Source organism: Papaver somniferum, chromosome 7 (genome assembly GCF_003573695.1).
Source record: "Papaver somniferum cultivar HN1 chromosome 7, ASM357369v1, whole genome shotgun sequence".
In the NCBI taxonomy this organism is placed as follows: Eukaryota; Viridiplantae; Streptophyta; class Magnoliopsida; order Ranunculales; family Papaveraceae; genus Papaver; species Papaver somniferum.
The window spans coordinates 266,775,249-266,847,337 of NC_039364.1; the positions used below are offsets into that span (position 1 = coordinate 266,775,249).

A 72,089-nucleotide genomic window follows, 5' to 3' on the forward strand; every position below is an offset into this window, starting at 1 on the left:
TTATTTCGGAAAAATATTAGCTAAACCTAACAGGATAGGCAACATGTGTTACACCTATTTTCTATTATATGAAAAGAAAACAAACATGAACTCATTGATGCATGTAACTTGAGGCTAAAACATCAAGCAACACACAAAATATCCTCATGAATATTGTGTTATCCACAAAGTGAAAGGTACCAGTTAAACGGTCTTATATAACTTTTTGTTAAAAAAGCCAAGAGTACTAAAGCACCACATAATGATTTTCCATTTTTATCTTGAAGATGATAGTCAAATTGGCCAACCAGCAACATGGTACAATTAAAAGTGGCAACTTAAATGCAGACGTTATAGGCTCGCCAAGTAACAGAGACTCAAATGATTAAATCTTGATAAGCCTTATATATATATAATTGACACAACATCGTCGATCAAAGTAGAGTTATATCTAAATCCAACCCAAACAAAAACAAAAACCCGAGAAAACAATTAGCATCGTTAAGTTTTGTAAAACCTAACTAACTAGTAAAGCCTAACTAAGTAACATGAAAGAAAGATCCTTACCTAAATCCTATAATAGTTCATGCATGTAACTTAAGCCTAAAACAATATTGTTGTAACAAAATAAAATCACATCTCATCGTACAACCCATGATTGTCATTAACTTTTTCTTTGAAACAGCCGAATAAAAATCCTAATCATGCTTTAGCTAGTAAACCTATAAGATTTAACATCTGATTCCATGATATCGAATAAAAAATCTAACATCAATTTAATATTCATTCATAATGGGTTGTAGAAATAATACCAACAACAAAGATCGAGTCTGAAGAGGTAGGTTCCATTTAAAGATTAGAGATAGTAAAAATAGAATAAAAACCCTAATCATGCTTTAACTAGTTAACCTATAAGAAGTGATAGAACAAAAATCCTAATCATGCTTTAACTAGTAAACCTATAAGATCTAACATCTGATTCCATGAGATCGAATAAAAAATCTAACATCAATTTAATATTCATTCGATAATGTGTTGTAGAAATAATACCAACAACAAAGATCGAGTCTGAAGAGGTATGTTCCTTGTAAAGATTAGATACAGTAGCAGAATTATGATTTCATAGAGAGAATGAATCGAGTAATAAAAACTGAAAAAGTAGATCGAACTCATCTTTCTTTTTCTTTTTGGAATTTAACCAAACCATCAGGCGAGAATTGATTTTCCTTTTGAAATCATCCCGCCGAGTAAAATTCATTTTCATCACCCGCCAAACAAAAGATTTTTGGTTTTTTTCTTTTTTATTTCCAAATTTTTGATGTGTAACCAATATGGTTAGTTTCCTTATTTTATAAGAGAATATATCGTAGACAGTTATGATAAAATTGTTTCCCAAAATTTTTGAAATTTAGTTTCCTATCTCTAACCAACTCGAGAAGAGGCCATAGAAAAAAATTACTTTATTTCGAATAATATTTTCCTTAATAATTTTAAGTTGGGTTGTCTCGTTTATTATTCTTGGTTTAGGGAGGAAACGTATGAATTATTAGTGGCACCTATGTAGGAAACGTATTATTCTAAACTCATCCATTTTCATGTTCCTTACATATGACATTCAACCTGATTGCATAACTCTACTAAGATGGCCATCATACTTGTTGCAATGTTTCGCAACATTTTTGTCGCAACATTCACATACAAAAACCACATGGATAGATAAGATAATGGGAAATAGAATAGTGAAGTGTGCAAATGTTGACTAAGGTGAACGATGTTACCCACAATACTTGTATGAATGTCGTCAAAAGATTTATATATATATATATATAGCAATAGTTGAGATAAGCACTCATTTAACTCGACAACATGATTAGATACTTTAAGCACATGTTTCTTTTCAGCAAATATGTGATAATTCCCATGGATCCTGTGTTCCATGCTTATTTATGTGACGGAGACAGGGAAAATGCACGCATACTGCTCTCCAAGTCTCGAGAACCTCATAGATTCCTTTTGACTTGCTATATAATTATAGGTTTCACTCATTTCATCAACCACATGATTAATTTCCATGTATCCGGTAGTTCTAAGACTCTCGGTTAATCGTCTTGAAACATCCTTGAAATACGATGATGGTAATCTTACACATACCACTCGTTCCAAGTAATTCTCAAATGATTATTAATCAATACGAAACATCCAAAGTAAACATCAAATGACTGTCCCACACAAATTATGTTAGACGTACGAGGTTATTTTCACATGACTAATGTCGGTATATAAAGAGGAACCTTATATATTTTTGATTTTTTATTTTTGGCTCACTCTTTATGAGTATAAGACAATTGTCTATGGGGATTTTATATAAACTCAACCAATGATTACATTGCTAAAACATCCATGACAGTACTAGGATCCCACCAAATCACTTAGAGAAATACTGTCGAAATAAAAAGAAAGTGATTCAGTAATGATAAATTGCGAGAATTAATTTTCCAACAACTACCATGACATTTATATCATCTGAGTTTCACATTCAATTATGAACATATATAATTAAGGATTGTAGAACGATATATAGGGAATCAAGCTATACCTGTAAGAATTATTTCAACCTAAAAAGGTTCAGAGTTTTATCCTAAATAGCTCATAATTAACTCCAAAATTTGAAGTCTCATAGCAACTTTAGTGTTGTTGCTATAAGCCATATATGGCAACAAAAGCAGGCGTACTCTTGGCTGCTATAAGTCCCGTATTTCTATATTCTCAAACGGAGTGTCTATATATTAGAAATTTTCGTGGAAATTCTCATATATAGTTTCACGCAGTTATAAAGCGCATGCGACTACATACGAAATCTTAAATAGAGTGGACCAATAAACGTTGTTTTAGATTACCTTTCGATTAACATAACGTCTGTTAAAGCACTGCTCGGTCGAACTCGCAACCGTTGGTATCTCAAGCTTGTTAGTCAAGTTTAGTTGTCAAAACAATAATTCTTGATTTCTAGTCAACTTATAGGTATGTCTCAGATTAGGATAGAATGTGTAGTTGAGCTTTAGACTTCACGGCGTTCATTGATTGAATACGAAGAACTACTAAGGGGAGCTTGTGTAACTTCATCAACAAAAGGTATGTGGAGACCTGAACTCATCTATCACTCAGAAGTATATTTCTGCTCAATCTCCAATTGAGACAAACGTCGTATAGCTATATATACTTTACTATATACACATTTAATATTTCGAGATGAGTTTAACTCGCTTACATATTTCTCGAAATATGTGTTTATAAGCTTTCGCTTTAACCAAGTTCATCTTTATTCTGAAAGTCAAAAGATGATCATGTGAAAATCATCTTGTAACATCTTACATGATCTGTGTGAGACAGTCATTTGATGTAGACTAGGAATGTTTCGTATTGATCATTCGATTACTTGAAAATTGATTTGAAGCTAATAGTTTGTGTGAGACTGCTATTCCTGTCTTCTAAGAATGTTTCAATGACTGAAATAGAAGTATAGAACAATTAACCGTTATTGGATATAGCACAGTATGTGTACTTGTATGCTAACTGTTTCAAGTTATTCCAAGTCCGGGAACCATAGTATGCATACCCGTGTGCGCACTGGTTTGATAGTTGAAGTCCGGGAATTTAGTATGCATACCCGTATGCGTACCGGCATAACAATTCAAGTTCGGTAATTCAACTGAGTCTGGTGGTGTACGACAGTATGCGTACCCATTCGCATACTGGATAACCCATACCAAGTCCGGCTACTTAGGTATGCGCACCCGTTTGCATACTTGAGTGTGTTAAGTTCTAAAATCGGTCTATTCACGAACAAATACATTTAGAAATTAAGGAATGCAATCTTTTGCAAACTGTGGCTATAATGTTCATGGATTCATGCGAGTGAATCAAAATCGATTTTGCTTCAACTGTGTCTTGTATACTGCTATGAGAATATAAACAATTGAACAACTCTAGAACTAGTTTCATTTGAGTCATTTGAACTAGTTATGATTAAGATGAACAAGGTTGATATGAAAGTGTTCATATGGCTAACTTCAATTAACTATTGTTGATCCAACAAGGTGTACATGTTTAGGTACGGTTATCCATATCTAAATGAATTCACTTTTCATTTGTGTGTAACAAGCTAAGTTCGATCTAACAATTAAAAGATATTAGCCTGAATCTAATCAATTTTTCGTCTAACGGTGAATACTGAATGCTTTGTTACCAAGGTAACATTGATTGCAAACCCTGATTTGAAGACTATATAAGAGAGAACTCTAACAACTGGGAAACATAATCCCCACACCTCATGTGTGATATTAGTTACGACTAGAGTCGATTCTCCTTTAACCTATTTTTTTCCAAAACCATTATATGTTAACGACTTAAAGACTTCAGTGGGATTCTGAAGCCAGCCCCAACTATTTTCTATGTAGTTGCATGTTCTGATCTTACTTTGTTCTATCGTATTGAGTACTATGTTCTTTATGATTTTCTCGAGATTCAATCTCCGATAGGTAAGATAAAAAGTAGTCAAAAACATCTTCGTCTCATCGTTTGTGATTCCACAATATCTTGTTCCATTTCCATACAGTTAAGATCATTGTGAGGTGATTGATATTACTAGGCTGTTCTTCGGGAATATAAGTCCGATGTATCAGTTGTTTCTTATTCACCTTGATTTATCAAAAGATGAAACAAAAACTCGTAGGTATTTCTATGGGAGACGAATCTATCCATTCGATAGACTTTTCTGTGTGAGACATATTTGTTTATCAAGTCTTTGACTTTGGGTCGTAGTAACTCTTAGTTGTGGGTGATATCATCTAAGGCTCTCACTCACTTCTTCTCTTTTTCTTCATTCTAAAAGAGATATCACCGCCTTCCTCCTCTAATCTGCCTCTCAAATCCCAATGGATTGGATTCGTATTGTTATCAACTACTAGCCATAATACTAGTATTTATCATGAGGGGGTAGTCTATTGATTATGGTTCCATGATTCCATCAACAATCTCACCATTGATCCTTTCTTTCCAAGCCTTTTTCTTAATCATCGATGTTCTTCATTCTATACACAAGCAACAACCACTCATAGGTACAATTTCACATTTATGATTAATTATTGACTTCTTTGTTCTTGTTTGATCTGGATTTGTTATCTTCTTTTTTTTTTTTTTGCAGTATTAAACAGGAAGAGAAACATATTCATTATTGAATTTCAAATAAACCCTTGGAGTCAGTAATGATACTTTTAAATGTTCTCCTTTTGGACCTTGTCTCCCTTGATAATTCCTTTGGAATAAAAATTACTTCTTTTCAATTTTAATCTGATTATATTTTAATTCATCACCTCTTGAATTGCTTCAAAAAACATAGATTTGTAATTTCACATTTTAAGTACCCATGATTCAACTACATTACAGGGAATGTATATATGGATGGTTTGTATCGGGTAAGAACCTGGTACCGGTATTATACCGGACCGGTCTTACAAGTACATGTACAGTTACGGTCCTCAAAATGAGGTACCGGTCAACTCTAGGTACAGGTACCGGGTTCATATGAAACCCGGATCGTACCGGCCTATATGCAACCTTAACTTTTACACATAAACATCTTTTTCCAAATGACCCTCCTTCTTCTTTAAGGTCATTTCAACAAAATGGGTTTAAACCTTTTGTTGGCGTACAAGATATTGGCATACACACCCCTCTCTCCTCCTTCTCTCATTACTCTCAAACTTATAGTTTAGGTGTGTATAGAGAAGATCTGGGAAAACCCAAACTCCGGCTGAAAACCTTCCTGCCCAGATCGGTTCCTATAGAGCATATCTGGGCAGACCAACAACTTCCCGATTTCCTCTTTCACTTCTCTTTCCCCAAAATACCTGTTAGATGACAGATCTTGCTTCTTTGAAGGGTTTTCTTCCCTGTTTTTTAGATTTTCGATCTTGTTTATTGGGTTTCCAATCTCGTTTACAGATTGGATACTGTTCTTGGTTTTCTTCAAGTTTTCAGGATAATTTAGAGATGGTGATTAACAAATGGGAGTTGAGTTTCTCTAGAAGTACCTTATTTCAACTTCATAGACATCATCGGCAGCAATAACTCCAGCAACTTCTATTACTCACTACACGAAATCAGGGGTTTTGTAACGTCCGGTTTTGTAACGGATATTTATTAAGTAAGGTCGTATCGACATTGGTAACTTTGTAACGTTTCATAATCGTTGCAATAATTGGTATCTGTTACAGAGTTTCGGGAGAGTTGTGAGTAATTATGTTCTTATCCTCAACTTAAATTGCCAAGTTACATTGTTACCCTCCATTACTATTATTAGCGCCTCTAATACTACTATCAGCTCCCAATTTCATTTCACACTCAACGACTACCCCGCATCCCAACGATTCTCGTTTTTTCTCCAACATTTTTCCCGTTATAACTCTTCACTTTAATTACCAAAAATCAAAAAACAAAACTAAAATCAATGAAATTAGTTTTTCATTTTTTTTAATTTGTGCGAAAATTAAAAGAGAATAAATATATCGAGAACAACTGAGATCCTGAGACATTTCTCTACCCATTTACCTTTTCCTCCCCGTCCATTTTACTCCATCAATTTGAGCTCTGAAAACATCGAGATGCAGCTGCAAAGAACTTCACTAACAACACGAATCAGTCAATTTTTCTGTGAATCATCGATGTAATCCTAGATTTTAGTTGAATCAATCTCTCATAGAAGTTTTGACACTGATTCACAATCTTGCAAATGCAAATCTGGGTTATCATCATCTAAGGTATTTCATTTATTCGTTTTTCTTTGAATCGTAGTTTTTTCAACATTTGGGGGTTTAATAATTTTACAAATTGGAGGTTAGAAACTATTGATTTTGAGTTTGAATGATGCAATTTCTGATGGTGTTAATCAAAATATATATCTTTTAGATTTATGGTTTTTGTGTTTGTTGAGTGTGATTAAGAATATTTGTAGGTGCAATTGTGGATGTTGCAGTACATTATATTGTGTTTTAAGAATATCTCAGTGTACTTTGTAGGTTTAGTTGATAATTAGACTGAGTCACACACAGTATTTTACTTGTTTGTAGGATGTCACAATTTGTTTATAGGATATCTCCATTTGTTTGTAAATGGGTGAATCAATCAATTGTGTGTTGAAGCAGTAGCTCTAATGAGAACCCCAACCAGTTTAGATGAAAACCAAGGAAAATTTATTGTTCATAATTTGTTCCCTTTGCCTAGTCAGATTCTAGTTCTTTATGATTTGAATTTATTGCCAAAGTAGTTTTTTGGGTCAGTGGTCAGAATACATTGCAGATAAGAATTAGGTGTGTATATGTTTTGAGAAGCATTTTAGTAAACATTGCATATGTTCCAAAATAAATTAAGACAGTTTAATAAGCAGTTTAGAAGCAGTTAATACTGCAAAATCATTTTCCAAATAAATTTTCGAACTAAATAAATAAATCTAAAAACATTGCAAGATGAAAATCGTTGGCAATAGCTATGTGTAATCACAATAATTTATCTTCCAAATCCTAGTTATCCTTCTTCGAACACAAAAATAAATTCTCATAAAAAGTTTCCTAGACAAAATAAAACAACTTTAAAGACAAAAACCGATCACAAGCTAAATCAAAGTTCACGTTCGTAAGCTTCACGGGTTTCAACACCTTTGAGATTGTGATTGATAGCATCAACCGCTTTTTCGGAGACGGTATTCTCATTAAGACATCCGAATATCACAGGATAAGTACTATAAAACCAATTGGTTTAGACATCTGAATGTCAGTTAAAACTTTTAGTATTAAATCTAAGGTGTGTTGAAGACGACAAAAAAAAAAGAGTCATTATTCCTCAGATTGCACCTTCTTTGAACGTGTCCTTTTGAGTTACAAAAGAAACATCTCTGATCACGAGAGTGATTAGAGTGAGTATGATTAACAGGATTGTTAGGAGACTCCTTCCTTCTGAGAGACGTGATGAATTCTTGATGAGTGGAAGTCACGGGCACATATTTAGAAATCAGAAGAGAGGGTATTTCAACTTCTGGAACTGTTTTTGTCATAGGGTCATGATTACTCTTGGTCACGGTTTCAAACTTCACAATTGGTTTAGAAGTGAATGGTATATATTTCTTTAGTGAACATCATTTACCCTGAATAGAGAGTTTATTCAAAAAAAATGTTCAATTTCCAAAGCATCCTCCTTGAGTTTGGCCTCGAGTAAGATTCGAGATGAACATACATCGGCGTTTTCCTCACGAAGAGCTTTTATTTGTAACTCACGATCATTTGCTATACCAATGATCTTATTGACTTTGTGTTTCAACCCGATGATTTCAGAAGCCTGGAATCTAATGCGATTCAGAATCATTGCACTTCCTTTGGCTGTTTCCCTCTCAACTTCAGAGTCAGACTCGTTAGTGAGACAATCAGGGTAATACTTGTATGTTTCATGCGAACATGAGGTTCATCTATTTGAAAGTCTTAGAGCATAGCTCGGTTGAACCCACCAAGTGTTAGTATGTCAAGTTTAGTTTTCATATTTTAGTGAATCAAAACTCATCTAAGAGTCGCTTGATTATGTACTAGAGACAACTTCGTATAGATTAGACTAGAAAGTCTAGGAATAGCAGACATACAAGTATTACTCGAAGAACTGAAGAACATGAAGGAGTAACAAGCTAAAACGACAACATCATCCTTCCTCTTGAAGTTAGAAATATTGACGTGAACCGTTTCATTCCTAACGTATCTTTCAAGTCGTGCTATATTGAAAACATAACTGCGGATCTTTGAATGATTATTATACTATAGTAGTGAGACATGATTATATGATCATAGTATTAAGGAATTAGAATACGAAGTATAACGTTTATCTTTTGAACTTCGTAGATATGACATCGACATAATCGTACGAATGCTATTGTAGTTATGTGTATGGGCAAAGGTGAATATTTTATCCTATGAAACAATGTTTATATTTTTTTTAAAGAAGTACATCCATGAACTTGTTGTATGAATCGAAAGGGAAATCACTATGCTTATTGGTATTGTTATTCATTATATATCTTTGGATTACCAATATTTGTGAGTTAGTAGAACCGATCATAACTTGTTATGTATCCTGGTATATGATGAGTGCCTAATATTGTATATATTTATCCCTTTTTGTTGGCATTTAACACATCTTTTGTGCAGTGATTCTACATTTTATCCCATATTCTGTATTTTCATTGTTTTCAAGAATAAATATTTTTCTTACTTAATTTTGCATTTTTAGGTAATAAATAAAGTCTGGATGACTTGCGGAGCAGAAAAGAGCTGAAGAGTAGTGAAAAGCCGGAAGAAATTACGCAAGGAAGCCGCAAAGAATGGTGCGCACAAGACCAAAAAGCTAGGAATGGGCTCAAGAAGGAAGAATTGTTCTTGAAGAAGATATGGGCTTGGCATACCTAAGGCCCAAAACCCTTACCCAAACCCATTTTCTATATCCATACCCGCCTCCATTCTCAGCCGTTAGATTGGATCCATCTCATCATCCAATGGTCGCTTCTTCATCGTTCATCAAAATATGAAGTCCCTGCAAAACACCATAGTGCCTAAATTCCAAGCCTTCAGATTAGATCACATTTAGATCCTACGGTCGCTTCTTTGCCTGCGCATCAAATCTCGATACTTCCGCTTAACACTTCAACACCTAACCCCATCTAGAGCGGTTAACTTCGTTGTATCAAGACATCCGACGGTCACTACCATCCTCTTCAGGCAGAGCCGTCCGATTCACCTACCAGCTTCTATTCCAGTGGCTCAGCTTCGCCAACATCTAACTTTGATGCGCCCGCTCAACACCCTAAAAACGGATACCCTATACCCTAAACTTTCGACCCATTCTTCTCCTCTTTCTTTCTTCTTCTCCTCCACCCGACAGTTGCAGAGCCACCACCACCTTCTCCACCTGCTCTGACTCCATCACCACCTCTACCTGTCTCACACCATCCCTAAACTACCAACCCATCATCACCCCCTAACTATCTAGCCCCCTATTCCCTCAATCTCTCACGTTTCTTCCCTGAAACCCTAAGCGTGAGAGGTTGATGAAGTAGGTGACCTAGAGATGAAATTGAAGCATGGGAATTACGCAAGGGAAGCAGAGAAGACATGGGTCGATGCTAATTGAAGAGAAATCGCATCAAAGAAGGTAAAATCTGAAACCCTAATTTCTCTGCCAACTTAGGTATTTGGGAAATTGTCCCCAATTTTCAATTGAAAATTAAAACATGGAGAAGAACAGAGATGATATGGGTATGGTTGAATTAGGTGAATTAGGTAAAACCAAACCCTAATTGTACTGTTTTCAATTTGGGGATTTTTTGGGTAGAAACCCTAATTGTATAATTTAGGGATTTGGGTATAAATAGCCTTGTGTGTATGTTGTAAAACTTATGCTGGAATAACCAGTGTCATTTGGTCTGATTTTGGGAGAGCTGGATTAGCCAGTCTCTCCAATTTTTTTGTGCTGTTCCATTTATGTTCACTGTGATGTTTTATGTTTAATACTATGTGATGTTAATGTTTAATTCCTCAATTGTTCTAAGTTTATCCACTGTTATGTGCTTCCCATGTTATGTTATTGTGTTTAAATTCATGTTTTGTTCACTGTTAGTGGTAGAAGTTTAGCTTTGAGGCATTGTATTGATTGAGCAGTGGGGAGAAACTAGTGCTCACTAGTGACTGTGAGCAAACTGGTTCTCTTCCCACTCTAGTTGTATGCCTAGGCTCTCTTGTTTTGTCAACTGTTAGCTTCTCAAATGTTAGGTTCAATTCACTGTCAAGAAGTGATGGAATGTTAGGCTAGAAGCCTTAGAGCATTGTGTTGATTGAGCAGTGGGGAGAAACTAGTGCTCACTAGTGACTGTGAGCAAACTAGTTCTCTTCCCACTCTAGTAGTATGCCTAGGCTCACCTTCACCATCTCACCTTCACCATCTCCCCTGCCTTTGGCTTAGGCCTTGGTTTACTTCCATTGTTCTTGTTTAGTTTCATTGCACTGTCACTTTTCCTCATTCCTTCACTGCCACTGTTTTACTTTCACTTGTCCTTCATTTTGTTTGCTATTTTCTCCTGCTGCATTCACTGCCTTGTTCTGCTGCTGCTACTACTTGCTGTTGTTGTGCTGCTGCTGTGCACTGCTTTTGCTGCTGCTGTGCACTGCTTCTGCTGCTGCTGAAGCCACCACTGCTGCTGCTGCTTCTTCTCCAGCCCAGCCTTGTCCGCTGCTGCTCCAAAGCTCACTTCAACACTGAGCCCAAGTTCAGTTCATTGAATTCCAAAGGCTAAAAGCCCAGGTTCATAGCTAAAAAGCCTAGCTCCAGCTAAGGCCCAAATCATACTAAAAGCCCAGCCACAGTTCAGGTTAAGGTCTAAGGCCCAATTCACTGTTAGCCCAAAGCCCAGTGCAACTCAAAAGACCAAAATCCCATAAGTTCACAGTCAATCCAAAAGCCCACTGAGCCTAAAACCATTTCATTGTTACAAAAACCCATTAAGCCCAATTTACTCAAAGGGTATTCAAAGCCCAACAGTTCCAAAGGGTATTCATAACCCATTGGTACCACAACCCTTTGATACCTAAAGCCCAATAGCAATTTAGAGCCCAAATAGCTAAACACTACAAAACACACCCAGTCTCTGTGGATCGACCCGTACTTGCACGAGCTACATCTGACGACCGTGCACTTGAGGTATTAATGTAGGCCCGCGCTTTTATTACGCTTAATTTTCATGCTTTCCCGGGTCCACCAAGTTTTTGGCGCCGCTGCCGGGGACACCAAGTTTTTGGCGCCGCTGCCGGGGACACCAAGTTTTTGGCGCCGCTGCCTGGGACACCAAGTTTTTGGCGCCGCTGCCGGGGACACCAGTATAACTAATCACAATGCCTGACTTATGATTTGGTATGACTAGTTTTTATTAATTAGTGTAACCGATCCTATGTAATCACCTGAGATGGTATGATCGATCCTTGTAATTGGTGTGACCGATCACTAAAGAGTTGTATAATCGATCCTTGTAATTGGTGAAACCTGTTCTAGTAATTGATGTAACCGATTCTGGTAATTGGTGTAACCGATCCTAGTGATTTGTGTAACCGATCACAAGCAATACCATGAGAAAATAGTAACCGGTGCTGGTAGTTGACCGATCCTGGTAGCTGACGTAACCGGTCCTGGTAACTTGTGTGACCGGTCACAAGTAATACATATTAAGGTATAACCGACCCTAGTGATTGGTAGAACCCATTGAACCCATGATTGTGATTTGATACTTGATCAATCACATAGTTGTCTTGGAATACAGATGAACCAATTCTAAACTTGTTTGGAAGTGTGGTATAATCGATTCCAAGATTGTAAATGTGAAAGATGATTTACAAATAAAAGATGTCAACATACTTTGAACACGAAAAGTAACTCTTATATTTTATTGTTCAAAGTTATTCCTTAATTACTCAAGGAGATCCCAGTACGAATAAATTAAGAACCTTTTAGTTAAGGTTGTTTGTTTTATATGATTTATTTATGTAAGAGTATTGCTCGGTCGAACTCGCATGCGTTGCTATCTCAAGCATGTTTGTTAATGTTAGTGATCAAAACTATAAGTCTTGATTTCTAGCCTATTTATAGATGTCTCGGACTAGGATATAGATAGTGTAGTTGAGCTTAGATCTCTCGACGTTCATCTCTCGAAGACGAAGAACTACTAAGGGGAGCTTGTGGAACTTCTTCGACATAAGGTATGTGGAGACTTGAACTCATCTATAACTTGAAAAGTATATTTCTACCGTCTCCTACATTGAGACATAAGTCGTGTTACGACGTAGTTTTCTCTATACACATTTGAGATTTCGAGCTGAGTATATCTCGCTTAAATATTTCTCGAAATATGTGTTGGTAAGATTTCGCTTCAACCAAGTTCATCTTATATCACGATAAAATTTCCAAGTAACATCTTACATAGTTTGTGTGATACAATCATTTGATGTAGGCTTAGAATGTTTCGATAATGATTATTTTAATATCTTAAAAATTGCTTTGATGCTAATAGTTTGTGAAAACTGTTATTATCATTATAGAAGAATGTTTCAATGATTGAAATAAAGAGTTGAAGATGTAATCATCTTTGGATATAAGCATATATAGTGTGTTCGCACATTAATGTATAAATCCATAAACCGGGAGCCAAGAGTATGCATATGTGTGTATAAGAAATTGGTGAAGGAGACAAGATAAGTATGCTTACCGTACTCATACTGGCGGAATTTTTCGAACCGAACATATTTGTTGAGTCTGGAAATTACAAACTCCTAAACTAGTCACCTTCAGTATGCTGGCGGAAGTTTTCGAACTGAAATTTTCTGCTGAGTTTGGAAACTTAACAAACTCAAAATATGGTTGCTTAAGTACGCATACCCATACACATACTTAAGCTGGTTACTTTGTCAAAACGGTCAATTCATGGACTTAAACATTTAAATCATAAGGAATGCAATCTTTGCAAACCGTGGCTATAATGTTCATGATTGAATCAAGTGAATCAAACCGATTTGGTTTCGATTGTGTTTTCTCTAAAATTGAACAACTCTTTAACTAGTTTCGTTTGAACTAGTTATGATTAAGATGAATAAGGTTAATATGAGAGTAATCATATGGCTAACGTTGGTTAACTATTTGTGAACCAACCTGGTGTACACGTTTAGGTATAGTTACATAAACCTAAATGAGGATACATTTCATTTGTGTGTAACAAGCTAAGTTCGATCCAACGATTGAAAGATATTAGCTTGGTTGAATCCGGTTTTCATCCAACGGTGAATATTGGTAAGTTGGATTGCAAACCCTGATTTGAAAACTATATAAAGGAGAACTTTAGCAATTGGGAAATCTAATCCCCATACCTATTGTGTGTTACTAGTTGCATAACTAGAGTCGATTATCCTTTAACCTTAGGTTTCTTCTCGAGACCCTGTAGGTTAACGACTTGAACACTTCATTGGGATTGTGAAGCCAGACCCAACTATTATCTTTGTAGTTGCGTGATATGACCTTGCTGTTTCTATCTTGTTGAGTGCAATTGAAATAATTGGATCGAGATTTTATATCTCCGATAGGCAAGATAGAAAAGTAATCACAAACAAACTTCGTCCCATCGTTTGTGATCCCACAATAACTTGTTCCGCTAGTCGATTAAGTTTATTGTGAGGTGATTGATAATACTAGGTTGTTCTTCGGGAATATAAGTCCGGGCTATCAACTGGTTCCTATTCACCTTGATTTATCAAAAGACGAAAAAAAAACTCTTGGGTATTTCTGTGGGAGACAGATTTATTCAATCTTATAGACTTTTCTGTGTGAGACAGATTTGTATATCAAGTCTTCGACTTTGGGTCCTAGCAACTCTTAGTTGTGGGTGAGATCATCTAACGGAATCAAATGTGTAGTATCCTGCTGGGATCAGAAACGTAAGGAGCGCAAGTGTACCTTGAATCAGTGTGAGATTGATTAGGGTTCAACTACAGTCCAGTCCGAAGTTAATTGGTAGTAGGCTAGTGTCTGTAGCGGCTTAATATAGTGTGGTGTTCAATCTGGACTAGGTCCCGGGGTTTTTCTGCATTTACAGTTTCATCGATAACAAAATTATGGTGTTTGTGTTATTTCTTTTCCGCATTATGTTTTGTTATATAATTGAAATATCATAGATTGTGCGTCAATCAATTAGAATATCCAACCTTGGGTTGTTGATTTACATTGATTGACACTTGGACATTGGTCTTTGGTACCATCCAAGTTACTCCTCATATATTCAATCAGGCTCGCATATTTCTATTTGTTGTTTGGGTATTGCATTAAGAGTTAGAGATATTAAACTTTTTGATATACTTTATTCTAGATTGAGCCTGACTGTCTAGTTGATTCTCTAGAAAGTGTATTGGAGTATGTCCTCTCAGATTTCCAAACGAATTGTTGGTTGTGGTTGTTAGACCCCCGCATTTTTCAATTGGTATCAGAGCAGGCAAACACGTTAAAGACCTCATAAGTATGTGTTTGTAGGGATTTTATTATGGACTAGTCTATCTCTAATAACGTACCAGTTCATAAATTACCAAATGTTTTTCAAATCTTGGATTCACCTGAGAAAATTGTCACATCTAGGTCAGTATCTAAACATTCTCTTAATGTAGAACCTGTTGAAGTCTGGGAAACACGAGATGAATTTTCTGATGAAGGTGATTCAGATGTTGATGAGGAAATCTCAGAGTATGTTAAGCTTTTGAAATCGTTGGAAAATAAAAAGATAAAAATTTCTCATGTCACATATTTTCTGACTAATCTCTGTCGTACAAATAAGAAATTGAGAAGATGTTACGCATGTGTTTATGTTTCGAATCGTTCTAACGAATCGATCTTCAAGGATTCTGAGGAAAACCTACGTATGAAGTCACTTGAATGTGATAATCTTTATCAAAACTACTTTTTGTTGGAAGAGAAACTTGCAGAAACTGAAGCAAGGATTAACTCCCAGCAAGCAATTTATGATGACAGAGAAAGCGCTTATCTCACTTGAAAAAAATGCCTTGAGGATGATTTAGTTGTTGCTCTTGATAAAATCATGGTGTTGGAAGATGGCTTGAAAAAGTTCAATACTAGTTCAAGCAAATTAACCACTATGCTAGGAGCAAGTAAAAATCATTGTGATACACGAGGATTGGGCTATAAGGGAATAGATGCTCCAAGTATTAGCAAAGAGGTAAAATTTGTCAAGGCTAGTGATTCTTCTCAATAAAAGGTTTCCGCTGATGGTGAAAGTGAAATACCTTCACCGAAAGTTAAAATTCTAAAGAACAAAGTATATCAACCTCCAAAGTCAGCACACACAGATCGAGGTAAGAACATTGCTTATGTTTGACACTATTGCGGAAATAAAGGTCACCTGGAAGAGATGTCGTTGACGTATAAGGAATGAGAAACTTCATGATGTTCTTGTTTGGGCATCACAAGAAGTTGTGAAACCAAGATCATATGTTAAGACTAATCCCATTAACGTTACAGGTTGTAACTGTCCAACCTTTAGGCAAAGAAATTAGTGCTGTGATAATCCTAGTTTTTCCTATAAACGTCATACGAATCCTTTTCACAATCGTAATGGTTATCAAAAGATTAAATTCATAAAGACGAAGACAAGATCCGATGCTCCCAATTGGAGACATACTAACTTGCAAAAAAATAGTCAATAAAATTCTCTTCCGAGAATTCTAGAAGAGGGTAATGGGAAGAAGGTTCTGGTTGTTCCTAAACACACTCAAAAGTGGGTACCAAGGAAATACAATGATGCTTTGAGTGTGAAAGGCAATGATCTTCCAGAAAATTCCATGACTATGAAGAAGGAAATATCCATGATTTTAGAACTTAACAAGTTTTTTGGAAAGATGAAATTGGATGTGAAAGGTTCTAAAAGCGATCTCTTTCATGATAATCTAAAGGTTACTTGTGGTGAGAAAGACATTGTTCACCCCGACACAACTTAATTTTGTTGTAAGTGCATCCTCACCAAGGAATATTCTGCTATGTATACGGTGAGGGAAGCACGAGAATTGGGGCACACAGATTATGTTCGGTAAAGCTGTAAAATTCAACTAGATTCTTTTAAAAGGTATGTCTATAAACCTGAGCAATATTTTTGTTTTTTATAATGGTCCATGTACCTTTCTTATTGTTCATTTCTACCTAACTTGATTTTTGTTTAAGTTTCTTAAACGTTTAAGTTTGAAAATAGTAGTTGGGATGTTTGGACTTCATGGTACACCTACCAGGTATGCATTACATCATTTAAAATCAAAATCCAGGGGTTTAAGTATGCATACCCGTTTGCATACTTTCCCAGGTCATGAAAATTCGTTTGCAAACCTTGGGTTGTTAATTTACATTGAGTGACACTTGAACATTGGTCTTTGGCACCGTTCAAGTTACTCCTCTTATGTTCAATCAGGCTCGCAGATTTCTATTTTCTGATTGCAGATTGAATTAAAAATTAGAGATATTAAACTCTTTGATATACTTTATTCTAGATTGGTTCTGACTGTTAGTTCATTCTCTAGAAAGTGTATTGGAGTAAGTCCTCTCAGATTGCCAAACGAATTGTTGGGTGTGGTTGTTAGACCCCCGCATTTTCACTTTAATTACCAGCAATTAGATGCATATCTCTAGAGAGAGAAAATTAGTAATGTGCATTTACTAATTGGAGATTTTCTATTGAGAAATTTCGGAAAATATTGGACAAAGCATTTCCAGGAATTATGAAAATCGATTTGGGCATTTATTGCATATCTTGAGAATAATTTGGTCCTAGAAATTCCTTGGTGTCCAAACATCCTTGGTCTATAAATACCTAAGTTTGAATTTCTAGCAAACCATCCTAAGAGTCAGAAAAACTTCATATTTTTGTTGTTTCTGGTGGAGCCATCTATCCGGAGAGGAAAGTACCCTAATTAGGCGAAATCTCTTACGACCGCTCGTTTAAATACTTCTGTGGAATGAATAAGCTCTACGAGTACCGTTGGTTGTTGTGATGTAGATAGTGATAAATAAAGTGTTTTTTTCTCGGACTCGTTGAGATTTGGTTTCAGAATTTAAATAGAAAATACACTAAAGGTTGTCACAATAAATAGAGATTACTGAGACTCAGAATTCCACCATTAATCATAATCAATTGGTTCAAATAATGATTCATAACAATTTTAGCTCTTTCATAGACTCTATTTCTTTGCCAAAAGTAGATTTTATAAAGTATTAGATGTAAATCATAAGCATAACATATCAAGAGTTCTTAGACTAAGAATATACTATCAGACAAAATCACAAATAATCAATGAAAATCATAAATCAATTAAAACAAGTGAAAAAGTCATATATAATCAATTATAATTACCAAATAATTGTGAAATATAGCTTCCTCCATCGTCCCAGTATTGGCGTTTAGCTCCTCATGTCGAAAACACGTTTAAAAGATTTTTCCATTGCTCAAGAGGTGTTTACAAAGGTAAAGAGGCTCAAAAGGCATAAAACAGTTCACTCACAACGTTTATATTCGTTGCAGAACGACTGTTACAAGGGAAACAGAAAGAATAAGACTGTGGTGTAATAAGACGGTCTTCTTTGTCGTAGTTTTTGCGACTGTCCTCGTCCGTACAATGTTCTTCGTCCTCTTCTTTTTCTTCAGCAGCATATAACTTCTCTACAATTATTTTTCTTCGTTCATGAGCCCTATGTTGGCTCCCCCGACTCTCGATTATTTGTTTATGACTCGCGAAAATCCTTTTTATACTCAGCAGCCCCAAATTTCTCAATCAAATATTGCCATGAATATCTCCTTTTCTTTGGAGTCTCGACTTTTCTTTTCCATTTATTTCTATACTTTCCGCGTTCCTGGATTGTGTAGTACTCTCCAAACTCCCTGAGGATCAAACATAATCAAACATACGATATACTTTTTCCACTCGCACGTAATATCCAAAACTGAATCTAAACAAAGACCGATAGTAACTCTTTCATGTTTCATCGAGAACCAAATATTATCTTCTTCTTTTTTTCTTCGCATCTACGTCAATCCCTAGCCTGTACGAACCGGATAAATCCCAACCAATTCTGTAGAAAATCTACGAGAAAATAACGCTTATACCATCAACCAAATCTTAGTAGCCAGGAACGTGTAAACCCATCACGAATCTCAGTGAGAACCGCGAATTTGCGTTCCTCACTGAAAATCGTTATGGGAGCGCGCTCCAAACACGAGAGAAACGCGTTCCAAACAAAGGTGAATCGTGTCACTTAATACCCATCAATTTCTCCAAGTTTTTTTCTGTGTTAGTATTACTTGTTAGTAGAAAACAGAGGAAACTAAAGTCAGGGATATAGATTAAAGAGGAAAAAAAAACGTCATACTTTTTGAGAGATCAGAGGCAGAAGTTGTGGGAGGGGAGGCGGAATATGAAAAAGACTGAAGGAAGATTTCGTATAAAACTAGGGTTTAACACAAGAAAAAAAAAGAGTTAGTTATGGGCCTAACTTAGAATATATTAGGCCCAACTAAGCTTATCTTAAACTATACATATAGCCCGCCCAGTAAAAACTTCGGCTACGGATTTATATACCAACATGAAAACTAACAAAATAACTACTCTGCTTAAGTGAAATATATCTATAAAAAATTTTCCACTAAAAAGTAACTTGCGTTCCTGACTCGTTCCGCGAATTTCAATTTTTCAAAAATTTACGATTTTCGTTTCCGTCCACGTTCCCGTTCCCGACCCTGTCCGCGCTCCTGGCTACTAAGAACCAAATATCCCGTAATAACAACCAACTCCTTCCCTGTTTTTCGACATGAGAAGATATGATTCCCTTTTTACCGATTGGACAACTATTAACATATCTCTTTAGATAAAACAGGATCAAAGTGAATCATATCTCACACAGAATCCACAAAAATATCATCCACAATCAAGCCGGCAAAGTTACGCAGAACTGTATTTTCTTCTCACCAATTTTCATATTTGAATTTGAGAAGAACATTGCCTATTCTTATCCAGTTCAGGGGTGCGAATAAAAGTGGGTGCCCCTTAGTAATTTGTCGAGTGTGAATATAAAAACTCCTGATGCCATTAGTACTTCTCAAGGGTGCCTTTAGTAATTCTTTCCCAAGGGCCCAAACACCACTTTTCGAGCCAATTTCGCCGCAAAAGCTTATTTCTCCAAAAACACCTACAAAGACATAAAAGTCAAAATAAACACAAAAATGGGTACTAATAATATAGAAAATTGAGAACAAAGTACACACATAAATGCGTCTATCATTGATGGGAAACTAGATAATTGCAGTTTATTAGTTTTTGATTGATTTGATTGACTAACGGTTGTTGAACTTTGATTGCACCTAGTTTGTTTATTCTTTAGAATCTTCTCTTCAGATATAAGATTCACTCAAACTAGATCGAAGTGTCGACGGGATCTTTAAAACTGTTTTTAGATCTAAAGACATCTTGTGATAATCCATTGTTAATAAACTCCTCTCTGTGCGTGATTGATCACTAGAGATTCAAGTGGTGTTGTGCAGGTTTAATTGAAGATTAAAGAAAATTTGAAAACAAAGAATATTTCATATTGGTTTCTCATATCTTTATGTATCACAAACCTTGATCGACTGGGATCCGACTAAAATCAGATTTATTCGATTGATTAGTTGCATGAGATCGGTAACACCTAATAGATCTCTTGAGTTCTATTTTGAATGTTACAAATCCAAATCTTATTACTTAGGTAATAGAGATTGGATTGATCTAACCAGGCAAAGAAGTTTATTAGTTTAAACGGAAGAGCCTTTGCATATGACTTGAGATATCTTCAACTAGAAAGAATCAATTGAGTTGTTACCAAACAAATTTATTGTTCCTTTACTATTTGGAATACGATCCAAAGGAATTGTTCCAGTGCGTGCACTTATCGAATGTCGGAAGTGCAGGGATACTTAGAAAATAAGTAAACTAGGTTTAGTTGCTTGGTCTGAACTATCTGAAGTTGGTTTAGATTTTGTATAGCGGCTTAATTATGAGCGTATTCAATTCTGGACTTGGTCCCGGGATTTTTCTGCATTTGCGGTTTCCTCATTAACAAAACCTTGCTGTGTCATTTACTTTTATTTTCCGCAATTATAATAATAATTATTATTATTTAAAGTAAATCACACATCGTTAACTCCGTATTACTTGATAATGATCCTATAGAGTTTGGTTCAGTCCGAACCTAATATGAAGTAATCACACTTTGATTGTTTTATTGTCTCGATCTCATATCCATAGACGATCATACAAGTGTGAATACCGATTTGTCGTATTGTCTCAACTTTGTCCATAGACAATCACTTTCGGTAAGAGGACTTATAGATGGATATTTTAAAGATTGTGGTGTATTTGGGTACCCTCGTCTTTTCAGAGAGAACAAAAAATCCTTCTCTTTAATAGATTTAATAGAAACAAAATTTCTGTTTAAGGTGATACGTTTTTCAGAGATAACATTACTGTCCATAGAGTCAGATCGCTACAAACACAGACTTATAAGGTCTTAAACGTTTTTTCCTGCTCTGATACCAATTGAAAAAGCAGGTGAAAAGGCGAGGGTACCCAAATATACCCCAAGCTAAAAAAATTCCCACCTATAAGTTCTTTCTCCTAAAGTGACTGTCTACGGACTGAGTCGAGACAGTACAACTAATCGGTTCACACTTTGTGTGATCTTCTATGGATACGAGATCGAGAAAATACAACAACGAAGTATGTTTACTTGATAAAAAGGTTCGGACTTAACCAAACACAATAGGATTGCTTATCAAGTAAATATGAATTAATGTTTGTGTAATTTACTTTAATTATAATAAAATAATTATAATGCGGAAAATAAAAGTAAATGACAGAGTAAGATTTTGTTAACGAGGAAACTGCAAATGCAGAAAAAATCCGAGACCTTGTCCAGAATTGAATACTCTCAGGATTAAGCCGCTACACAAAATTAAACCAACTTCGTATAGTTGAGACCAAGCAACTAAACCTATAGTTCACCTAGTTCCGTCTGTATTCCCACGCATCCGACCTATAAATAAGTCATGTACTTGGAACAATTTCTTTGGTTCGTATTCCGAACAGTAAAGAAACAACAAATTTGTTTGGTAACATCTCTCTTCAACCAAGTGATGTGAGTTCGACAAAGGCTCTTCTATTTATCTCAATAAACTCCTTCGTCAGGTTCTTAGATCTATCTTATTCTCAACTACCAAAAGTAATTGTTAAGATTTTGTAATCAATACTTTTAATCACAGAGAATTGCATTGATGCCGATCTACACAACTAATCAATCCAATCTACCACAAGGATAAACCGATTATAGTTGGATCCTTTATACCGAAACAAGTATTGTGCACACCAAAGATTATGAACCCCAAATAAGAAATCTTCAATATCTTCTTGTCTTCAAATCTTCTTAGATCTTCAATAAACACCTGCATACAACAACTTGAATCTCTTGTAATCAGTCACGGACAGAATGGAGTCTGTTAACCTACAAAACATGTCAAAGTGTTCCCGACCACACACGCACGCGTCTCGCGCACATGAACACCAAGCAGTTGTTATTCTCAGTAAATATTTCGATGTTGCAAAATTAGCAACAACAGTCTGCCGTTGCGACAGATTAGCAACATAAATTTCGCAACGACGCTAGTGATGTTGCTACTTTCGGTTTCTAGATTCTTAAAATGGTGTTTTTTTTTACGTAATTGAAGTCATTGCGGGTGGATTAAGTGGTGTTTGTGCTCCATGAATCTTCTATTCACGATTCAATGTACGATTCGATTCGCAAACAAATCATACCAAACAAAATTTGAAAATTTATAATTTAGATAAGATTATCTGATATGCCTGGAAAATCTGAAATATCAGATCATACCGAACAAATCAATAACATTAAGGAAGAAACGGGAAAATCAAACATTGTTTTGGAAAGAAATAGAGCGATTTTTTCCAGTTCCCCCATAATTCATATTCAATGGTTGTTTTGTCTTGTTACTGTTAGGATTGTTTTTAAAATGGGTGAGTCTAATTTTCATGGACTCGTGGGTATAATTTTCACAGTCTTTGTAACCATAGGACTATGAGAATACAATCTATAATTTCTAGGGTCTTAAGAATAATTCACTCTACTATATCCCTAAAATCGAAAAATATATCTAAATCGTAAAAACCTAGAAGCCATAAACTGAAATGAAACGATTATTACGATATAAAACCTGGTTGGATTTCAGTAGACACTGCTAGTAGTTGATTTTTGTGGTTAGATTGATTGATTTGGTTCTTCAGGTCTGCAGTTACAGAATGAAAGAGTGGAGATGAACCTTCTGTGGCTTAGAAATGAGAAGGAAAAATCGTAGAAGGAAAGATAAAAGTAGATATAATTCTGAAGGGTGGAAAAAAAAAGACTTGACCAAACTTTAACTTGGGCGTAAAAACATGTCAAAGTGTTCCCGACCACACACGCGTCTCGCGCGCATGAACACCAGGCAGTTGTTATTCGCAACAAATATTTCGATGTTGCAGAATTAGCAACAACAGTCTGCCGTTGCGAAAGATTAGCAACGTAAATTTCGCAACGGCGCTAGTGTTGTTGCTACTTTCGGTTTCTAAATGCTTCAAATGGTGTTTATTTTTTTAAAATTTTTTTGAAGTCATTGTGGGTGGATTAAGTGGTGTTTGTGCTCCATGAATCTTCTATTCACGATTCAATATACGATTCGGTTCGCATGAATTGAAAAGCAATTTGCGTTTCGATTTACGATTTCACAACCTTGCTTAGGAGCCCTGAAAACTCAAATTTTGGAGCCCCTATAATAGTTTCAAACAGAATTACTGTTGTATGATCACATCACAACCTTTAATTTTTTGCGACTTAATCCATCAAAAAGAAATTTCTTGAACCCTCTCTATTAACGCTAAAAAAACATTTTAACAAATAACTTCTATAAGGTCTCGATAACCTACCAAATTAAGATGTAAAAATTTTCAAATTTTTTTCCTAGATCTTTTTGGATTAAGCTAAACACAAAATGACCGTTGTTAAATTACCATATTAGCAGTGATGAACCATTGAATATAGAAAGCTGAATATAGAAAATTTCAGGGGTAATGCTTTATTCCAGAATCGTGACCCTTTTTATGGACTAAAAAAAAAAAAGATCATGGACTCACGGGTATAATTTTCATATTCTCTAACCCTGGGGACATGAGAATAAAACCTACAATTTCTAGTGTCTTAAAAGAATAATTCTCTCTACTATATAAACAAAGATCTTATCTTTTCATTTCATCTCTAAGTGTAGCCGTCTCTCAAGAGCGAGGCATAAAATCAGATCTATCTTCTGATCATGATTTTGAGGTGTTGTTTCTTTTTTTTTTCCGTTATCATTTTCACTTTCAGGGTTTCCGATTCTTCTTCTTTGTTAATTTCACTACTTATTTTCTTGATTCCCAACTCATAATCTGTATACATGCATGATCCGGCGCTAAATAGTGTAATTTCCCCAATTGTTGTTCTGATTCTTAATCTAGGGTTTCCAATTGTTTTTCCATAATCAATTCTTTAATGTCACTTGCTTGATTTCCAGTTCATAATTTGTATACATGAATTATCCAATACTGATTGATCTCGATCTATTTTTTTTTTAGTTCCTAGGTTTCAACCGTAAGCCTATATATTCATGAGCCAATAAAAATTGATTTATTTTTATTTACTTTTTGTGGCTCAAAGTCAGTACTGCTGGAGTTCTGATTTTCCGTTCTTATGAAGTACGTGTTTATTTCATTTTGTATCCGACTCTCAGATCATAAATCTAGAAAGTTGCTTAGTTTCCAAATCAACTTCTTGTCTTCATATGTATAATTTTATGAAGTATGACGTTTATTTCATTTCGATCCCCTCCGCAGTTTTTGTACCAAGGAACAATTTTTTTTTTTTATTTGTTGCTGTCTTTCTTTTCTGTCCCAGGCCGATATTTTGTTTTGCTTGTCAATCTGCACCCGCATTCCTTAAAAATATGTCATCTTCAGTGCGTGAGACGTTGGACATGATAGAGCAGAAGTTGTTGTCGAAGAAACTTGAAGCGCTTCACCTTTTACAGTTGCATAGGCTTAATCAGGCAGAACTGGCTCACCTTTTAAAGAGAAGATGTGCCGATAGATTGTTGGGTGGTGAGACTGCAACTGGATCTGTCGGAAATTGTTCTGCTGCCGAGAACATGGACTTGTATTGGGCTGACCCTCGTATTCAGGAATATATGTACCCTAAGCAGGAAAACCACTGGATTTTACAGTTACCTGATGTTATCCTTGAAGGCCCTGCCACTCTTGGTACCCTTGAGGCCCGTGGGAGCGGGTTCATATTCACAGCCCCCGATTTCCAGTTGCACTTCAAGGATACTAGTGTAAAAGAGTGTTTCTTCTCACATGGAGATGACAGGAGGCGCTAAATAGTGTAATTTCCCCAATTGTTGGTAAGGCTCGTTGGGATTCCTATGCTGTGCTTTCTATGTTTCAGGATCTGAATAAGTTCCATTTTCAAGGAGTTCTTCCCTCGCAGAAATCACCTATCTTTGCCCTGACTGATTCTGCCCTAGTTATGCTTATGTTGCCGCCTTTCTATGTGGTCCCACTAAGCGATGTTGAGTTTGTTAATCTGGCCGAGGTTGAATCTGGGGCGTTCGACATGACAGTGGTGTTCCAGGACTATTCACGTGACGTGCTTCAAATCTGCACAATCGACATAACAAAGCTCGCTGGCATAAAACGTATTCTGAACGATGCATACGTGAAGTACTATTGTAACACTAAGAAACTAGCCGTGAAGGAGTGGAATTCCATATTAAGAGAAATCGTAGCGAGCCCCAAGAAGTTCATTGAATGTGGTGGATGGGAATCCTTGCATCTCGAGGATGAGCTTACGTTGTCCTGCTATGGTATTGCAGAAGATCCCGATTTTAGTAATGGAGTGTTTCAATGATAACAAAGTGAATCAGAGGGGCAATGGATCAGAGTGCGAAGAAGTGAAGGCGCGAGTAAAGCTGGAAAAAGCCTACCAATTTATCTGTGTTGCATCTGGTAGTTTCTTTAGTTCTCTTTATTGCTTGCTTATTTATATAGAATTATAGATGCGTTTAAGACTTTAAAGATTTCCTTCCCGAATGTTTTAATTTAATTCTGTTCTAAATTATCATATGTAATTATATTATTACTATTATTATTAGGGCTTGGATAATATTTAACATAAGATGTTTCCAGTCTATTGTCTGGCAATTACCCAACATTACACTTATTATTATTGGGAAGATGATGGTAGTGGTGTTGCAATGTTGGTGGGATTGCGGTTAATTGATCAGTGGTGGTGGTCATGGCGGCGGCAAAATTGTGGGCAATGCTCTAAAAACTTGGTGATCTAGGTTGACATAATTCCCCAAAATATGCTGTAATGAAATTTCCAGCAGTCGATTTTTCCATCCCGAGACTAAATTCAAATATATCCATAATGAGAATGTATTTTGGCTCTCTTGTCAGTTCACTTGCATGGAGGAAGCGTGGAGCACATAGCCTCCTTAAAGCTCTCCCGACTAACTGAGCTACGGAGCGAGTGAAGCTACCATTGCGAAGCAACGAGGGCTTTCTCATGACTGATTTGACTCATCCCGCAGACTTGAAGATTTTATCAGCCATTATATCTTTCTGGATCAAATTTCTTAAGAGTCTCTCTCAGCCACAAAAACCGACACTTCAAGTTCCCTTTCCTCTTATCTTTCTGGATAAGGGCTTTGTTGCATTTACTTATGGGCTTATGGATTCTTGCAGGTCATGCATTGTTGGATTCAATTTGTATTTATCCTTCTACGTGTACACTGCGGCAGCTGGTTTCTTATGGTTTCGACTTTTCAAAGGTCAAGCATCTGGGATACAGTGAAACTATTATCTGACGATGGTTAACAGTGATATAAGGTTAAGATTAGAAAAAATCTTCGTAGGATAACTTTTCTGTCAAAATGCGTCCTGAACATGCACACCGAACAAACCTGGCAGTGTAAAGATTAACCTTAAGTTGGATATCATATGTGCAAGTGAAGGAAGATAAACTAAATCATTGATGGCACTAAATCAATGTACATTCGAAGTCTTAGAAACAGCCATCATCAACCCATCACCAACATTCATTTGTTAGACAGTTTGTAAAACAAATCGTGAGCAGAAAACTGTTGATTTTGGCCAGGATTTTGTCATCGCCGATAGAATGTGTATACTGCCGGCATTGTGTTATGGTGAACGAATCAATGCCGAAAAGTGTCATAAATTGGCCAGGATTTAAGTTTTTTTCTCTGTTCTTCCGGCATTGATTTTTTTTTTTGTCAGAGCATGCCGACACTAACGTACCGGCATTGTAATAAAAAAGACGAGTATGCCGACATGTCTTTTTCCGACATTGTTTTTATTTATACAGTGCCAATATATGATGAAATCATCTATGGGTCACTAGCTACTGCAACAGCTAACTTCTACTAAATAGACCGTGCTACCAATCAATTGAAAGTGGCCCGTAGATTACCAGTACCGTAAACCCATATCACCAACAGTTAGGAAGCAAACTTTGGATGCAAATTCTCTTTGAAGTAGCGGCGATGACAAAATCAACTTATCTAACTTGAGATAGTCGGTACCAGTAACAACAGTAGCTCAATATATTATTACTCCACAAGAACATAAAGGACATCTTAGGTTTTGTAATCAAACTCTCAAACAGCAAAACTGTCAAGAGACCAATCCAGCCACTGTACTCAGAGAGCCTTTTACGAACACTTTTGTTCTATGTTTTAGCAACTTCCCGTATTAGCCAGTTTTCAAACATTCTCATAATCAAACCATTAAAATATCTGTAAAGAAAGGTGAAATTGTGCAACTAAATTGTGTTCTATAATTAATAAAGGATGTCCATTCTAGAATAATAGAATATGAGAGAAGATTAGATAATTCTAGGGATTTTTAACGATTTAATCCTAGCTAAAATTCTACCATAATCCCTGAGAATTCTCAAGGAAAAACACTACCTTACCTTTTAAAAGATTAGCTGACCTATTTTTGAGCCAAAATGGTTCATAGAAATTTCTTCTATTAGTACTGACCCGGGACCTGTAGTTCTACTTGTTATCTTTTGGGAAGTATTGCTTTTATATAGATATTAATTAATTAATACTTTAATCTTGTTTGGCTCATTACAGTATAAGGATAATAAGAAATTAATTAGTAAGTAGGTTTTGATTTCCTACGTACTAGACTATGATTATATAGGATGGCATTCTGTCACTTCTAAGGACAAAGATAACGAGAGGATGCAGACTAATCATGATTTAAAAATTTAAACATTTCTAGACTTAGCAGGGATCTATTTCTCTATGGAAACCTAGGTGTATTGGGAAGCTAATGTACGGGACTAAATTGATTTGATTAAACTTAATGTCTACAAAAACCAAAAATAGGATCTTAAGCGTGTTCTAGAGATGACCACAGGAACCGAGGGGATGACTAGGAGGAACTGAGGAAGGGCAGACAAAATGTTTGAGTAGAAAATTCTCAAGATTTGCCATAATTAAGAGAACACGGAAGTGTAAGAACGTACCCATAAGTTTCAGAGTATAAGAATAAGAGAGCGACGACCATTATAAAAAGAAACACGGGAATAAGAGGAAATATTTTAAGTCTAAGATTTCATAATAAGGGAAGTATCAAAAATTTTAATTTTAATTTTTTTTTTTTTTTGGTATAAATTAGAATTTCACTAAAAACGCCTAACATAGGGTGTTAGAACCCTTACGTCGTTTCTAGTAGGGCCATCCAATGTGTTAGGATTTGCATATGTTGCCTCTGTTACAACTTTAAGAGCAGTGCCGGTGGAATGAGCAAACATCAAGTTTGTTTATTTTGCTCCCACTACGGAATGAACGAACACGAAAAATGGATGTTCAAGTCAACATAATTGTTGATTTGAACACCGAGAAGGAGCATTTAGCACGCGCCTGTATTAAAAGCGGGCGCGTTTGCCAAAAACTCTGACACGTGTCACCAAAGCGCCAACGCTTTCACTCCAAACGCGCGTCGTCAGTCAAAACGCCAGCACATAATAAATACGCCAGCGCTTGTACTAAGAGCGCCAACCGCTCTTTCCATCCGGCACCATTTTCCCTTTCCTTTCCCTATAAATTAATTTCGTATACAAACTTAACCTCACACCTTCTTCAACAACAACTCAGCATTACACAATTTTCATACCGTCTCTAACTTTTCTTTTTCATTAAAGAGCTAGCTTTCCATTACGATGAAGAAAATAAACAAAATCTTGAAGCTATTTCTACTAGTGGCTCTTAGCCTACCAGCTTCAATAAAATCTTGAAGCTCCAACAACGTACCACTACATTAGTTGAACAGGTTTCAGTGCTAGTGTACCAGCGAGCCTCATGAGGAACCAAACCAAAAACGCCGAAGAAGACAGAGGGGCTGTGAATAATTATCTCGTAACGGGGGTAAGGATAACTCTACCTTCTGTGTCAAACTCTGTAATATTACCCCATCGGGGACTCGAACCTGGGACCTCCTTAAGTGCATGAAACCTGTATGAAACGGGGTTGACCAGCTGAGCTAGGTGGCCCGTTTCAGAAAATAGATTTAAAAATCTAGTAAATAAAATAGATTAAAAAATCTAAATTAAATTTTAATTTATAAAAATTTAAAAAAGTAATTTAAGAAAATAATTAAATTTTGCAAACGGATATGTTGACACATCTCCAGGTACGTGTGTAACATAACACACGATACCTTGTTTACCAAGTTGTATTGGTTATTCTTATATTAGGAAACCAGGTCGGTTTAGGAAATATTGAATCTTACAGTTCAAGGAAACTCACGTATATAAATTGTATTCAACTCGGTATGTCATTGTCGAGCAAATCAATAAAAGTTCAGTTTCTGTTTATCTCCTTTTCTGTCTGTTACATTCTTGTTTAACCTAAACCTAAAACTAAGTAGTTCTATCTTGGTATCAGCTTGGTTTTAGATCCTCCAAAACCATGTCTATTGAATCCTCAACAATCTCTACACTTATTGATTCAACTTCTTCTTCACAACTTTCAACCATGGCTCCTGTCCAATTCTCTTAACCTCATCACATCATCACTGTTAAATTGGATGAAACTAATTACTCTTTGTGGCGTGCTCAGTTTTTGCTATATCTTCAAGGTTACGATCTCGATGGTCATGTCACTGGTACAAAACCCTGTCCAACACGTGCTCTTGCTGATGAAGCTCCTAATCCAGCGTTTGCTTCATGGACAAAACATGATAAAATCCTGGTAAGTTGGTTATTCTCGTCTCTTACACCTGCTGTTTTTCGTCATGGTCATCGTCTTACAACTTCCAAAGAAATCTGGGACTCTCTTGAAGCTCAATATGCCTCTAAATTTGATGCCAAAATTCACCATCTTCACTGCGAGCTTCGTGCTCTTAAGAAAGGATCAAAAATTATGCGCGAGTATATCAATCATGCTCGAGACCTAGTGGATAATCTTGCAGCTGCTAATACAACAGTTACAGAAAAAGAATTCTGTCACTGTCTTCTCGCTGGCCTTGACAGTTCGTATGAGGCCATCGTTACATCCTTGACTACCACGATGAGTTCTCTAACTGTGGAAGATTTTCTCACTTTTCTCCTCACTTTTGAATTGCGTATAGAACATCAGGTTAAAACGTTGTTTGTTCAACCTGTTGCTAACCTTGCTGCACCATGTCACAATGCTACATCAAGTTCTTCTCGGTTCTCTGGCGTATACAACTCTTCCCCTACTCAGTTCGCTGCTGCACCAAATCGGTTTAATGCTGCACCAAGCTCCTCCCGGTTTCCTGTGTCCAATCGTCCTCCAGCTCCTGCAGCACAACGTAGCTCACCTCGTTCAGAACTTCCTTGTCAGCTTTGTGGTCGTCCAAATCACGAAGCACCAGATTATTGGAACAGGTTTGATCGAACTTTTCGTCCTTCGTGCCGTCAATCACCAGCTTCCGCACCGCGTGCCTATTCTGCTCAAATTGGTTTATTTCCAACTCCACCTTGGACTCCTGACAGTGGTGCTACAGATCATATAACGAATGATTTTTTTCGTCTTCATTTTAAACCGAGTACATTGGTCCGGATCAAATTCAGATGGGTAATGGCTCTTCTATTCCAATCTCTAATGTTGGATCCTCTGTTTTGGGAACTCCCAACCGTAAGTTGCAGCTTCGTAATGTTCTCTTTGCACCACAAATTTCTCGTAATCTCTTCTCAGTATCTCGTCTCACTACAGATAATAATGTCTTATTTGAATTTCATCCAAATTTTTGTCTTGTGAAGGATCGATGTACCGAGAAGGTTCTTCTTTGCGGCAGTAGGAGGGGTGGTCTCTATCAACTTGATGATTCATCTAAGTCTCCTAAAGTTTGCAGAGGAGAATGTGCCAGCTTACAGGACTGGCATTTTAGGTTGGGACATCGAATGATGCGTACAGTTCGTAAAGTCGTCTCTCAGTTTTCACTTCCGGTTTCCAGTCAGACTATTAAGTTTTTTTCATCTTTCCATGAACATAGGAGTCATAAGTTACCTTTTAATCCTAGTAAAACTATTTATTTGAATCCGTTAGATTTAATTGTCTCAGATGTATGGGGACCTTCTCATATTTTATCTAATGAAGGATACAAATATTATATCATTTTTATTGATGCGTTTAGTCGCTTTACTTGGATGTTTCATATGTATCAAAAGTCTTATGCCTTCTCTATATTCTTTTTGTTTCAAAAGCATGTTGAAAATCTTTTGAATAGAAAAATCAAAAAATTTCAATCTGATAATGCACTAGAGTATCGCAAACTTACTCCGAATCTTCAACAACTTGGTGTTTTTCATAGATTTTCACGTCCACACACTTCTGAACAAAATGGTTTAGTAGAACACCGTCATCGTCATATTCGTGAAATTGGTCTTACAATTCTAAACATGGCTTCTGTACCATCGTCGTATTGGTATTATTCTTTTTATACTGCGTGTTATCTAATGAATCGTGTTCCTTCCACTTCTATTAATAATTAATCTCCATATGAAGCTCTTTTTGGTCTTCTACCGGATTACACCTCCCTTCGTGTATTTGATTGTTTATGTTATCCTCACCTACGTCCGTATAGGTCTCACAAAATGAAACCTCTTTCCTCTCAATGAGTGTTTATTGGTTATAGTCCATATCAAAAGGGCTACAAGTATCTCCATATCCCTACGGGTCGTATTTACGTAAGTCGTCATGTTGTTTTTGATGAGACCACTTTTCCCTTTGCCTCTACACCTTCGCCGACATCGATCGCTTCTTAGGTAACAAATTCTTCACCTCTATTGGCTTCATTACCACCAGTTTCTGTTACTCGCTCCAATATTTCACTTGTGCTGTCAGTTTGCACAGATCAAGATGGTTCTCAGAATCTTACACGTGGTCCACCACCTCAGTGTCAGCGTCAACACTCATCTCTTCCTAGTTTACGTTTGGATTCAGTGGACGATACTACTTAGTTATATCTACAACGCCAACTATTTCAAGTTCAGCGTCAGTCTCAAGTTCCAGCATAAAAGGCGTTATCAGTGAAGCTACAGTATCAGCCTCGAGATCCACATAGTCAGTATCCACTTTGAGTTCACCTACTGCACCTGCCTTGTCCACTTCAAGTTTACTTCCAGCACCGGCTTTAACTTCAGTACCAGCTCCAACTTCAACTGACGTTTCAGTCCAACGTCCTTCGGCTACACCACATGCTCTTGAAACACATTGGTAGGTTTTTAAAGATGTAAGAAAATAATAGTATAAGGGAAGCCTACATGTTATAACTGCAAGTGCACGGTGTCGGTTGTAGCTTGTGAAAATACGGGTCGAATCCACAGGGACTAGGGTGTGTAAGTTGAAGTTTCCTAAACTATTCTAAACTAAGCAGTGACAGTAAACAAGAATGTGAACTTCAGTGGCAGTGATCCAAAGGAAGTGATAAAGAAACAAAGGCAGTGAGCCAAAGAACACAGAGTGTAAACACTAAGAATGAAGGTACTAGGGTCTTTTAATCTACTTCTTGATCCTAAGCTAAGGCAACATCTAATCGAATCATGTCTTGTTTCATCTCAGGAAATACTATAATGTGTGATTTATCAACTAATTTTACTAGCATACCTCTAGCATCAGTTGTCTTTCTACAACACAGCTGATCACAGGTTTACTTGCACAACCAATTAATCTATCAACTCTAAGGAATTTGGGCACAATCCTTCTAATGTACTGAATTTTTAACCATTATCACTCACTTACCCCTAGCATCAACAGTCTTTCTACATCACAGCTGATCACAGGCTTACTTGTTCAAATGTCTACTAGCAGTCCTAACTCATTTTTAGCACTACAAGAACAATGACATGATTACTAACTATCTTAACATACAATCAAGAGTTTCATCTAAACCCTAGCACATGATACTTAAAACATGTTGGAAATGATTAATAGCTGAAATTGAAATAATATTGACTTCAAAACATGAACTGAAAACAACTTGGAAGCACTGGCTATTCCAGGCCCCTTGGGTGAAGCTATGGCTAGCCCAGGCATGCCCCAACACAAGACACAAGCCTTCTATTTATACCCAATTTCAATTCCCCCAAAATACCTAATTTCTAAAATTAGGGTTTACAATTAAATCAAAAATTCTTACCAACTACTTCTGATATCCACTCAATTAGCTTGACCCACGCTTCCTCTTCCTCTCCTGCTCACTCTTCTGGTACAATTGCCCTAGCTCGAGCTATTCCATCATTTTCTCTCCTAGAGTTTCAGGAACTGTGAAGAGGAGAAAGTGATAGAATAGTAGGCTAGAATGATGGGGGATTAGGTGGTAGTGATGGGTTCGAGTGTTTGGGGATTTGACGGCTCGTGGAGGGGAGTGGTGGTGGTTGAGGCGACGGAGAGGGTGGAGTTGGCAGGAGCAGAGCTCGACTGCTCGAAGGAGGAAGATGAGAATTTGGGTAAGGTGCGTTTGGCTGAAGGGTATAGGTGTCAGGTGTTGTAGTGTTGAGCGGAACATCAAAATCTGATGCACATCGAAGCGAAAGCGTTGGATTGTCAATTCTAGATTGATTCTAACGGCAAGATAGAAGTAGGTCTTGAGCGACCGTTGGATGCGTGACACAACAAAACTGACGGCTCAAGATGGAGTTAGGTGCTATAGTGTTTGACAGGAGCTTCAGATTTTGATGCACTATGATGAAGCGACCGTAGGATGCTGAGATGATCCAATCTGACGGCTGAAGATGGAGGCGGGTATGGATATTGGAAATGGGTTTGGGTAAGGGTTTTGGACCTTGGGTATGCCAAGCCCATATCTTCTTTAAGAACAATTCTTCCTTGTTAAGCCCATTTCTAGCCTTTTGATCTTGTGCACAACATTCCTCGCGGCTTCCTTGCGTAATTCCTCCCGACTTTTCACTACTTTTCTGCTCTTTTCGTTCCGCAATTCATCCAAACTTTATTTACAACCTAAAAATGCAAAATTAATTAATAAAAATATTTATTCTTGAAAACAATGAAAATACAGAATATGTGATAAAATGTAGAATTAATGCACAAAAGATGAGTTAAATGCCAAGAAAAATATATAGAAATATGCACTTTTTAGCACTCATCAAATACCCCAAACCTGAATTTTACTTGTCCTCAAGTAAAACAAAACTAAGGAATTCCTACCTATACCACTGTCGCTGGTCTCTCGAATGCATTTAGCATATGCACTAAGCCTTTTAAACCACTAAGTGTCCCTAGTGGACGAGTTGAAGTCTCGTGAAGGTTTGCTTAGAACGTACCTACAAAGTTCTAGGACATAATATAAGCTCAGATTCCATGAAATGTGACATGTGCAAGATAGTAGAAGCTCACAGCAAAATGGAGATGTCAATCTAGCTATAAAAGGCACAATCCTAGCACTGATAACAACTAAAGACACGTGATAAGAGTGTAAAGTGTATCTACACATGTTTCTAGAAAGACCTGAAGTTATGACTACTAATCACCAAGAGATAGTTTTTAGGCTAAGAACCGAATTCTAAGCCAAGATAGCTGTCCGGCTTTACGAGAATTATGAATGTTCACCCAATGAGTTGGTGATATTTCAGTTTACCCGCGTTATACATCGATGGTTGCACCCTCCTTGCTTATTACAAGACTATTTACAACAAAAAGATGACTCTTTACATGACTCTTATTTACATTGATTACTCTCTTTTATTTTTGGAATAAGAGAGAACTATTGTCTTTAACATGACAAAACATGGAATAAATAAATACTTGATATTTATTTTTTTTGATTTTTCTGATTTTTTCTGATTTTTTTTTTTTAAGAAATAACTTTGATCTTTACAACATAGTGACACTTTTGATACATGAACAAAAAGAAAAACATAATTACATGACTCTTAGCAAGAGGTGGCCCTTATCGAATGCATCCGGTCAAATTCTATGGTTGCTTTTCTTAACGTATCCTCCAACTTTTATCCCAGCCAACCAAAGAACAAGCTAGTCAAGTCTCATTCAATATTCTAAAGTGATTGGCAATCTAACTTCCTATCAAACACCTTGAAGATCGAGGCTATACATGTATTGGTAGATTGTGCGTGTGCAAGTTTCTTATCACATGTGAATTGTGCTAGAATCAGAGTGCCTAAATATCTAGACTAAGAATCCTTATGTTTACATACATGCACAAAAGTCAACATTTCAAGGTACATGAGCTCCATTTTTATGATTTTATTTTTATTTTTTCAAAAAGAAAGAGTTTTGTTTTCAATTATTGCATGCTATCGTGGTATCTACTCTTTACCCCCAAACCTAAACTAAACATTGCCCTCAATGTTTCAAAAGATGAACAAAAATGTAATACAACATACGAAGAGGATCATGCTGAGTAGAGAAAAAGGAAAGAGATTACCCAATATGACGGCGAAAGTAAGATTAGAACTCCGTTATTCAAGGTTAGAATCCAACATTTTTTATCCGAGATCATATTGGATTAGCACAATATATACAAAAGAAACAAAAGATTTATCTAGAATATTATCTACTGGATTATATACAAGAAAATTCACCATACACTAACAATCTAAAGAGTTGAGGATCAACCCAAAAGACGAAGTGTAGACATTTCAACAGCTTCACACAATAATAATATGATAGACATGCAAGTGAAGCTGTGAAACAAAATGAGCTACCCCCAAACCTGGATTTTTCAACAGATAAAATTTTGGATACAAAATCTCGCAGTTTTGGGGGTTCATCATGCACAAGGTCTAACTCGAAATGGACTTTTCTAGGGACGGGCAAACATGCATATTCCAACTGTGGCTCCTTAAAGGTATTGTATTTGGATGCAAAATAGTCCAAAAGGACTTGGGAGGAACACAGTTCCAATCCTAGGTTGGGAATTTTCAGAAAAGTTGGTTTAAAAATTTTGTTACAAACCAAATCTAGGTTGGGTGGAAGGCCATCAGATTGTGACTTATGTAGGAAGATAGGCACATCATTATTAATCAAATCAACATCTCCTAAGTCTTCTACAAGTGTCACAACATGCTCACCATACGCACACAAATCAGAATCATCAACATCATCAGAGGAATTATTCTCATGCATCGGCAAATCAGTGGAAACATCACAACGTGACTCAGGTAGAGAATCAGACACATCAATTATATTTTCATGCATATTAGTGTCAACAGAAGATTCTATATTACCTAAGTCATTTTCATAGGACAGATGCACATGCTCAAAATCAGTATCAACATCACATGTATATGGAATACTAGAAGAAACATCATTCATGAAGGTCGAGGCAGAGAATCCTAATGTATTTGAACCCAAAGGTTCCATAACATTTTCAGTATAGACATGTTCTTTTAACATAATATCATAATCATCATCATCATCATGATAGGGATTTTGCAATCTAGGATAATTTTCAATCCTAAGGTCGGAGCTATCACAAGAATAAGACTCTAACTCATGGGGGTGACTCATACCATGTGGTGTTGTCCCTGTTTCCCTAACAGATTCCCATTGATGGGTTTTCTCTACAATCTCAGCTAAAAATTTCCATGCATCATCCACAGATTTATCAAGAAATTTACCATTACACATAGACTCAACCATGGTTAGAGATTTAAATTCTAGTCCCTCATAGAGGATGACGACAAGTCTCCACTTCTCAAATCCATGGTGCGGACATTCGCTCAACAAATCATTAAAACGTTCAAAATAGTGAAAAACAGTTTCCTCATCCAATTGGACAAAACAATTGATACTTTGACGAATAGCGATGGTCCTATGATGTGAAAAGAATTTTTTGAAAAATAGATCTGTGAGTTGGTCCCAAGTGTTGATTGATTGTGGTCTCAAACCGTAAAACCATGTTTTGGCCCTTTCCTTTAGAGAAAATGTAAACAAACGCAATTTCAGAGAGTCTTTGGACATATGATCAGGTTGCATAGTCCGACAAACTTGTTCAAACTCTCTTACATGAGTACAGGGGTTCTCAGAATCGAGCCCTCGAAATATAGGAAGTATTCGTATCATGCTTGCATTTATTTTAAAAGGATTATTGGTTTGAGGTAAGAAAATACATGATAATGGAATTTTTATTGTGGGATACATGTATTCATGGAGAGCACGAGGTTGGCCCATATTGAAAAGACACAAAGCCCACTATTTGGTTTAAATGGGTTTTCAAAATTTTGGTTTTTTATGGGAAAATTTTGGTTTTGATGGGAAACATTTGGTTTTTATGGGTTTTGAAAACTCCTTTTGGTTTTAATGGGATGAGGCCCAGCTAACTGGTTCAAATTTCTATGGGACAAGCCCAGCGAACGACCTAGAGATTTGAGTACACGGCCCAACTAACGAGTTCAGTGAACCAAGCCCAGAAATGCACGAGGCCCGGCTGGGTATTTGATTTTTGGGCTCTCAGTTAGCCAAAATACGAGGCCCACTTGGGCTTAAAAACGTTTTTCAAATTTTTGTTGGGGCAAGCCCACAGTTCAGTTCAAATTACAAACCCAATAGAAAATGGAAGCACACAATTTAGGTTCTCTAAATGGGTTTAGGCTTACTCTTTAAGCACAGCCCAGCTGCTCTGATTTTGGTTGCACAGCCCAGTTGGGCTTGGTTCTCAGCAACAAGCTCAGACCATCAACTCAACAACAGAAGAAGGAAAACAACAGCAACACCAGAGGCTGGCTGTAGCAATGGCCCAAGCACCAGCAACAGCAGGAAGAAGTAGCAGCAGCAGCAGCAGCACAGGTTCAGCAGTACCTGTCACTCAACCAAGTTCTTAGTTCCAGAAGTTTCAATAACTTGAGAGCAAGATATGCAACTGCTACAAGATAAACATGGCCATAGATGCTTGCACTACACAGCAGGTTACAAAGCTACTAAGATGCAAGAAAACAGATGATGCAGGATGAATATGCAAATGCAAGATGAATATGCTCCTAAGTTATGCAAATTATGCAATGATATGCAAGTATGACATGACAGTATGCAATGCAGCTAAGTTACACTAAGTTACACTACACAGCAGCTAAGTTACACAAAAAAAAAACAACAAAGTAAGATACACAAATCTTCAACCACACAACGCCAAGTCCCCGGCAGCGGCGCCAAAAACTTGGTAGGTTTTTAAGGATGTAAGAAAATAAGAGTATAAGGGAGGCCTACATGTTATAACCGCAAGTGCACGGTGTCGGTTGTAGCTTGTGCGAATACGGGTCGAATCCACAGGGACTAGGGTGTGTAAGTTGAAGTTTCCTAAACTATTCTAAACTAAGCAGTGACAGTAAACAAGAATGTGAACTTCAGTGGCAGTGAGCCAAAGGCAGTGATAAAGAAACAAAAGCAGTGAGCCAAAGAACACAGAGTGTAAACACTAAGAATGAAGGTACTAGGGTCTTTGAATCTACTTCTTGATCCTAAGCTAAGGCAGCATCTAATCGAATCATGTCTTGTTTCATCTCAGGAAATACTATAATGGGTGATTTATCAACTAATTTTACTAGCATACCCCTAACATCAGTTGTCTTTATACAGCACAGCTGATCACAGGTTTACTTGCACAACCAATTAATCTATCAACTCTAAGGAATTTGGGCACAATCCTTCTAATGTACTGAATTTTTAACCATTATCACTCACTTACCCCTAGCATCAACAGTCTTTCTACATCACAGCTGATCACAGGCTTACTTGTTCAAATGTCTACTAGCAGTCCTAACTCATTTTTAGCACTACAAGAACAATGACATGATTACTAACTATCTTAACATACAATCAAGAGTTTCATCTAAACCCTAGCACATGATACTTAAAACATGTTGGAAATGATTAATAGCTGAAATTGAAATAATATTGACTTCAAAACATGAACTGAAAACAACTTGGAAGCACTGGCTATTCCAGGCCCCTTGGGTGAAGCTATGGCTAGCCCAGGCATGCCCCAACACAAGACACAAGCCTTCTATTTATACCCAATTTCAATTCCCCCAAAATACCTAATTTCTAAAATTAGGGTTTACAATTAAATCAAAAATTCTTACCAACTACTTCTGATATCCACTCAATTAGCTTGACCCACGCTTCCTCTTCCTCTTATGCTCACTCTTCTGGTACAATTGCCCTAGCTTGAGCTATTCCATCATTTTCTCTCCTAGGGTTTCAGGAACTGTGAAGAGGAGAAAGTGATAGAATAGTAGGCTAGAATGATGGGGGATTAGGTGGTAGTGATGGGTTCGAGTGTTTGGGGATTTGACGGCTCGTGGAGGGGAGTGGTGGTGGTTGAGGAGACGGAGAGGGTGGAGTTGGCAGGAGCAGAGCTCGACTACTCGAAGGAGGAAGATGAGAATTTGGGTAAGGTGCGTTTGGCTGAAGGGTATAGGTGTCAGGTGTTGTAGTGTTGAGCGGAACATCAAAATCTGATGCACATCGAAGCGAAAGCGTTGGATTATCAATTCTAGATTGATTCTAACGGCAAGATGGAAGCAGGTCTTGAGCGACCGTTGGATGCGTGACACAACGAAACTGACGGCTCAAGATGGAGTTAGGTGCTATAGTGTTTGACAGGAGCTTCAGATTTTGATGCACTATGATGAAGCGACCGTAGGATGCTGAGATGATCCAATCTGACGGCTGAAGATGGAGGCGGGTATGGATATTGGAAATGGGTTTGGGTAAGGGTTTTGGACCTTGGGTATGCCAAGCCCATATCTTCTTTAAGAACAATTCTTCCTTGTTAAGCCCATTTCTAGCCTTTTGATCTTGTGCACAACATTCCTCGCGGCTTCCTTGCGTAATTCCTCCCGACTTTTCACTACTTTTCTGCTCTTTTCGCTCCGCAATTCATCCAAACTTTATTTACAACCTAAAAATGCAAAATTAATTAATAAAAATATTTATTCTTGAAAACAATGAAAATACAGAATATGGGATAAAATGTAGAATTAATGCACAAAAGATGAGTTAAATGCCAAGAAAAATATATAGAAATATGCACTTTTTAGCACTCATCACACATCCAATGGTTACTAGAGCCAAAGTTGGTATTTTCAAACCTAATTCAAAATATGCACTGGTATATGATTCTCTTCGTGAACCAACTTGTATTTCGGAGGCTCATAAAGATCCATATTGGAGAGTTTCATCGGATGATGAAATCAATGCATTATTTCGAAATGGCACTTGGACACTAGTACCATATCATCCTTCTATGGATGTTATTGGATGTAAATGGGTATTTCGTATCAAACAGAAGCCTAATGGTGAAATTGAATGTCGTAAGTCTCGCTTGGTTGCTAAAGGATACAATCAACGAGAGGGAATAGATTTTTTGAAACGTTTAGTCCGGTTGTTAAACCATGTACTATTCGTATTATTCTTACATTAGATTTGTCTTCCAATTGGCCAATTCATCAACTTGACGTGCATAATGCCTTTTTACATGGTGAACTTCAAGAAGAGGTATACATGAAACAACCTTCGGGTTATGTTGATTCTCGATTTCCTTCACACGTTTGCAAGTTGCATTGTTCTCTCTATGGCCTTAAACAAGCTCCTCGTGCATGGTACCACCGGCTCAGTTTTTTTTTTTTTTTTATTACAAATTGGGTTTGTCACTTCAAAATGTGACACATCTTTATTTATCTACAATGGTTCCTGTGGTACTATTTATCTGTTGGTGTATGTGGATGATATTATTGTTACAGGTTCCAACTCTGCTAGTATCAAATCCACTCTTGATCGTCTGCAACAAGAATTTGCTATTAAAGACCGTGGCTCCTTGTATTATTTTCTTGGAATTGAAGCGATTCGTACTTCCTCAGGATTGTTTCTTTCTCAACAAAGGTATGCTCATGCTCTTCTTATTCAAGCAAAAATGGATGGTGTTAAACCTATTCAAACACCACTTAGTACTTCTGGTGATATCTCTTCGGATCGTAATACCTTATTAACGGATGCTACTGAGTTTCGTAGTATTGTTGGGGCATTACAATATTTAACATTTACTCGTCCTGATTTGGCTTATGCTGTCAATAAGGTATGTCAATTTATGCATGCACCCACTGTTTTTCACTGGGGTATGGTAAATCGAATACTACGTTATCTTAAAAATACTCCAACCTTTGGTATACTTCTTCGGCCATCTCCTTCTCTACAGTTATCATTCAGTGCATATACTGACTCTTATTGGGTGGTTCTCTTGATGATCGTCGTTCTACTAGTGGTTATTGTGTTTACTTGGGTGGTAATATTATCTCTTGGAGTTCTCTTAAGCAGAAAACAGTGTCTCGTTCTAGTACTGAACCCGAATACAGGGGTCTTTCCATTGCCACTGCTGAAATTATGTGGATCCAATCACTTCTTTCAGAACTTCGTGTATCCACACAATCTCCTCCTGTTATATGGTGTGACAATCTTGGTGCTACTTATCTTACGGTCAATCCCATATTTCATGCAAGGACAAAGTATATTGAGATTGACTATCATTTTGTTCGTGATCAAGTTGCTTCTAAACTTCTTGATGTCAGGCTTATATCGTCTAAGGATCAAATTGCGGATATCTTCACAAAACCGCTATCCAAGGATCGTTTTTCATCTTTAAGGTTCAAGAGAACCCGTTACGCTTGCGGGAGGGTGTTGACACATCTCCAGGTACGTGTGTAACATAACACACGATACCTTGTTTACCAAGTTGTATCAATTATTCGTATATTAGGAAACCAGCTCCATTTAGGAAATATTGAATCTTACAGTTCAAGGAAACTCACGTATATAAACTGTATTCAACTCAGTATGTAATTCTCAAGAAAATCAATAAAAGTCCAGTTTATGTTTATCTCCTTTTTTTGTCTGTGACATTCTTGTTTAACCTAAACCTAAAACTAAGTAGTTCTATCTGGATAACTATCCCAGCTGGTCATTCCATTCCTCAAAGGCGCTCCAAGTTTGAGTTACCGATGGCGCAATATTGCAGAATTTAACATGGAAGATTGAGTTAGCTTTCACCCCTTGGGACATAATGAGTCCCATATCCGTTTCGGCTCCATTAGATAGTTCATGAGGCTCGCTGGTAGGTTAGCAAGACATCATGTTCAACTAATGTAGTAGTACGATGTTGGACGTTAGCTTGTTAGGCTTCCAATAACTAGTTTCTTGTAGTAGTACCCTTTAAAAATATTAATTTAAAAAAAATCAATAAATTTTTAAATCTTTTTAAAAAAGTAATAATATTTGAAAAGGTTAACTTTGACGTTTTATACTTTTAAAACACCCCATATCAGGATAGTTAAGATGGAAAAAGTAATTCATATTCCTGGATTAATCCTCATTTCCCCAGAGTACGGGTTCCTGAATTATATATATATATATTAATCCATTTTTTTAATTATTTATATATATAGTTTGGCTTCCGTAAGAAAAATGTTTTGAGGCATACACGTAATGACAAAATACAGTCACTATATGGTAAAATCGATAATAATAGTAGTATCTTTACTTCACTAGTGTTAATGATAATAATTAGAATATAATATTAATAATTAGTAATTAATGATTAGTGTTTAATTCAAAGATTATATAGTCTTAGTTGTAAATATTTTTATTTATTTATTTGAGAGATAGTTAGGTTACGGTTTGTTAACACAAGAAGAATAAGAATATAGGGGTTTGCTGAAATGATAGATAATTAAGGTTTGTTAATACGGAGGTAGACTTTTAAACGAGTGTAATGTCCTTTGTATAAGTTGAATTTGTCAAAAAAATGAATTTTTATAACCTAGATACTGACAGATAAACGGTTCGGCTGATTATTTATCATCCGAACCTATGTTTTCTGAAAATATATCTAGGTTCGGCTGACAAGTTATAAACCGAACTTAACTCTGTAACTGACGAATTCAGGTTCGACTGATTCGAATAGAAAGTTGAATAGCCGAATTAAGCGTGTTCTTTAACAAAATGAATTTCGGCTATCATCTTCATGTTTTATTATCAGTCGAACTGTTCTTGTGAGCCAAAAAAGAGGAAGACCAAAGATCCGGATTCCAATGTACGGTCTGAAGATAAACCTCTTTGTGCAGCGCTTTACGACTCATTTATACTTGTGGTTTTAATCAATTATCAAAAGTTTATGAGTTAACAACTAATCGCCGATGAAAAATAAAATCAAAAAGGTTTGATTAATGACAATGATTAAATTAGGTTAGAAATGACAATGATTTTTTATTTTGAAAATAATTTTGGATTTTGGTTAATTTAGGTTTATGTTTTAAATTTAGGTGAAAGATATTTAATTAATTTAAAATAATTAAGGGTAACTTAGTAATCTACTCACTGATGGGACACTCCTTGTGAAAACATCATAGATAGGAAAATGATTTTGTATACCTCGAAACATTTAAATTTTTTGAATATGCCTCAAATCAGGTTTGGACATCTTACTAGTTTTACTGAAGTTCATTTAGATTGAAGGGCTAACAAAGCAGTAGACTTGTTGGCTAAAGAAGGGAGAAATTCACCTCAGCAATTTACTAGTTTAGCTGAAGTTCCTTTGTTTTTAATTGCAACAATAGCTTTTGATATTGTCAAAGCTCAAGAGATATGTAATATGAACTCCGATTATGTATTCTTTCTTGAAGATACTAATTATATAAATTCAATCATCGGACGGACAACTCATTATGAGCTGATTCCAAATGAGTCTGAATCTACAAATGAGAGTCTTCTCAGTAATATATCCAGTTATTTTCAAAAATAAATAAATCAGGTTTCTACCCTAATATCTACATTTTAATCTTTATTACGCTTGGTGTACTATGGATGTTCCGTTTAATAAAGAATGATTTTTTAGGGACCATGGTTTTTTTGAGGGGGCCATGGTTTTATTAGGCCACCTTCCCTATAGTGATAAGGGGTGTCCAAAAATGTTGAAATGACCAACCTACCCTTAACCAAATTTAATTTAAAACCAAAATAACCACTTATATATATATAACCACCACCTCTTCCCACCACCACCTCCCATTCCAACCACCACCACTTCAGATTATCACCACCACCAACCACCAATTACCACCAACCACCGATTACCATCACCACCACCTCCGATTATCACCACCACCAACCACCACCTCCTCCCACCACCGCATATTTAAGAAATGTAACAACATCAATGCAATCACAATTAAGTTCTGTTACATGATAATTTTATCGAGTATAAAAGACGTCAGTCGCAGCCTGATTCTTCCATGGGACCACTCCGGAGGCAATTTCCAACAAACCCTTCACTTTAATTTGATTTTGATTGCTTCAATCGAATAGAAATCATCAAAATAGGGTTTTAATAGGAGTTACAGAGCCATGTTCGGTTAGGCCGATTTTCCAAAAACCCTAGTTTACTAACCGAACTTTTCTTGAAAATGAAGAACACGAAGAATAGTTCGGTTCTATTGGATTTAAAACTAAGTCACCGAACTCTCTGTTCGGTTGTTTCGCAAAAAAATTTAAAACTACAAAGTAACCGAACTCCATCCTTAGAACCGAAAAAAAACAAATCCAGACTAATCGAACTGTGTTGTTGTGGCCACTATGTTGAGTTCCAAAATAATCGAACTTAGCCAATAGAGTTCGGTTTTTTCGCAAAAAATTTTAAAACTACAAAGTAATTGAATTTAGCCAATAGACGCTGGAACTTCACATTTTTTTTGTTCGTTAAGTTCGTTAACTTCACAATTTTATCGCAGAAACCGAACTCAAAGTTCGGTTGGTTAGCTGTTAGGTTCAAGTTTGCGAAAGAACCGAACTTTGTAAACTTATATACTCTTATATTACTTAAAGTTCGGTTAGATCAAAAGTGCATGCAGTTTGCGAACCAACCGAACTTTGTACACCAAAGTTCGGTTAGTTGAGAACCAACCGAGCATAACGCTGTAACTCCTAGAAATTCTATTATTAGAGAGTTCGATAACCTGCGCTTTTGGAACAAGTAACCGAACTACACTTTCAGATAAGTTCGGTTACTTGTTCATCTCACGGGGCAACCGAACTACAACTTCAGATGAGTTCGGTTACTTGTTCTTAATATAAAGTAACCGAACTACATGTTCAGATGAGTTCGGTTACTTGTTCTTCATATAAAATAACCGAATTGTTCAAAATCCAGTTCAAATCCGGATCATTTTGAAGATTAACAAATATTCTAGGAGAGGATAGAGATGAAAAATCAGATGAGTTTTCAGCATTTGAATACTCAAACTTAGTGAATTGGAAAAAAAATCTATTTTTCATGTTTTTCTCCTTCATCTTCTCTAACTCTACTCTCTCAATAATTCTACTCAACTAATAATAAACCCATCTTTTAATTTAATCTCACTAATTGTTTTTAACTAAATCATTCACTAATCATAACCTAAAATTAATTAAGAGGATAGATTAGGTATTAAATAAATAATTAGATAATGGGGTGACCTAGAATTACTTCTAATGCCTTTCCCCAAGCCATGGTCCAAAAAAAAATCGTGGTCCCAAAAAATCGTTCTTAATAAAAAGATTCGGTGAACCATTGTGCTTGGCTTTATGGATTCCGCTGGCCCAACATCAATTAAATTTCTTACCTTTTGTTTACATGGTACTCACACCTACCACCATTGTAGTCTACTACCACCCATTAACCGACAGTTCCTTCTATCTTTCACAACTACACCACCCACACTTTCTCTTCTTCCTCAAAATTTGGTCCCATTTTCTGTCCACAATTTTTGTTTTTCACTCTCTCCACACCCACTTGCCCGGAATCAAGATTGTATTCTTCCTGTTTAGACCTTCCAAGTAGCAATTCCAATATTCTACAAACTGCTCATTCATTCGTCAAAACTCAGAACTGCTCATTCATCAGTGAGGTTTTACGGTCTCCTTGGAGAGGTAAGAAATTGATTAGGTATCAAATGATTCAAAGATGATGAAAACAAGCTTGGGAAGTTTATTATTGTTGAAGATGGGTATGATTGCAGTTAGTTTGGCTCTACAGGTCAGATATTTTATGCCTAAAATCTTCATTTTTGTTTCATTTTCATTCTGGGTTTTCGATATTTATTGTTGTTTCTCTAGCAAAAGTCTAATTTTAGGGCCTTTGTGAAATGCCTCTTTTCAGATGTATGGGATCGATTGTTCAAGAAGTCTCCTAAGCCTCCAGAGAAATTATCATTCAGTTATCTGAGTCAGAAATTATTAAAGAGATTCCGAGGTTTCTTATTGGTATTTTGGAGTTTGAATCCCCCCATTACTATTTGTGGTAAGTATCAACTCTTATTTGATGCCGCTTTGTTAATTTGGTTCACATATGAGTTAGATTTTTAGTTGGGTGTCACTTAATTTCCTTTTCCTGTTGTGGGTTCTTTTTAAGTTAGGAAAAATCTATTCCGGGTGTGATTATTTTAATAGTTTTGCCTAACTAATTATGGTTAAATGGAAATAGTTAGTAGCTTTAAAGCTGCAATTAATGTTTACTCTTAGCAATCAATTGTGGCTAGTATAGTGATTTTGTTCATTCAAATTCATCTTACAACTCACGTAGGTTTGTATTATAGCAATCAATTGTGGCTCGTATAGTGATTCTGTTCATTCAAATTCACGTTACAACGCTTACATAGGTTTAATAATTTTAGTTTATATCATTAAAGAAAGTATGTGCAATCTACATTTACTTTTATAGTTTGATAAAATTTTCCAGTGTCTTCAAATCTAAGTACGAAGTGATTTTCCAGCTATTGATATGTTGTCTTTGGGGTTTCTTTAGTTTACAGTAGGTCACGGATATGTGGTTAAGTAAATTGGTGAAACAATATCTGTAGCTTAATTACCCCATGGCAAGGACCGTAACACTCCAAGCTACAAGGAAATTCAAGATTTCTAGGATATTGGGTTTTAAGTTTAGTTTGGGAAAAAGTCTTCAATTGCCTAATCATATTGAAGCTCAGTAGTACGCATAAGTGTCGAGTTCAGTGAAAGACTACTAATGAAAACTAGGTCTTACATTCAAATATCAGAATAGTACCATGTTTACATTTTTGTAAGAATATGCTGATTTATTGCATGTTTGGGTTAAGTGAAAGATTTGCTAGAAGGTACTTCGGTATATGTCCTGTATCTAGATTAAAAAAGGACATCATATTTATAAGTGCATATATGGTGGAGCACAGTTGTAACCAGTTACACCTAGGAACTTTGGACGTATTAATTTTCTATCCATTGTTGAAAACAAAATCTTTCTGTCCAAGTAAAATTTTCTATATATGCTTAAAAGTTAATGACTCAGTGTAAAGCATCGTCATTTACTCCGTCCATGCAATCTATAGTTTACAATTTTGCTTTATGAAGCTAATTTTTGTGCTTAGAAGTAGAATATTTTTGAGTATTTAATTTGATTTAGATTTTTGGATTGCACATTAGTCTGAAGCTTTATTACACTTACAGGTGAGTTTCTGAATGACACCCATACAAAAGCCTGCATGGTCATAAAAGATGCATGCTTTACAAAACATTTTCCTGTAATTCTTCTTTCCGCCCTATTGATGCATACTCTACAAATGCATTGACATTGTTAATACCATATTGAAAGACGCATACTCTACGAGATCTTACAGAGAACCTTAGTAAATGATAATATTTTTCAATGTCGTTGTAGCAATGAGGTTCAAACTCTCGGACTTGTGAAGATTAAATTTAAAAATTTAATAAAATTATATACAAAAATATTAACAAAGTGGGCGAGAGGTAACCAAGACACTAGAATCCACTATTACACATGAATGATGTCAAATATTTCATAACTCTAATTATCCTTTTAATCCTTTATTTCTTAATCCAAAAATAATCAAACATATTCTCAAAAATTAATTGTATCCCTTAAGCATAGATTATCTAACCAAAGCATAACCTATCTAATTGAATCACAACTAATGAATAAAATTATGTAAACTTTTAAGAACTCTGCAAAAGCAGTGATTGAGTGAATTATAATTAAATATTATAGAAAATGAAATAGTTATCCATTGTTCATGTGTGAATAGCTTCATCCATTGCCTTGGTTACGAGAGAATTAGTCGTTCATCATGTTGGAAACACGCTCAAAAATTGATTTCATTTATACTCAAAGGGTTACAAAGGATGAATAAGGGAGAATTATAATAAAAATCGGGTTTGCAATGCTTATAACTATTGCAAAAGCCGTTACAAAGAGCCGTTACTGTACTGTTGCGTTTTTTAAGTCTGTCTCTGATCTGCGACCCACAGTATGAGTCGCTGACACTGTTTAAAAACGACGGTTGTGGCGAGTCTGTTCTTCGTGTTCTTCAGTGTTCTTCAATGGCAGCAGCAACAGGTGGTCTCTCTGCAAATTCGATTTTTTTGACTTTGTGGTGCTCTAAACTTCTCCCAATCTCTCCGTCTCCATTCTATGATATCCCAGCAGCCTATTTATACTCAACAACCCCCTCGAATCTCGAGTTAAATACCACAAATTCTCCATTATTCGGCAGTAAATAAAAAATATTCTCCGGATAATTTTTTCTTCATCCGAGCATCTGCAGCTGTCCAACCTTCCTTATTTTTCTTCTACACGCCTATGCAGAGTCCAAACTCCATCCGAACACGAGCAGTACACGTTTCAATTTGTTGTAATCCCGTGATGGAGTTTTCAGGCCACGTACTCCCTGTTTTCTTCACCACAGCAATTCCAGCCAAACTGGGTCGAAAAAAACACCCATACCAGCTTTGTTAGGACATATCACAACTACCCATTAAGTTTCATCCCTTTAGTCTACCCATAACAGCTTCAAATTTCGATCGAAACTTCATCCAGTTTCAGTGCTTCTTTTTCCCGCCAAATTTAATTTTCAAACGAAGAAGATGGTTCCACCTAACCAGCTGTAGGGTGCGAATAGCAGCTGCCTTTTGGGGTGCCCCTTAGTAATTGAGATGCCCCTTAACCAAATCTGGGCTCCGTATATCAAGTGTCCTCCGGGGGTGTTCCGAGTGATTTTTCGAGCCGATTTTTCCAACAATATTTATTTTCCAAAAATACCTAAAAATACACAAACACCATAATAAGGACGAAAATGAGTACCAACAATACGAAACATTTAGGACAAATTAGACAAATAAATGCGTCTATCAAATACCCCCAAACTTATTATTTGCTAGTCCTCGAGCAAAACTAATAAAAAATAAATAAAATCGAGTTAATCTCGGGAGGGTTTACCAGAGGTGTACCCACAAAACCATTACTTCTAATTGGTCACAAGTATCAAAATAGCTACGAGGACATACATATTCTCAACCTATCTCCAAGTAACTAGAATGCCAGAAAAATTAAAGGTGTCAGCTCTAAAGCTGACTGAAGAAAAGGGAGACACATCCGCAACAATGCTAGATAAAGAGATATCCGCTACACAGCTAGATAAACATTGTAAGATGCGTCCGCTGCTTTACAGCTGGATAAGATTAGGAGAGAGATAAATATGAGAGGGACATCTGCTACACAGCTGGACTAATTACGTGTGATGAGTTAAACCAGTGCTAGAAAGATCTTGTGCCAGATTGAAAGCGGACTAACAAAGCAACCAAATGTGTCTTTGTTCGACTCTCTCATAGTGCTCAGTAGAAACAACGTCTTCTTCGGTCTTCAACTGTTGATGATAAACTATCGAACCTCATAGAACCTTGACAATTAACTCTTCTCTTCGATTTCTTGCTTGACTTATAAATTTCTACTTCCCTTTAGCCTTATTGAACAAAACGTAACGATGATTTTTTTCATTTTTCATTTTTTTTTTTCATTTTTTTTTTTGGAAACAAAAATTACAAGACAACAATTTACATGACCATGGGAGAAGGACTTTCAAAACTTGGATCTTCGCAACTTGTAATGTCTTGGTATCATGGATTCTAACAACTTATATCATTTGCTCTTATAACTTCAACTTTGATTTTTGAATTATTCTTTTCTATTGTTGCTTCTAAACCTAAAACGTCTTCAACTTTCTTCATAGATTTTGATGTCGCTCCGATTGTTGATGATGATAAGTTTCTACTGAGAGAGAGTCGCAATCCAGTAACTAAGACTACATTGTGAGGTTGATTTGTATTTCTGGCATTTCCCGACCTACTTTCCTTTCCATCATGTATGGTTAGGTCCATCACGGTTACCCTCTAAAAGGAACAAGTTCTCTCATGAATTTCAAGGATCTCAATATCTTTTTCTCTAATGTCTCAAAAGGTTGTTATCCCTAGCATTCCAATTTCTATCTTTTCGGTGAGAAACAATATGTAAACTTAGCTAACCAGATACCATGTGACCCTAGAAGTTTCAAAAGTGCAACCAAAAAGTTTCTCCCATACCCCCAAACTTAAATCTAACATTGTCCGCAATGTTCTAAAGATAAAATTAAAAGCATATGAACAAGGAGAAACTGTTACCATTTGAAGCAAAAGAGTTAAGGAAAGATATTACCGTGTTGCATGAGATTGGGTTACCTCCCAAGAAGTGCTAAGTTTAAAGTCTTCAGCCAGACATCGGAAGGAATTAATCACCTCATAGAATCATATAGAAGTAGCCGGAATAAGTTTGGGTCATCTGGATCAAAAAGTGCTAACCACAAGAAGAGGAAACTGTAACAGACCAAGAAGATACCAAACATACCCTTATTTAACTTTTTGTTTAAGACAACTATCTCTAGTTGTGGCTCAGGTTCAGACTCTATAAAAGGGTCTAAATAAAATGCTTTCATAGGTTGGACTTCCTCAAAAGAAGGATTCTTAAGATCATGTTGTAGAGTCTGGAAATACTCAAGTAGGAACTTAGAAGCACATAACAATAACCTGAACAACTGCGGATCCTTAAAGTCAATTAGACTTGACTCACAAAACTGACCACAATGAAAGAGTTGGTCTTCCTTAAGAAAATGTGTCGACCCTATTCTCCTAAAGTAATTAGGTTTAGTCTCAAAACTTAATAACCGACACATCTTAAAATCAAATTTTCCCACAATTGGAAGAAAATTTGTTGGTGGGAAAACAAAGTCAATCTTGGTATCATAGCCTGGGTCAACCACATCAACCAGAGGATGAGTTTCTAACAACTGTGCTTCTCTTTGGACATCATTAGGTTCAGGAAAAAGTATACGAAGATAATCTTGTAAGATGGTTGAGGCACAAATGTCAAGTCCTACACGAGGAAACTTTTAAGAGTTAAAGCACACGGAGAATGATAATCACCCCCAAACTTAGAGTTTTCTGTGTCTCTAGAAAGACTAGTCACAACTTCCCTAATTTCTAGGTCATCGGATTCCCGAAAATGGTCAATTGATTCTTCTAAGTCGGGTTCATTCTCACTCATTTCTACGAGTTCATTTTCTTTTTCTAAGTCTAATGTTTCTAAATTTCTAGACTCTAAAACAATATTCTCAGAATAAACTCGTTCCTCAAAACTATCATCGGCTTCGTAGACAGGAAATACTACATCATCTAAAACGGGGGTATCTCTAGTCAAATTCTCGTCCTTTTGAATAGGTGAATAATTATAAAAATTATTTGGATTTGAACTAGAAATAATATTATCATCGTAAAGCTTAATTGGAGTAACAAATTCCTGATCACTATGCCTACATATTTCATGTTCTTTATCGATACTATCCTCATCATAATCATCATTATAATAACATGAAAATGATCGAACCTCATCAAAACAAGTAGTGTTACCAATTCTAACCTCATCATCTTGATTATGAAAATAACTATCCTCATTTTTAAGGGTATTATTGGAAACACTATATTGGAAAGTAAGATTACTTCGAGCAAGTCTTTCGTTCGTCTCAGCCATCAGCCATCATCTTGAGGGATTCCTCTATAGAAAGTTCTCTTTCGTCAAAAACTAAGTTATTCATTTCTGCTAACTTACGTGTCGACTCATACTTCCTGAGGGACTTTTCTAAAGGAGGAATAGGAACAGAGGGATCATAAAAAGGACTACTTTTCAATAGTTTGATTGTATCCTCTAGAGACGAAGAACCAGTACTATAATCTTCTTGCTCGTAAGACTGATGCATGTGTGGATAGTAATTGGGCTCACCAGGGTATGACCCATATCCTTCCAAAGGATGGCGTTCCTAACTACTATTCCCAACATGGTCATAAAAAGGATGATGTCCATATTCAAATTCAGGTCGATAATCATTGTATTGGCTTCTATCATACCAGTTCGACATTCTTAATTGCAAGGGAATTCTACAAAATCACAAACAAGGCTAACTCGACCAAATCAAACCTATAAAATCTAGCAAACAACAAGCATGATGGCTCCACTTAGATTGTTTTTAGACCAGCTTCTAATCTTTCGAAAAGGAATTCGTTACAATCTGAGCAAACCTCTCTGGAACCAATCCGAGTTTAAGTAAGTTGAATTGAGACGAGGGAAGCTGTGAGGAGCTTTGATACCCAAGGTCTCACCGGTATTATAGTAAATAGGGCAAAAACAATTATGAACAGCTGTGGAGCGGGTCTTTTTTTTTTGTAGACCCGCTACACAGCTGGTCATAATATGCAAGAAATTACTGAAACAGAAAAATAAAACGTTAACCACTCCCCCACACTTAAATGTTACATTGTTCTCAATGTAATTGAGTCATCCAATGCAAAACTTAAGATGGGAAATCCATAAAATGCAAAAAAGTAAACGAAAATATAAAAATAAAAATAAAAATACACCTACTGGAATGTACAAAAAGGATCCCCGTACACTAATAACCTGAAAACTTGGGGATCGACCCAAAATACAATATTTACAAACGACAGCTTCACACTTATGTCATGAAAACGCGGAGACGCTGAAACTATCAAAAACCAAGATTTACCCCTAAATCAAGTTTTTACTGCACAAGGAAGTGCGTAAAGAACAAAATATGGGGATTCTATTGAGACTGGGGAATTATCAATCGGCTCATGCACTGTATCAGGAATATGCAAGTCCTCTGGGTATTTAGATGCAAAGTAATCCAACTAAATTTTTGAAGCACATAATTCTAACCCTAAATTAGGTAACTTTTGGAAGTCTAGGGGACTAGAAACAACCTCTAAGTTGGGTGAAAGATCTTGCGAGATAGATTCTTCTAATAAATTAGACAAATCATCTACACAATCATTCACAGGGTCATCTAAAAATTCTTTCTCGATCAGAGAGTCACTACAGTCATCATCATCATTAAATAATTTTTGGCATTCCAGAATTCTCAATCTTAGTTCCAAGCTAAGTGGTGTGTGTTTATAATACTTCTCATATATCTCTAGAGGGGATTTTTCACTTACCACATGTGGATCAAAAACTCCATACCGTTGCCTACGCTTATATTTAGCAAGCGTCATCTCAGATGAGGTTTCCTGATAATTTGACTTTCTACGCTTATACTCCGCCAGCGTCATCGTAGGTGACGTCTCCTCAGAAGAAGGCATCATCCTCAAAAAGTCCCTGAAAAGAAATACAAAAAGAAACGCATAAAAAGGAAAAAGAAAATCTAAATAAAATACTATAAAAACTAAAAAATAAAAAAAAAACTAAAAATTAATCTAAAAACAAATCCGCGTCGGCGGCGCCAAAATGATTTAGATTTTTTTTTGACTGTCGTTGTAATTGTAGTAAATAGGGATTCGAACTCTAAGACTTGTTAAGATTAATTTTAAACGAATAAAATAGAGAGTTACTGGGTCTAGGATTCGGCCAAACTCATATCAAGAGGTTCAATTATTCATTCTCAAACAATTATCGCTCAATAAGTAAAACAATATTGACTCTTATTTTTTCCAAGGTAGATTCTCCAAACATTAGTTATAAATCGTAAGCATGGGACATCAAACATCTAAGCAAGCATGACCCATCTAATAAAATGATAACTAATTTTTTCAAATCATATTTCAATTAAAATTAATGCAAAAGTCTTATAAAGAATTAAATAATTTTACCCATGTATGAAATTCGTCTTCCTCCGTCGACCCGGTGTTCGGGTTTAGCTTCTCATGATAAATACAAACTCAAAAAAATAATTTATAGCTCAAATGGTGTTTTTATTAAAGAAAACTAATAATATAATGAATCTGCAACGCTGTGTCAGCGTTACAGAAATCACTGTTACAATAGATGTTGCAAATACAAATTAAGCATGCCAGAAAGACTGTTACAAGTACTGTCAATAAACGACAGTTTCTTGCGACAGTCCGTAGGCGTCAAAGATCTTCTTCTTCTCTCTGCAGCAGTAGAGAAGTTGTTATGCAACTCTCTATTTTCTTCCCCAGACTCTCGATATCCTTTCTATGTTTACCAACTACCTTTTTATACTCCACAACATCCAAATATCCTTAGTTTAATGCAGAATATTTTCTCTTTAATCCATTATTCTCACTGCCATTACACGAAGATTATTTCTTTCTCTTCAAACGTTAACTGTCTTGAAAACTTCCCAAACTCTGTTGATATGATAAATATATGGATCATAGGAAAATATCCTCTCTTAACTGCACTTAACTTCTGTATTAAACTCACCAGAAACCCAATCATAAACCCGAAGATATTTCTTCCCTCTTTTATAAAAATCGTGTATATATCTTTCCTTCTTCGGAATTATGCACCTTACCAATCCTGTCATGACGCTATAACTTCATCCAAATCCATTCGCAAGAATAAATCACACAAAATCTTACCAAAAACCTGCAACAAAATCTTCCACAATAACTCAACAAAATCTATGAAATATCTTCATCATCAATTTCTTCTAACCGGTGATAATTTCCTTCCTTTCTCGATTCAAATGCAATTACCACCCCTGTTTACTCGAAACAGGATGGTACCTATCCATATCCGAGAGTAAATCCCCACAATATCTCCTCAAATCAATCCCAAAAATATTCGCAGAAACAGATTCATTTTTCCCGCCAAAACCTTGTGTTCTTGGTGATGAAGAAGGGTGCCCCGTAACAATTTGAAGGGTGCCCATAGCGGTGGGGTGTATATAACAAATCAGGTAGCCCCTTAGCCAGTGGAGTGCCCCATAGTAATAGGTTACCCCTTATCCAAAATTGTGAGTTCGAATAACAAGTGTCCTCCGGGGTCCAAAAACCACTTTTCGAGCAACTTTTTCATAAGAGCTTATTTCCTTGAAAAGACTTAAAACAATATTATTAGTGATAAAATGAGTCACAACTCATGTAATTATGGGTGAAAATGCATCGCACTTGCGTGTTCATCAGTAAGCATAAATTTGGTTGATACCATACATTACTGGGTTCGTGTTGTTGACTTATAAGTTATATCTTCTTGAGTCTGTAGAGATATGACGAGGAAACAGGATAATAAAAGACAAAAGACATATTATGATGATAAATGTAGTAGATTCAAAAGACTTAGCTTATGCTTCTTTTGCATTACCCCGTCTTGGATTGTGTTTACTGATGGTAAACATTTGATGGATGAGGCTGCAACGAATCAATGTATTGTGAAACCCTTGAGATTGTCTTAGATATCAAGGACGGGTTGGATATATCTCATCGCCCTTTTTTGTTTCCTTTCAATCTAAAAATTTGAACACCCTTACATCTTTGTGTGAAGGCTTTAATCTGAATGTACCTATCTTTGTTATGAAATTATGAAATGGTTGAGTTTCTGAAGGCTAAAGTTTACTATGCCCTGAAGGAATTACCAGCTTTTACTTTGGTTGGAGGTGGTTCCCCAGTTTATTGTCTTAACAGTTCAACAAAGTGCAAGTTTCCTGTGTTTGATTACCTGCAATATGCTTAAATAGTTCTCTTTTTCTATGTACCACAGTTCATCTAGCGAAGAAAATGAAACAGTGAGAGCTGATAAAACAACTCCTTGAGCTAAGAAAATCTGGAGTTACAAGCAACATAAGTCTCAACGTGTTCTTCTTTGGCTAAGAGGGTATTTGCTTGAGGAAATTATGGCTTACGACTTGACTTGGTGCTGTTTTGTGCTCAGAACTCGAGGCTTTGTAAGTCTCTAGAGAGGAATAGCAAAATAAATAGACAAAGAGGAACTTAAGCTTACAACAACTACAAAGAAGAAAGGTGCAATCTTGGGTTTTCAAATTCAGAGTCCACCAAAGAATTAATAAATCTCAGTTGTTGTTTCACATTCTTTTTCATTTACAGGACTAGCAGGCAATCCTTGCTAAAGTTGTACTTGTTGTGGTTGGTGGTTTGGAACCTCATTCATTTTATGGTTATTGCATTTTGAATCCCTAATTACCATCACTTTGGAAGTGACTGCAACCTTATGGCCCGTGTTAACAGTAGGGAGTTGATTATCTTCAACGGAACAAAAGTAATGGTAAATTTGAAGGAAATTCATGTCATGTTGGTATAACCTTGCTCAATGGGTTTATGTCTAACATCTTGGATTCTTCTCCGAGGCTACGAATTCCGTAATGCAAATGCTACCACCCACCCGGTGAGCTTTCTTACTTGCTGCATGCCGGACAAATATTACAGATTCAAAAACGAACAAGCTAATGACCCACAAATATCTATTTTCCTATGGTTTGCAAATTCGATAAGATGGGTGATAATACATAGTTACATACAGTTTTGGTTCCTAGTATGATGGTTCCAAGGTTGGATTTGGCTTTTTTTTTTTACTTCAAGCTTTGTTTAGACAAGAAAGAGACCAAGGTGCCAAAGTTTTACCAATTGGATTTGTAAGATAGAAAATGACCGTGACTTAGAGACAGTAAGAGAAGTAAATTTTATATTCAAGAACACGTGTCCACATATAAAAGAATGCAAAGGGAACTTTGTCGTTTTCCCTCTTGATGCTTCTTTGCCATTTTTAGTTTCAGTCCAGAAAGTAATACTGAAACTATAATTCCCCAAACAAAAACCCTAAACCTTTATAAAATCATTTCAGCCAAAAAAAACAGATCTTGAGCGCCTCCACCTTAAAAAAACCTCTTCGCCTCTATCATTTAATCAGATCTGTAGAGTTACAGAAACATGGAGAAATCGATTTCAGTAGCAAAGAAAAGAAAGTTTGTGCAACTGGATACTAGATCTTACTCATTTCATGTAGTGTTACCGAATGGAGTGAGCGTTATTGTTAAGTTAGAAAGGTCAAGAGATGCAGTAGTATCAGTCCAAGAATTCAAGACTCTGGTGAGAGCAGAGAATGAGTATGTGAGAAAAAGCTGTTACAAATAAAAATTAATTTGTGATCATTATTCTAGAATAATCTTGAAGTTCCCTAGACTAGGTAAAGCCCAATACATTCTAGAGTTTTTGGGCTTCTAGAGTTTTCTTTTTAGTCACATGTAATCTAGAGAATTCTTTCTCTAGAATTCTCTTAAGGCATAGTAGATCATAGTCTCTAGAATTTTCATTTCTAGAGTTTTCTTCACTAGGCCTATAAATAGGCACTCCATGGTTTCATTTTGATCATCAAAAACTCAAGTGAATAACCAAGTAGTAGAGTGAGAGTTAGAGTTAGAGTAAGAGCCAAAGTGCCTCTTTGTAAACAACTAGTGGAAGCCAAAGTTGCTACACAAACCTCTTGTAACATTTTCATTTTCATATTAATCAAAGCCTCACTTTCCAATTAACCAACCTCCCTTTCAAAATCATTTCCATAAACCCATCACATTTCCGCATTGCGCCAACAAATTTGGTATCAGAGCAAACCTAACCCAGTAATCCTAAAACTCTACTCATGGCAATTAACCAAAATATTCAAGGTTTCAACTATGCCCAAAGTCTAATTCCAATTTTTGATGGTGAGAGTTACGATTATTGGAGTCTACAAATGAAGACACTATTCATTTCACAAGACCTATGGGATTTTATAGAAGAAGGTTATAAAGTACCAGAGTCGGCAGAAACTCTGTCGTCATGGACGGACGCAGAGAAAAAAGAGTATAAGGAAAATAAGAAGAAAGATGCTAAAGCATTACTGTTTCTACAACAGGGCGTAAGCAAAGCTATTTTTCCTCGAATTTCGGTGGCAAAAACTTCACAGGAGGCCTGGAATATTCTCAAAGTAGCATTCCAAGGATCAGAAAAGGTAATCTCCATTAAACTACAAAATTTATGGCGAGATTTTGATAATTTACTTATGAAAGAAAATGAAACTATCCAGAACTTCTTCTCAAGAGTTACTGGCATAGTAAATCAAATCAGTAGTTATGGAGATACCATTGAAAATAAAAGAGAGGTAGAAAAGATATTAAGAAGCTTACCATTCAAATTTGATCATATCGTCGCTGCCATTGAAGAATCAAAAAATTTATCGACTCTCTCGGTACATGAATTAATGGGTTCACTCGAGGCGCACGAGAAAAGAATAAATAGGTTCGCGGAGCAACCATTGGAGCAGGCATTTCAATCAAAAATAAATTTCAGTGAGAAGAAAAATACAGAAGCCAAAAAAGAAAGCTCTAGAGGGGGATCATCATCCAACTCGCAGTATGAGAAAGGGTCGACGTCAAATCAAGGACCCAGAAATTACTCCCGCGGACGTGGAAAAGGAAAAGGAGGTTATAGAAACAACAATCAAAGGTACGGAAAAAATAACTCCTCAAATCTCCGATGCAATGTTTGCAAAAATTTTGGACATGCAACTGAAGATTGCAAGTATAAGTGCACCAAGTGTGATAAATTAAATCACATGGAGAAAGATTGTTGGCTTAATGAAGCAAACTATTCCGAGAAAAATAATTCTCAGAATCAAGTATTCTATTCCTGCCTCACCTCGCAACAAGAATCGCAAGGTATATGGTACGTCGACAACGGATGCAGCAGCCGTATGACAGGAAACAAAGAATATTTCGTAAAATTGGAGGAACAAGAGATTCCGCCAGTCAAACTTGGAGATGGAAAGTTCCAGAATGTTGAAGGAAGAGGAGTCATATCCGTACGTACAAGGTCAGATAAAACTCGATACATATCTGATGTTCTTTATGTTCCTGGCCTAGCTCAAAATTTATTAAGTGTTGGACAACTTATAAGAAAAGGGTACTCACTACATTTCGAAGACGGAGAATGCACAATTTACGATAAAATTAATAATCAATTGGTGGCAAAAGTAAAAATGTCAGGAAATTTTGTCTTTCCCCTATCTATGCCATCAATTGAAAATTGTGCAATGAGTACCAACCATATTGACGAAGGAAAGCTATGGCATTTGAGATACGGGCATCTCAACTACAGATCCTTAAAGGTTCTAAAATCAAAAGGCATGGTAATTGGTCTTCCCAATATCGACGGTGGAGATAAAGTATGTGAAGGTTGTATTCTAGGGAAGTTTCATAGACTTCCATTTACGAAGACATCGTGGAGAGCAAGAAGGCCCCTCGAATTGGTGCACGCTGATATATGCGGTCCGACAAGAACAACTTCACTCAACAACAGAAGATATTTTCTCTTATTCGTGGACGATTATACCAGGATGATGTGGGTGTACATTCTTGAGCAAAAGTCCGAGGCATTCACTAAATTCCTAGAATTCAAGGCGCTGGCAGAGAAGCAAAGTGGCCATCAATTGAAAGTTTTCCGTACAGACCGTGGTGGAGAATTTAATTCAAAAGAGTTTATCAACTACTGCAAAGAAAATGGAATTAAAAAGGAGCTCACCGTCCGATACACTCCACAACAAAACGGCGTTGCGGAAAGGAAAAATCGTACGATCGTGGAAATGGCTCGCAGTATGCTAAAAGCAAGGAAGCTACCCAACACCTACTGGGCGGAAGCAGTCAACACAGCAGTGTACATCCTTAATCGCTCGCCAACAAAAGCGGTTCACAATAAAACTCCATACGAGGGATGGCATAATAAAAAGCCCGAGGTAACTTCTTTCAGAATTTTTGGTTGTGTAGAATACTCACATATTTCATCCCAACATAGAGAAAAGTTCGATGAAAAAGGAGAAAAGCTTATATTCATCAGATATAGCGAGGAGTCTAAAGCCTATAGACTTCTAAATCCAGATACAAAGGAACTGGTAATATCCAGAGATGTTATCTTTGATGAATTCAAAACTTGGGATTGGAATGATGAACCAGATAACCACGAGTCTCCACTACTCATCGAAGAAGAGCCATATCTGTCACACCAAGAAGAAAACACTCCACCAGCAATCCCGAGATCTCCTAGTCCAACACAACAAAGTCCAAGCTCATCTGACTCAAGTGCCCCACCTAGAAAGGTGCGTTCCCTAAGAGATATTTATAATGTATCTAATTGTGCTTTTATAGCACTAGAACCTCAAAAATATGAGGATGCGGCGAAAGAAGAAAAATGGAGAAACGCCATGGACGAAGAAATGCGAGTAATTGAGAAAAATAAGACATGGGAGCTCGTCAATCAGCCAGTTGATAAAGAAATAATTGGTCTGAAATGGGTCTACAAGACAAAATATAATGAAGATGGGTCAATTCAAAAGCACAAAGCAAGGCTAGTTGCAAAAGGATATTCCCAGCAACCAGGAATTGACTACAACGAGACATTCGCCCCAGTCGCTCGCATGGAAACAATTCGGATGGTGTTAGCTTTGGCAGCTCAACTCAAAATGAAAGTCTACCAATTAGACGTAAAGTCGGCGTTCCTAAACGGAGAACTAGAAGAAGAGGTGTACGTTGAACAACCTCAAGGATATATCCGAAAAGGAAAAGAAAAAATGGTATATCGTCTCCGCAAAGCACTATACGGTCTTAAGCAAGCACCGCGTGCATGGAACAGCAAAATCGACAAGTATTTCCGAGATAATGGATTTGAGAAAAGTCCAAGTGAGCCATCACTCTACATCAGAAAACAAGGTACGGACTTCCTAATTGTCTGTCTCTATGTTGATGATTTAATTTATGCCAGTACAAAACAAGAGATGACAGAAAAATTTAAGAAGGAGATGATGAAAGAATATGAGATGACAGACTTAGGACTTATGCGATATTTTCTTGGGATTCAAGTAAAACAATCTCCGGAAGAAATATTCATTTCTCAAGAAAAATATGCGGAAGACCTACTGAAAAGGTTCAACATGATGGATTGCAAACCAATTGCAACTCCAATGGGTACCAATGAGAAATTGGTAAGAAATGATGGAGCGACAAAAGTTGATCCAACCTTATTCAGAAGTCTAGTCGGCTCACTGATCTACTTAACAAATACAAGACCAGACATCGTCAATGCAACTAGTATTGTTTCTCGGTTTATGAGCGAGCCAAGCAAGTTACACTATGCAGCCGCAAAGAGAATTCTTCGGTATATCAAGGGAACGAAGGATTTTGGCATCAAGTATACAAGAGAAAAAGATAATGATTTAATTGGCTTCACAGATAGTGATTGGGCAGGTTCTATTGAAGACCGAAAGAGCACATCAGGCTATGTTTTCTGTATGGGAACAAAAGTTATCTCTTGGAGTTCTAAAAAGCAAAGCACGGTGGCATTATCGTCAGCCGAAGCAGAGTACATAGCATCAACAAGTGCAGCATGTGAAGCGGTATGGTTAAGAAGAATAATGACCGACCTACAACAAAAGCAAAAAGAACCAACAACTATCTACTGTGACAATATGTCTACAATTGCAATGACAAAAAATCCAATGTTCCACGGACGGACGAAGCATATAGAGCTACGACATCACTTCATCAGAGAGTTAGTAGAGAACAAGGAAATCGAGCTCCAATTCTGTCCGACGCAAGAACAAAATGCGGACATTTTCACAAAAGCAGTCACGGTGGATAAATTCAATCATTTTAGAGATAAGCTCAACATCACAATTAAGAGGGGGTGTTAAAAACATTTGATAATTGTGATGGGTAAATCTAGAATTATCTAGATAGCTAACTATAACTCCCATGGGCTTATCTCAATGCATAGGCCCAGTCTAGAGATATCTAGACTCTTCTAAGATAAAAAGAGTGCAAGCCCATTCTAGAGTCTTCTAAGACATTTTTCATCATGTGTATCTAGAGAATTCTTTCTCTAGAATGATCTAGGTCAATTAGCTCTAGAGATTTCCAAGTCTAGAGTATTCTTAGTAGTTGGTCATGAAGTAGTATAAATAGAAGCAAATGTTGGCCTTTGTGGTCATCAAAAAAACTCAAGTGAGTGAGTAAGTAGTAAGAGTGAGAGCTAGAGTTTAGAGTAAGAGCCAAAGTGCCTCTTTGTAAAAAACTAGTGTAAGCCAAAGTTGCTACACAAGCCTCTTTTAATATTTTCATTTTCATATTAATATAAGCCTCATCTTTCAATTAACCAACCTCTCTTCCTAAATTCATTTCCATAAACCCATCACATTTCCGCATTGCGCCAACAAATTTGGTATCAGAGCAAACCTAACCCAGTAATCCTAAAACTCTACTCATGGCAATTAACCAAAATATTCAAGGTTTCAACTATGCCCAAAGTCTAATTCCAATTTTTGATGGTGAGAGTTACGATTATTGGAGTCTACAAATGAAGACACTATTCATTTCACAAGACCTATGGGATTTTATAGAAGAAGGTTATAAAGTACCAGAGTCGGCAGAAACTCTGTCGACATGGACGGACGCAGAGAAAAAGGAGTATAAGGAAAATAAGAAGAAAGATGCTAAAGCATTACTGTTTCTACAACAGGGCGTAAGCAAAGCTATTTTTCCTCGAATTTCGGTGGCAAAAACTTCACAGGAGGCCTGGAATATTCTCAAAGTAGCATTCCAAGGATCAGAAAAGGTAATCTCCATTAAACTACAAAATTTATGGCGAGATTTTGATAATTTACTTATGAAAGAAAATGAAACTATCCAGAACTTCTTCTCAAGAGTTACTGGCATAGTAAATCAAATCAGTAGTTATGGAGATACCATTGAAAATAAAAGAGTGGTAGAAAAGATATTAAGAAGCTTACCATTCAAATTTGATCATATCGTCGCTGCCATTGAAGAATCAAAAAATTTATCGACTCTCTCGGTACATGAATTAATGGGTTCACTCGAGGCGCACGAGAAAAGAATAAATAGGTTCGCGGAGCAACCATTGGAGCAGGCATTTCAATCAAAAATAAATTTCAGTGAGAAGAAAAATACAGAAGCCAAAAAAGAAAGCTCTAGAGGGGGATCATCATCCAACTCGCAGTATGAGAAAGGGTCGACGTCAAATCAAAGACCCAGTAATTTCTACCGCGGACGTGGAAAAGGAAAAGGAGGTTATAGAAACAACAATCAAAGGTACGGAAAAAATAACTCCTCAAATCTCCGATGCAATGTTTGCAAAAATTTTGGACATGCAACTGAAGATTGCAAGTATAAGTGCACCAAGTGTGATAAATTAAATCACATGGAGAAAGATTGTTGGCTTAATGAAGCAAACTATTCCGAGAAAAACAATTCTCAGAATCAAGTATTCTATTCCTGCCTCACCTCGCAACAAGAATCGCAAGGTATATGGTATGTCGACAGCGGATGCAGCAGCCATATGACAGGAAACAAAGAATATTTCGTAAAATTGGAGGAACAAGAGATTCCGCCAGTCAAACTTGGAGATGGAAAGTTCCAGAATGTTGAAGGAAGAGGAGTCATATCCGTACATACAAGGTCAGGTAAAACTCGATACATATCTGATGTTCTTTATGTTCCTGGCCTAGCTCAAAATTTATTAAGTGTTGGACAACTCATAAGAAAAGGGTACTCACTACATTTCGAAGACGGAGAATGCACAATTTACGATAAAATTAATAATCAATTGGTGGCAAAAGTAAAAATGTCAGGAAATTTTGTCTTTCCCCTATCTATGCCATCAATTGAAAATTGTGCAATGAGTACCAACCATATTGACGAAGGAAAGCTATGGCATTTGAGATACGGGCATCTCAACTACAGATCCTTAAAGGTTCTAAAATCAAAAGGCATGGTAATTGGTCTTCCCAATATCGACGGTGGAGATAAAGTATGTGAAGGTTGTATTCTAGGGAAGTTTCATAGACTTCCATTTACGAAGACATCGTGGAGAGCAAGAAGGCCCCTCGAATTGGTGCACGCTGATATATGCGGTCCGACAAGAACAACTTCACTCAACAACAGAAGATATTTTCTCTTATTCGTGGACGATTATACCAGGATGATGTGGGTGTACATTCTTGGGCAAAAGTCCGAGGCATTCACTAAATTCCTAGAATTCAAGGCGCTGGCAGAGAAGCAAAGTGGCCATCAATTGAAAGTTTTCCGTACAGACCGTGGTGGAGAATTTACTTCAAAAGAGTTTATCAACTACTGCAAAGAAAATGGAATTAAAAAGGAGCTCACCGTCCGATACACTCCACAACAAAACGGCGTTGCGGAAAGGAAAAATCGCACGATCGTGGAAATGGCTCGCAGTATGCTAAAAGCAAGGAAGCTACCCAACACCTACTGGGCGGAAGCAGTCAACACAGTAGTGTACATCCTTAATCGCTCGCCAACAAAAGCGGTTCACAATAAAACTCCATACGAGGGATGGCATAAGAAAAAGCCTGAGGTAACTTCTTTCAGAATTTTTGGTTGTGTAGCATACTCACATATTCCATCCCAACATAGAGAAAAGTTCGATGAAAAAGGAGAAAAGCTTATATTCATCGGATATAGCGAGGAGTCTAAAGCCTATAGACTTCTAAATCCAGATACAAAGGAACTGGTAATATCAAGAGATGTTATCTTTGATGAATTCAAAGCTTGGGATTGGAATGATGAACCAGATAACCACGAGTCTCCACTACTCATCGAAGAAGAGCCATATCTGTCACACCAAGAAGAAAACACTCCACCAGCAAGCCCGAGATCTCCTAGTCCAACACAACAAAGTCCAAGCTCATCTGACTCAAGTGCCCCACCTAGAAAGGTGCGTTCCCTAAGAGATATTTATAATGTATCTAATTGTGCTTTTATAGCACTAGAACCTCAAAAATATGAGGAAGCGGCAAAAGAAGAAAAATGGAGAAACGCCATGGACGAAGAAATGCGAGTAATTGAGAAAAATAAGACATGGGAGCTCGTCAATCAGCCAGTTGATAAAGAAATAATTGGTCTGAAATGGGTCTACAAGACAAAATATAATGAAGATGGGTCAATTCAAAAGCACAAAGCAAGGCTAGTTGCAAAAGGATATTCCCAGCAACCAGGAATTGACTACAACGAGACATTCGCCCCAGTCGCTCGCATGGAAACAATTCGGATGGTGTTAGCTTTGGCAGCTCAACTCAAAATGAAAGTCTACCAATTAGACGTAAAGTCGGCGTTCCTAAACGGAGAACTAGAAGAAGAGTTGTACGTTGAACAACCTCAAGGATATATCCGAAAAGGAAAAGAAAAAATGGTATATCGTCTCCGCAAAGCACTATACGGTCTTAAGCAAGCACCGCGTGCATGGAACAGCAAAATCGACAAGTATTTCCGAGATAATGGATTTGAGAAAAGTCCAAGTGAGCCATCACTCTACATCAGAAAACAAGGTACGGACTTCCTAATTGTCTGTCTCTATGTTGATGATTTAATTTATGCCAGTACAAAACAAGAGATGACAGAAAAATTTAAGAAGGAGATGATGAAAGAATATGAGATGACAGACTTAGGACTTATGCGATATTTTCTTGGGATTCAAGTAAAACAATCTCCAGAAGAAATATTCATTTCTCAAGAAAAATATGCGGAAGACTTACTGAAAAGGTTCAACATGATGGATTGCAAACCAATTGCAACTCCAATGGGTACCAATGAGAAATTGGTAAAAAATGATGGAGCGACAAAAGTTGATCCAACCTTATTCAGAAGTTTAGTCGGCTCACTGATCTACTTAACAAATACAAGGCCAGACATCGTCAATGCAACCAGTATTGTTTTTCGGTTTATGAGCGAGCCAAGCAAGTTACACTATGCAGCCGCAAAGAGAATTCTTCGGTATATCAAGGGAACGAAGGATTTTGGCATCAAGTATACAAAAGAAAAAGATAATGATTTAATTGGCTTCACAGATAGCGATTGGGCAGGTTCTATTGAAGACCGAAAGAGCACATCAGGCTATGTTTTCTGTATGGGAACAAAAGTTATCTCTTGGAGTTCTAAAAAGCAAAGCACGGTGGCATTATCGTCAGCCGAAGCAGAGTACATAGCATCAACAAGTGCAGCATGTGAAGCAGTGTGGCTAAGAAGAATAATGAATGACCTACAACAAAGGCAAATGCATCCGACGACTATCTACTGTGACCATATGTCTACAATTGCAATGACAAAAAATCCAGTCTTCCACGGAAGGACGAAGCACATAGAGCTACGACACCACTTCATCAGAGAGCTTGTAGAAGACAAGGAAATCGAGCTCCAATTCTGTCCAACACAAGAACAAAATGCAGACATTTTCACGAAAGCAGTCACGGTGGATAAGTTCAATCATTTCAGAGAAAAGCTCAACATCACAAATTAAGAGGGAGTGTTAAAAATAAAAATTAATTTGTGATCATTATTCTAGAATAATCTTGAAGTTCCCTAGACTAGGTAAAGCCCAATACATTCTAGAGTTTTTGGGCCTCTAGAGTCTTCTTTTTAGTCACATGTAATCTAGAGAATTCTTTCTCTAGAATTCTCTTAAGGCATAGTAGATCATAGTCTCTAGAATTTTCATTTCTAGAGTTTTCTTCACTAGGCCTATAAATAGGCACTCCATGGTTTCATTTTGATCATCAAAAACTCAAGTGAGTAACCAAGTAGTAGAGTGAGAGCTAGAGTTAGAGTAAGAGCCAAAGTGCCTCTTTGTAAACAAATAGTGGAAGCCAAAGTTGCTACACAAACCTCTTGTAACATTTTCATTTTCATATTAATCAAAGCCTCGCTTTCCAATTAACCAACCTCTCTTTCAAAATCATTTCCATAAACCCATCACATTTCCGCATTGCGCCAACAAAAGCATGGGTGTCACTTCTGTGAAGAATAGAAGAAAGATCTTCTGGTGCAGCCCAAATCTGTGTTTCAAATATCATGGTCTGAAACTTTTCAAGTTGTTCTTGTGTTTGTTTGAACATGAGAAAATGCACAATTTAATACTTGATGTGAGTGATTATCTTGATTTGATATTTTCTGGATTTGATTTCACATATCTATATATATATATTTTGATATCTTCTTTGCTATTTTTGGCAGGATGGACAGATAAGTATTGGCATGGGGGATCTAGACATTCCAAGGTTTTGCCCTGGCCCTGCTATTCAAGGTAACTTTTTACTTTTATCTTTATATACCCCTTTACAATTTATCTCCAGGAAAAAAAAAATAACAGTAAAAAATAGTAAAATTGCTGGACATAAGAGATCTGTTCATGAGGAGATTGATAATGGTGATGTGGAGGTTCCTGGTCTTGATTTCAGGGTTGGATTTTGGGGTTCACCAGGTGCAAACATAAGAGTTTTAGGGATTTTTTTTTTTGCCTTTTCTTATAGCCTTAGATGGAGGAATTTCAGATACTTAACATTTTGGAAATGTGAATTTTTAACATCTAAGGATTTTGATTTATTTACTGCAGACAATTAATTTGTGGTGATAAAAATTGGTTTGTGCTTGTTAATCTCTTTTAATTTTGGATTTTCAATGGTAATAGTCACAAATGTGTATTTTAGGTCCAGGCTAACCCCATTGGAGTACTTTTTCTATGTGAAAAACTTTGAATTTCATTCATCTATTTCCTGTGTCTTTGTATTTCTGACTCACTAGGTTTTGGGCTGGACTCAATTTTGAGCTTATTTAAGCCGTTAATTCGAATCTACTGTAACTTGAATAGATTAGGATTCTTTTGCACATCCTTGCCCAACTTGTTCACTTTATATACTACTGATTTTAGACCTCAAACCCGCCTGATATAATTGATCCTTTAGAACTAGAATACGACATCAGATGATTTTTGCGGATAGCATTATGAATTGGAATACTTATGTACAGTTAAAGGCTTAGGATTGTTTTACACCATTGCCTTCTTTGTCCTACATGTACATTACTTGCAGTTTTGTAACCTTAGAACTGATTTATGGGAATACCACTGTGAATATGATTGTGGAACGGAGAAATATATCTTAGAGCTGGGACTAGGCATTACTAGTTTGGGCAGGGTAATGCATGGTTTAGGGAAAGTTGGAGCTTTCTTGAGTTATCTCAGTATTGTCAGTATGCTTTAGCTCCTAGGCATTTCTTAGATTTGACCCTTTTCGTATGGTAGAAGTGATCTCCCCCAAATTATAATAGTCTATATATTTGTTTATGCAGGGCGTCTTGGGACTGTCATTTTAGGACTGCCTTTAAGTAGAGGAAGAATAGCATTTGGATCAGACACTCGCTGCACTTACAAAAATGGCTCATTGGTGGTGCTGGACTCATGGGGTATGATTCATTGAACGTCTTAAACAGCCTTCTCTATTTATAAAATGTAGTTTTACATGGTCATTCCATATGGGGAATGAAAATACATCCCTTTATTCGTTCTCCGAATGATTAACCTTATTACTAAATTGTTTTCAAGACGCAAACTTCTAGCTAAGTTACAGTCTGATAAACCTTTTTTTCAAGATTGTATAGTTCATGAGGTTTTGTTGTTGATTTTAGAACCTTGTTAGTTTCTAGAATTTGTAACCATTTATATAATGCAACAGTCGAATATCAAAGCCCCAAGCTGCTCAGGGTGGATGCAAATTGTTCAATGGCTACTTGTGGTGACGAGACATACAACTTGAAGGTGCACCAGCAGGTGGCCAATAAGGTAACTCTCCTATCTTAAAATTACTTTAAAATTACTTAATTACAATTGTACAAAATACTTAAGTTGTGAATTTAAATGGTTTTGATGTAGGCAATGACCGAAATGCGTACAGCAGACGGATTAGCAAATCTAGTCAAGGAAACCATGCGCACATACTACCGTAAATCCATCAATTCAGGTACACTGTCTACATTGTTTACATCTTATAAAGTGTTTTATACTAGTATTTTCTAAGCCACTGCTGTTACCATTCAGAAATTTGCTGAATCACACATTTTATTGATTGAATAGCCAAAACAAATCCAAAGTTAATACAAGACTAAACTGACTCGGGACTTACAAAATAAGTAACTAAAATAAAGCCTTTTACGTTTTAACAGAATCTATAATAGGGAACTCCTGACATTTCAATTCTTTTTAAACTCTGAGGCCTGCCCAAATGTATTATTCTTTCTCCAGCACCCAAAGTTGCTCCTTTTTTTTGCCAAAGTGATTGCAGTAAAGTTTATCACACTAAGGCAATGAATGAATTTAATTTCTTCAAACTTCTGCTTTACCTTCAGCCATAGCTTCAAATCAGACTGAATTATTACCTTATTGCATTCCATAGAGATAGCCCATTCAAGAGCACACAGAACTGCATATTCTCCAGCTATAGCTTTGTCTGCCACTCCCACACCACCTGTTAGAGTACCTGGCTTTTGTAGTTCCTAGCAGTCACTCCAATACCAGCATTTCCTGGATTCCCAAAGGAAATTCCAGCACAACAAAGTAGTATATAACCTTCTGCAGGAGCTGACCAGAATGATTCCTTAATATAATGAAATTTAATACCTCTATCACCAGTTTTAAAGAAATATATCACTCGAGCATCATAATCCTGTCCCCATTTATTTCCTTTCATTCTATAACTTCCTTCCTGAACAATTTTGTATATTCTGCTTTTAAAAACATAACTTCTTCAAACAGTTTTTTATTCCTTTGAAACCACAGTTCTCTCATAGTTGCACAGGCTGCTGTCATCCATAGTTCTTGTATGATTGGGCTTTTATTCTTTGCTGCAACACAAATGTCTTCAAAAGAGCCAGGGTTTTTGAATCCAAAAATTAAACAAAGCCAGGACCAAATACTCCTACTGAAGTTACAATTCCATAGTGTTTGACACCTACTGTCTTGATCTTCTTCACAAATGCAGCATCTAGAGACAATTTCATAACCCCTCTTCCCTCTTTTTAATTTCCTCATCATCCAAATATTGCTAGCACTGCAAGAATGGTTTCCAAATATGAGCTGGCCATGTAAGTTTTGGTTCTCTAACTCTAAATTTTTCCACTGCTACTACAGCTGTGACAAATTGTCCATTTTTGTGACCACTCCATGTCTTCTCCTCCACCAATTTCAGGCAACCTGTCATTTGATATGAATGACTGCAGCTCCAATGGCACAAACCAAGCATTATCTACCATTAAATCTTTAAGCCAGTTTGTAACAGTATTGATCCTAACATGGATGTTGTTATGTGCAGGGATTTTCTTAGGTGTCATCGAGGATGGCAAAACAAGATTTTTTCATCACAAGACATACTCGGGACATCCAAATTTGTTGACGCAATGCGGAAATGTGATGGGTTTATGAAAATGAATTTAGGAAGAGAGGTTGGTTAATTGAAAGGTGAGGCTTATATTAATATGAAAATGAAAATATTACAAGAGGCTTGTGTAGCAACTTTGGCTTACACTAGTTGGTTATAAAGAGGCACTTTGGCTCTTACTCTAAACTCTAGCTCTCACTCTAACTCTTGTTTACTCATTTGAGTTTTTGATTGTTGTTGGATGATCCTAAATGAATCCATCCTATGCCTATTTATAGGCTTCATGACCAACTACTTACTTCTCTAGATAGTTCTATCTAGACTCTTCTTTACACTCTCAACTTAGATATTACAGGAAAATTTTAGAGAGAAGAATTCTCTAGATAATACTTGATGTAAAGAAGGCCTAGAAGATTCTAGTATTGGGCTTTACTTAGTGTAGATGATTATTTGGGCTTTACTTATTCGGTCTTCACAAATTATGTTTTTAACACACCCTCTTAATTTGTGATGTTAAGTTTTTCTCTAAAATGATTGAATTTATCCACCGTGACTGCTTTTGTGAAAATGTCCGCATTTTGTTCTTGCGTCGGACAGAATTGGAGCTCGATTTCCTTGTTCTCTACCAACTCTCTGATGAAGTGATGTCGTAGCTCTATATGCTTCGTCCGTCCGTGGAACACTGGATTTTTTGTCATTGCAATTGTAGACATATTGTCACAGTAGATAGTCGTCGGCTGCTTTTGCCTTTGTTGTAGGTCGGTCATTATTCTTCTCAACCATACTGCCTCACATGCTGCACTTGTTGATGCTATGTACTCTGCTTCGACTGACGATAGTGCCACCGTACTTTGTTTTTTAGAACTCCAAGAGATAACTTTTGTTCCCATACAGAAAACATAGCCTGATGTGCTCTTTCGGTCTTCAATAGAACCTGCCCAGTCGCTATCTGTGAAACCAATTAAATCATTATCTTTTTCTCTTGTATATTTGATGCCAAAATCTTTTGTTCCCTTGATATATCGAAGAATTCTTTTTGCGGATGCACAGTGTAACTTGCTTGGATCGCTCATAAACCGAGAAACAATACTTGTAGCATTGACGATGTCTGGCCTTGTATTTGTTAAGTAGATCAGTGAGCCGACTAGACTTCTGAATAAGGTTGGATTAACTTTTGTCGCTCCATCATTTTTTACCAATTTCCCATTGGTACCCATTGGAGTTGCAATTGGTTTGCAATCCATCATGTTGAACCTTTTCAGTAAGTCTTCTGCATATTTTTCTTAGGAAATGAATATTTCTTCGGGAGATTGTTTTACTTGAATCCCAAGAAAATATCGTATAAGTCATAAGTCTGTCATCTCATATTCTTTCATCATC

The 72,089-nt window shown here is 36.6% G+C and overlaps 2 protein-coding genes and 2 long non-coding RNA genes across 5 annotated transcripts; 3 read left to right on the forward strand and 1 right to left on the reverse strand.

Moving 5' to 3' along the window:
- The first annotated feature begins 23,993 nt into the window (after nt 1–23,993).
- Nucleotides 23,994–25,968, forward strand: LOC113300360. Its single transcript, XM_026549583.1, has 2 exons — nt 23,994–24,045; nt 24,655–25,968. The coding sequence occupies exons 1-2, from the start codon at nt 24,035–24,037 to the stop codon at nt 25,133–25,135; spliced, it is 492 nt and encodes a 163-aa protein (XP_026405368.1). The 5' UTR covers nt 23,994–24,034; the 3' UTR covers nt 25,136–25,968.
- Nucleotides 24,270–25,291, reverse strand: LOC113300361. Its single transcript, XR_003335747.1, has 2 exons — nt 24,821–25,291; nt 24,270–24,778 (listed from the first exon to the last, which is right to left on the reverse strand). It is a non-coding gene; the product is annotated as an uncharacterized LOC113300361 (long non-coding RNA).
- Nucleotides 25,969–46,007: 20,039 nt separating the features above from the next.
- Nucleotides 46,008–56,542, forward strand: LOC113293781. Of its 2 annotated transcripts, none has more exons than XR_003332559.1 (3): nt 46,008–46,355; nt 46,479–46,619; nt 56,193–56,542. It is a non-coding gene; the product is annotated as an uncharacterized LOC113293781 (long non-coding RNA). The 2 variants fall into 2 exon arrangements; XR_003332558.1 differs by lacking the exon at nt 56,193–56,542 and adding an exon at nt 47,801–47,929.
- A 10,724-nt stretch (nt 56,543–67,266) lies between these two features.
- LOC113300362 lies at nt 67,267–70,895 on the forward strand. Its single transcript, XM_026549584.1, has 6 exons — nt 67,267–67,424; nt 67,516–67,585; nt 68,629–68,742; nt 69,012–69,118; nt 69,209–69,296; nt 70,644–70,895. Exons 1-6 carry the CDS (start codon nt 67,284–67,286, stop codon nt 70,751–70,753), a joined length of 630 nt encoding a protein of 209 aa, XP_026405369.1. The 5' UTR covers nt 67,267–67,283; the 3' UTR covers nt 70,754–70,895.
- The last annotated feature ends 1,194 nt before the right edge of the window (nt 70,896–72,089 follow it).

Coding starts and splice junctions, on each gene's coding strand:
- LOC113300362 (XM_026549584.1), top strand. CDS start 67,284: ATGGGTGTCACTTCTGTGAAGAATAGAAGAAAGATCTTCTGGTGCAGC. Junction 68,743..69,011: donor GGTGGTGCTGGACTCATGGG/GTATGATTCATT, acceptor ATAATGCAACAG/TCGAATATCAAAGCCCCAAG. Junction 69,119..69,208: donor ACCAGCAGGTGGCCAATAAG/GTAACTCTCCTA, acceptor GTTTTGATGTAG/GCAATGACCGAAATGCGTAC.